The sequence below is a fragment of the Lagopus leucura genome, unplaced genomic scaffold, assembly GCF_019238085.1.
Source record: "Lagopus leucura isolate 7727_CA_CO unplaced genomic scaffold, USGS_WTPT01 Super-Scaffold_100047, whole genome shotgun sequence".
Classification (NCBI taxonomy): domain Eukaryota; kingdom Metazoa; phylum Chordata; class Aves; order Galliformes; family Phasianidae; genus Lagopus; species Lagopus leucura.
In genome coordinates, this window is record NW_024962293.1 from 900,179 (window position 1) to 959,642 (window position 59,464).

The following is a 59,464-nucleotide window of genomic DNA, read 5'->3' on the forward strand; positions in this document are numbered from 1 at the left end:
CAGTATGAAAAATGTGAAATGTTTGTGAAGATGTTTCTAAATAAAGTATTTCCATTTGGTGCAAACTGTCATTGTGAAATTTCCTCCAGCATTATCTAGAAGTGTTTAAAAACCACTTAGGGTGTAAAAAAAGCCTTTTATTTATAGCAGAACATCATCTTTTCTTTGACTTCAGATAATTCTCATTTCTTTTTGACTCCTCAACAACTTCTGACATTCATTGCGAGTTCCTTCTACCGAGCCGTTTTTAGAGCTATTTTATTAGCATTTCTTTTATTAACATTCACTCTCGTCTATTACCAGGACTGCTTCTGTTCCCCATCCATGAGCACCTATGGAGGAGCAGCAGCACAGCAGCTGTGTGTCCCCCCATCTCCGTGCCCCTGCCCAGCAGCTGCTGGCAGCTCAGCCTGATGTGTCCATGTGCACATAATGCAAAGTGCGAGCGCAGTGCCTTGCTCCTTTTTAGCCCAGTTCAGTGAGAAGCCCTCTCAGTGTCCTGGGATGCAGTGCTGTCACTCAGGGCAGCAGGAGGCACCCAACATGGAGGCACAGCTGTAGGGTGCTCCAGGCAAAGCAGAGGGGTGCTGCTGAGTTCTGCAAAGGATGGGATTTCTGGGGTGTCTGGGAGCCCCCAAACCCACCCAGCACCTCTACTGTCAGCCCACCATCTCCATGCAGTTAGCATTAACAGCACAGATGACTGGAAGCTGTACTCCTCCATGCCTTGTGCAGCAAATGGAGGAGGAGGTCCTCAGAGACTGAGCGTTTGTGGAAATGCAAGCCATTGCTTCACTCTGTTTTATGGTGTGGTAAATATAGTGGGGAGATACTGCTCAGGGCCCACACTCAGCTGAATCTAAATCCAGGAGCACCTACCAGGTTTTGTCTCATCACTTTTAATGGCTGCAAACATCCTGCACATGTGAGTGTAACAGCGCGCTCTGTTTGCTGAGCTACAATGGAGTGGATGCTTTGGTACAACATGGTAAATGTTTCATGAAAAGAGTATCAAATGGACTGCCTAAAACCCTCAGAGACTGTCTGCTCTGCACTCAAACGCAGGACATTATTTCATGATTCCCTGTGATCCCTTTGGCATTGTAATTCTAAACTGTGCAAAGAGAAGTGGATGAAGGCGGATTACAAATCCTAGCCCATCGAAAGAACCTGCAATTATTCGTTAAACTGTTGTGTTTGGTCTCGTGTTCTGCTCTCTCCAGACTGGGCTATGCAGTATTTCCCAGTCTAACTCCACGGCTGTATTACTGCTTCATAAGCACAGTGCCTCCCCTCTCCTGCTTTCTCCCAGGCCTGGAGGTGAGGTTGCCCCTGTACCTCAATCCACCTATCTGTATGTGTATTCATCTTGTTTCACTGTGATTTAAAATAGCAGCACTTTGTCAGTCTCCCCTCTCCCACCGCAGACAGGTAGGGTTACTTTGGAAGGTGCGAGGATTGTTTGTTTTAATTTCTCTTTAAGCCACCGAAATGGTGTTAAATATAATTTTTGTGAGCCGCTCCAAACCCACCGCGTTTGCCTGGGTGTATTGTTTTACAGGCTCTCTCCCACCTCTAATCAGCGAGGATTCGGCACAGTTGGCAGTCTCTGCTCCGTGAGCAGACTGTCTGAATCACAGCTCAGCCCCAGAAAGGATGGTCTTTCTAGGTCAGGGCTAAATATACTGAGTATGGGGGTGAGGATGGAAAAGTTCCCGTGCCAGCTGCCTCCCTGCTCTGAGCAGACCAAACTCGCCAGCTTACGGTGCACCGGCACGCGTCATTCACTGGGATCTGAAAGTGGGAGAGGGAAATCCCGCAGTTCCTGCACGGTGCAGAGGCACGGCTGTGTGCAGGGCTGGGGTAGGGGACAACACGTTGTGTTTGGAGGAGGACATCCCAACTCCTCCATGGAGCACCAAGCCAGAGTGCTGGGAGCACCGGGTCCTTCCCCGGCGCAGCCATCTGCCTGGGCCATCACACAGGTTGTGCTCAGGGTCTCCTTCCCTGCAGCTCCAGCCCTCCTCCGGACAGAAGGACTTGGCAGTCAGGCTGGAAAAATTCCAGCACAAACCCCTGTGCTGTTTGAAGGCAGCAATGAAGCCAACTCACTTTTCCAGGAGCAGGACCGCATTTCCATCGGAGTGTGGACCCCCTTCTATGAATTCTGTCATACCATCTTTCATTCGGATGTAACGCATTCGCTTCCTGCAGGAGTTTTCTTTCCGTCTAGAAGATGTAGCTTGAAGATTGTCACAGTTGCTAGAGGCAACTATTCTGCAAAATCTTTTTATAAAATGTATTTATCTAATTAAGCATCTTTAGCAGCACCGTGCCCCTAGGATCAAATATCTCATTTACGCTGTGCGGGGCTGGGACAAGGGTTTGCTTCTCATGTAGAAACACAGATAAACAGCGGCTGCTCCACTCAGCTCCTCCTAACACACCTTCTCCAACTAAAAAGTGATCTGAGATCTCTTTGGTTTATTATTGGAAGAAAAGTAATGGGAAGGGAGGAGGAGGAAGCTTATAATGGAGTGAATTCGATGTAGTTGGCAACAAGAGTAGAACAGGCTTACATCAGTGACATTTTCCAGTGAAACAAACCTGTTGTACAGAGAACAATTTTTAATTAACTCTGTATCTCGTGTGTCGAGGAACGTGAGCAAACTTCTTTATGACTTTACTTTTGGCTGCAGAGTACATCCCAGTGCTTATTCTCCAAGAACAGAATTGGGAAGTGAGTGATGGGGATGAGGGCTCCGAAAATGCGTGCGAAGCTCTGCACAGAGCACCTCTGCGGGCACTCTGCTGATTTTGATTTTATCCTCCTCTTTTATGCGATGTAGAGCATAGAGCATCAAACACCATGGGATGCTGTGGGGACAGGCAGCCCAAGCCTGCCTGCCTCGGGGTCCTGCTCCCAGCACAGGCACCAAGCACTTCTGCATGTCTCCAGTGGGCAGCAGTTCTGCCTGGCAAAATCTGGGTGGCAAAGCCCTGAGAGGGCACCAGAGGAGGGAATCTCTGTCACATACTGTGTTGACATGAGCAGTTTCTCATGTTTGAAAGTTCAGAGGTGAAATCCTGAAGAAAGCTCCCCATCCCGTGCCATGGGGTGCTGTGGGGCAGTGCCGCAGCCTGCAGTCACGCTGTATTCCTCCAGAGGCCAAAGCTAATCACAGCACCTAATCACTAAATGAAACATTTGCTCTGTGTTTTTTAACCTATTCTAGCAAAATAACTTCTGCTCTAATTAACTTATCCAATCAACACCGGAATCTGATCACTGCTAGCGACTGGCACGTCTGGGTAGGCTGCGTTTCTCCACGTTGCTGAGGGTGTCCACAGAGCTCTGGGAGCAAGAACAAGGCAGAGGCTTGCACTGACTGCAAACTGAGCTGGTCTGAGAGCAAAAAAACCTGAGCATCCTTGTTGGGCTTTGCACATCTTCTGACATTCCTGGAACGTGGCTCAAAGTATGAATTGCACTTACAGATACAGAAGGAGTTTGATGATTCCCAGTTGAGTTTAAAACATGAGAGTTTTGTGGAGAGTTGATAAAGAGTTAAAAAAGAACTATCATCTGTGAGCCAGCTGGTTTCTCCTGGTCCCAAGGCTCGCTGGGGCTCAGCTTCTTGTCTCAGTGGGGTTTCCTGTTGGACTGTAACCTCACTGCTTCTCCCACTGCTGTGTTTGCATTAGGGCTGCACTGCAGACATAGCAGTGACATGTGAATGGCACAGATCATAGAGGAGCTGAATTTCTGTGCTTCAGCACAAATTAGATTGCATTTCTAAAATCCTGATAAGCATAAAGGTGGATTGCAACACAGCAATCCAGAATAATAATCTCATCTAGAATTTACCTAGTGGGAAAAATGAGAGTTGTCAAATAATGAGTGCCTCAAATGAACCAAGGAGCATCCGAGCAAGAGGACTATGATCCCATCCTAGGATGCTGGGGTCTGCAGTAGAGCATGAAGAGCATTTGCAAACTGTAGCTGTGTTGGAAGAGATGCTGGCAAGTGGGGAGCAGTCTCTCTCAAATACGAGAGTCAAGGAAGTAGTTTATGGATGGATGAATAATTGCTTTTATGAGGCCAAGTCCTTCATTGAAGCTAATGGAAAATTTGTCATTGACTTCAGTGGGATCGGTACTAGACCTGTAATGAGAAAATAATAATGGTCTGCGATACCAAGCCAAAGAAAAAAAGGAGCCAACATTCACAGCAGCCAAGAGCCTTCTGCGTGGATCTAGGAACACTGTACTTGGTGAATCATTTCTCTGTTAGATAGAGCATTTGTTCTGTTCCTGATTTATCTCCAAGCAAATTTAGACTACTCAGAATTGATTTGCTCATTATAATTTTTTCAGTGCCTATGGGCAAACGTTTGGCTTCTGCCATTTCCTACTGATATTCCTGTGCAGCCATTGGTGGCCACGCTGACGTGGGCCAGCTCCTGCTCTGGCCCTGTCTTCCAAAGAGGCTGCTGTGGCCCCAGCGCTCCGTGCATGGCACAGGTGAGCTGCCATGGCTCAGTGTGCTGCTGGGCTGCACAGCACGTGTGGCACTGCCTCCTCCCCAGCTAGCCCTATGAGTCCCACTTCCACTGTCCTCTCAAAGCACCTGTTCTTAAATGAGCTGGGTGCATGTGTAAACAGATGACAAGAGATGCATGTAAGGCAGCAGCCAGGAAGACTGAAGGGTTTATCTGGGAAAACCACTGAAGCAGGAACGTGCAGATTGCCATTAATGGAAATGCTTTTGCTGGTACGGGTTCTCCTGCAATAATTGGATTGGATTTGATTAGCATTTAGGAGGAGAATACCCAAGAAATGCTACTGGAAATGATGGCGGGGAGCCATGGAGGATTTGGGGCCATAGCAGATGGGTGTCAGTACGTTATGGGAGCTGCCACTGCTCCTCTGGCTAACTGCTGGCTGGGGTTTCAGCAGTACCTGGGGGATGTTAGAGACCTCTCTCCTTGCTCCTGCATACCTGAATCCTGACCACATTTCATTCCGGCATTCCTATTTGTCCTCCATTTGCCATTTTATTTACACCTGGTTATTTTGCTGTCCCATCCACCACAGCTCTTTGCTTCACCCTCTGCTCTCCAGCACTGGCAGTTCAATACCCTCAGAGGCACCGAATGGTGCTTTATCACTTTCAGTTCCCATGAAATTCCAGGGGCTTTGCGCACTGCCTATTCCAGAAGGCCTCTCAGGGGAGATGCTCCCATTGCAGGATCAGACCCACAAAGCCAGCTCTGCACAGCGGCACAGCTGAGCTCTGTGCCTGACACACACAGGGAATGCACACCTTTGCCTCCCATCAGGTTGGCCGCCCCCAGGCTGGGCTTCATGGTGAACCATGGCGCCTTCCTCCGGATCCTTTGTTCTCGCAGTACCAAATGCTAACAATTTGCATGTTATTAAAATGCACATTCCGTTGGGCTTTCCAGTTAATTCCCAATTCTTCTTTTTTTTCTTTTTTTAACAAATAGGTCTCCGTTTTACCATTGTTCCCCCTTTTTTTTTCTTTTTTTTTAAGCAAAATTTTCAGCCATTCAGCACCTCTGTTGAGATTTTTTTTCTTTCATTACTTTATGGCAGATGAAAGTTAAGAGGCCCAATTACTAACATTTTATGATAGCACAGAATATTATTAAAGCACTTAAGAGGTTATTAACACCTTTTATGTACCTTCTTATTTAAAAGCCTGCCATATTTAATCATTTTATCGCCATTAAATTGGCATTAACAACAACCCTACGACTTACACTCAGAAATGTCACCATTTGACAGCACTAATGCAATAAAGCATCCCATGGAAGCCTGAGGTGCCAGGTGAGCACAGGCAGGCATTCATTGCAGCCTGCAGAGCTGCAGGGTGACCCAGCACCAGTGTGGGGCTCAGCCCCATTGCAGGGCAGCACCTTGGGAAGCAAGCAGGACTCCTTTCCTTCCCCATCCTGCCCCATCTTGGTGTCTATCAGAGCAGTTCCACCTGTGCTACTCTCCCTTGGAAAGCTGTAGCATCACCCACCCTGTCACCCTCCCCCTGGGACCCTTCCCTTAGATTCTTTCACTGCTGAGGGCTGAAATGAAGCCTGGTGGCAGCATCAGCATCAGTCACCACCCCTTGGTTATCAAGGACAAAAAAAACAGGGGCAGCACTGTGGCGAAGAGGAACATCGTGTTAACCAAGTTAGAAATACTATTTGTGCAGCCTCCTGATTGTTTCTAACAAGCTGCTGAAGCCCCAGGAGCTGGCTGGGTCAGTGGGTCCAACCCTTTCTGTTCAGCTCAGAACTCCAGGAGCGAGGTTCTACTTAAATGGGATTTCCTTCTTTTCCAGCAAAATATGGGATGAATTATGTTTTCTCTTTAAGGCATACAAACAAATCCCTTTCCTATAATCATTATTTTCATAGATGAGCATTGCTATTATATTTTGGCACTCTAAAGCACATCCTTGAATTTACTCTGGCAACTATTACACAGCTGAACACAGAATCGGGCAAATCTGTGACTTCAGTAGGATTCCTTTTCTCTGTGACTAACAGAAAATGGAAGCAGTCCCACATGGCTCCAGGTTGGAGCCATAAAGGCCTCCTGGGTTGTGTTACAGATGCTGGTGCTCAGACAAGGGGCTGGGTCAAAAAGCCTACTCCCATCTGTGGAAGGATGCCAGTGCTGCTATCAGCAGATTGGTTCAGCCATTTGGGGAGAGCCACTGTCAGTATTTGTACAGAGCTGGGTTGGGGCATTCTGCTGTTAATGAGGCTGCCTGTCCCCAGCAAAATCCTCCCTGTGTTTATGAACCGCAGGCTCATCCCTATTGCCATTGCCCTCAGAGGGAGGCATTAATATTCCAGCCCAGCCACACTTGGGTTTGCTTTGTTGTTTGTGTTACATCTGTATCCACAGCAGTTAGTGCTATGAGTCTCTGGGTCTGCTCAGCAAACCACAGAGCCCATCAGCAGTGGGATCCCACCCTGCTCATGGCAAAGCGTGCAAGGCAGTGTGCTGGGGGAGGGAGGCCAGAAGTGAAACGTTGCTGTGAATGTGTACATGTTGTGTGCTAGAGTGCTGTTCTTACAATGGCAAAGCACGCTTCCTGCCTATGCACATCCCTTTTATCTGTGCTATCAATACAGTTGCTGCTGCACTGCCACAGAATAGCTCCCACGTGGGCTCTCTATTAATTCTTCCTTGCCAAAGTGGTGTGACTTGTATTTTCCTTATGGGCAGTTACCTAATTTATACTATTTTGCTGTAAAATCCAGCAGAGATGAGACTGGAGGCAGAGTGTGGCCAGGTGAAACTAGCCATGGGCCGTTTTGTGTTGAGAAGGAGCCAGCTCAGTGCCCATGGCCACTGCAGCCCTAGTATGGCTCTCCACCTTCCAGCCCCATCACTTGTTCTGCTTGTGCAGATGCACTGCACTGGGGCATCCATCCCAGCCCAGGCAGCCAACCCAGAAGAATTTCGGGTGCTGTAGGAGTGTCACTTCAGCAAGCACAGCTAGGCAGTCTGGCTGTGTCCTCCGAAACCAGCATCATTTATCACCAGCATATGATGGATGAGGTGATAGGAATTGGTGGCTTTGGTCCATTACTGTTGGAAACAACTTATCTCCTTATTGGCAGCCTCAGCAGAAAATCTGGGGAAGATTCTCCATGCCCAGCAGCACCTTTCCGTCCATAGGGGAGCTGCTGTCCTTCAGGGGAAGCCCCTTGGGATGCTGCTGCCTTCTGCACAGCCCAGAGCTGCGTCCCCATGCCTCATTGCCCAGCACCTCAGACAGTGATGCAGACCTCACAGCCACTTTCCAGCCGGAGATCTGCATGTCTGGTTTCCAAGACAGAGGTATTTGCACTGGAGTGGATGTTTCTGCCCCAGCTCCCGCAGAGCTGAGTAGAGCTGATGCAGCCAGCACAGGGCATGGGGAGCTCACCCAGCCTGGCCACTGCCTGCCCCTGCTCCATGTTCAGGCTGAAGCCAGCCCTGGCTTTTAAGGTCTGTTCCAACCCATTTACCTTCTGAGCCTTTTTGTGAATAACGACGGGCAATATAAAAGCTGACATGAGCTCAGCTCCTGTCACTCCTTAAGTAAATGGGGAAGGCTACCATAAACCTACAGTCAGAAAAGGAAGAGCTGTTTTTGATCTAAACTGCCTTTAAACAAGGTGAGAGTTTATTTTCGGAGGATAAGCCTCGGTGGCTGATGCTGCTGGGACATTTTGTGCCAGTTTTTAATTGTTACTTTTTTTATTATATAGCATGATTCTGAACAGACACTCAAACAAGTGAGATTGGCTCATCATCCTTTCATTCCACACGTGTCACTTTGGAAGGGAAATGGCTTGGTAAAAGCCAGAGAGTTCAGATACGATGCTGGCAGATCGTTATGAAATATTCACAAGACATTTAGTTTAACTTGGTGCTAATTGAACACTGACAGCACAAGTTACTCCTGCCTGCAGCAATAGTCTATCACGTTTAGGCAAGTGGCATTCCTTCCCCGTGATGCTCTGGGGATGGGAGCGCTGGGGCAGGCAGGCGTCAGCAGGGAGCTGAGCTCAGAGAGGGGAATCCTCTGCAGCCATTCCATCTGTGGTATGGGGAGGAGACCTCACCTGCAAAGAGAAAATAGCTGGTATTGGATAAGGGACCAACCGGAGTTGATTCAGGTATTTGGGAGATATCTTCTGTAGTGATGGCATTTGAAAAGGAGATGGTCGTTCTCCTGAAGCCATGTCCCAAGCCCCCCCCTGCCCTGCAATAAGAGGGTTTCCAGGGCAGTGACACCTGCACTGATGTAACAGCCCTTCTCTTTGGGGATGTGGCCTTATTTACTGCTATAATTCCTATTACTATAGCTCAGCATACTTTTTGCTGATACTTGTGAATCTGTTTCTTACTGGCCAGTTCACAGACATCTAATAGCAGGAATTTCCTTACCATTTTAGTTGTCTATTACTTGAGAGCCAAACAGAGCTGAAGCGGGCAGGCAATGTGACCTCGTCAGCCATCAGCAGAGAAACACAGCTCAGCACTGCCACATCCCTGAGCATCGCTCCCAGCGCCACCTCAGGAGGGCTGGGTGTCCCTGTGTGCACAGAACACTGCTCCCAGCAGCTCTGCCCCGAGGACTGGGGGCACAGTGTCCCACTCCTGCAGCACACAGCTCAGCTGGCTTCGTGAGCACCGCTCTTCAGGAGGGCAAACAAATGAGGCTTTCAGCGTTGTTCTCCTGGATTCGTTTCACTGTGGATTACAGCAAGGCAAATAGACGGTGGGAGGACTTCGCTGATAAAATATTATTATTTTTTTTTTTCCCAAAGCAGAGAATACCAGAGGATAACACAACAGCAAATTACTGCATATTTTAAACCCTTGTAGCTAAACACTGCGCTCTGGGGCTGCGCCAGGTACCTCGCAGTGCCAATGAAAATGGGATACAGATGTTCACTTGTTTGGATGGAGGCAATAATTCATGCTTGCTACAAACTATACAAAGCCTCATGCTCAGGAAAGAATAGCTGGGTCTGTTCGTCAGCACTATGAAATCATATTCTCTGAACCTCCATTAAAGAAAATAGGAATGGTAAAACTGAACTGAGAAGGGCAGGCTGTCATTTTCTGAGATGTCACTGCTGCTCATCGAATCACAGAATGACCTGGGTTGCAAAGGAGCACAATGCTCATCTGGTTCCAACCCCCTGCTTTTGCAGGGTCACCAACCACCAGACCAGGCTGCCCAGAGCCACATCCAGCGTGGCCTTGAATGCCTCCAGGGATGGGGCATCCACAGCCTCCTTGGCCTCACTGTTGCAGTGACAAAGCCCACCCTGCTGTGTGCTGACCTGCAGTGCCATCACTGCCATGGCATGGGGTCACCACGTGGAACAGGTGTTGAACTGAGGATGTGTATGGGCAGGCAGGATGCAGCAGTGTGGAGAGCTGTCTGAGACCCTGCTTAGGAGCAACCAAAGCCATTTAGGCTTGAATAGCGGGTACTTGGCTGTTTTTGCAACATGAACAATGTTGCCTCCGATTTCAGATTCGCTTGTGATGAAAATTGGAGCAACAAGAGTGTTTGGGAATGTGATCTGTGCTTTGCAATGGACGTCATGAAAATGGGAGCTGTACGCCCCCAGGATACATCAGGATGGGACAGGGAGAAAGAAGGGCTGAGCTCAGCCCTTTCAGCCTGGCAGCAGGGCCGGCATGCACCTCCTGCTCCTTTGTGTGCAGCAGCTAACTGCCAAGCTGGCATCTGCCCACAGCATTGGCGAGCACACCTGAGTACCTGCACCACTGGTTTCCCTCCATTGTGCTCCACTGGGAGGAGTACAAACAGGTTCACACCTGAAGGATGGCTCCGGGTTCCAGGGATGCATGTGCAAATCCAGCAGGTAGGAATGGCACTCCTGACATGATGTCCCACCTCTCAGAAGCAGATCCCTGCTCTCTCTGCCTGCTGCTCGCTTTTCGTTTTCTCCTTGCAGTGCCCACATTAAAATGCAGATTATTTCTTTTTAATCTCCTTAGTTGGTTTTCATGGTGGAGCTGCAACTATTTTCACTCCAATATCTCACTTTGAGACAAAAGCCCGAGCAGCTTTTGATTCTGTAACACTTCCATGGAGTGTTCTGATTCCCCTCATCTTTTTTTCAGCTCTTTTCCTTGGCTGAGTCCACTCCCCAGATCTGTCCCCTTTGTATCAACAGTTCTGGCATCCCAATGTGCATCTCCTGCAGGACCAGTCAACACTGACTGAGAACACTTTGCCCTCACACCATTTACTACATTCACTTGCTCACACGAGGCAAACCACAGCAACCCTCACTAGCTCTGTTAGCACAGTGAGATGTCAGTCCTCTCCAGCATGCAGAACAGTCAAATATTTCCAGGGGCAATGTGGATCCCCGGGTGCAGGTTTCTGGCCCTTTCCCATCTCTGCTGACTCTTTAAATCCAGGAGACCCCAGAAGTTCACAAACACAGAACTGTTTGAGGATCCCCTGCTCTCACTCACACCGTGCAGCAGAGCAGCAGCACTCATTGCCCTACTGGTGCTTCTTCAGCAGAGCGAGGCTCAGCCAGAAATAAAGGCAGGGTCTATTTTTTTCTTCTGTAAGTATGTTCAAAACATGAATTTCCATGAGTTTCCAACATAAGACCTATATCTGCATGGTAAGTAGAGTCATTTTCACTTGCAAATGAGGTTGAATCTGCTAAAAAATCTGCTAATTTGCAATAAAAATAGCATCCATCTTTGCTCTGCAAATATAGCCTATTTGAAAACTGTCCCATTTTCAGAGCTGTGGCAGCTTGTAGGATGAGAAAGAGGAGAAGAAGGAAATACCTTGCATTTGAAGTCATTGCTCAGTTCTCCGGGACTGTTTCACACACCTTCAGTCATTATGCTGCGTTCTGTTTTGTCACATTAATTTTCACAGCAACAGACTGATACAAACAGCACGACTGTGGTGCAGAATGGGGAGAGCTGGATGGGTTGGGAGGGTTTGTTCAGACAGAAATATCTCCTGCCATATTGAGGGGAGTAGAAAAAAAGCGGCCAGCCAAGAAATTGCTTTTTGTAGGAACGTTCTGTCTCTTTTTCTTCCTTTTTTTTTTTTTTCCCCTATGTAACACATACTGCAGTATGAAAGACCTGGAGCAGGGGGGGACCAAGCAGCCGTTAGGATGTGTTTGATGCTGAATGCAGCTCCTCTTTCCAGTGGGGAATTCAAGGAATAAAAAGGAGAGGAAGGCGAGCAGGTATGCAGAAGATGGCATTAAATAAAGAGGCCTCACTGTGATGCTGTTATGGGAGAGCCCTGCTGACTTTCCTGCAGGTTCAGTGTTTTAAGGAACTGCAGCGTCAGGCTCTCAGGAAATGAATGCACGCATCAGAAAATCGGCAGCTCAGCATGCAGCCAGGTGCAATGCCAGGTGCACAGAGGACAGCTGGTGTACACCTCCTGTCCTACCCTCCTGCAGCCAGCCCACAGAGCACAAGGACTGCTTAGGGCACAGCAGGGACTGCCCTGTCTGTAGAACAAAGCGTGTCTGGCCGTCACTTCTCCACACCTGCACGTTGGGCTGCTCTACGTGTATCTCCAGGGCTCAGCACTTTCAGACGCCTGTGAGGGCAGGGTGAGGTGGTTTTCTTGTTGAAATAGACTCCTGTCTCAGCTGGTGGTGATGTTTCCCATGAGGAACTCGGTGCTCTTGGAGCCAGGAGTGTGCAGTGTCCACAATGCAGGATGTCAGGGCAGTGTAGGCAGCGGCTGTAATATCTCCTAAGAGAACATCTGTTGGACTGACATCTGTGTGCTGGCACCCAAAGCGACGTGGTTGGGGAGTGCTGCTCTTGGCCTGCTGTGCCCACTGTGCTGTGTTCAAGGTGTGCTGGCAGCAGCCCCTGTGCTCTCATAGCTTTTCCTCTCAGGGACCAGCTGAGATGCTGCAGCTGCAGGGGTGATGGTTTCAGCTCTTTGGTGGCACTTGTCACTTCTTGAGCATTTTGGGCTTGAGCTTGTGGACTGGTGTGAAACAAAAACACACCAGTAAGGAAGTGTGAGGAAAAGTCCCAGGATCCAAACAAAGGTTTTGCCGTTGAGGATGGGTTACAGCTTCAGAAATGCTTTGCACGTCACACTTCTGCACTGGGGCCAGCTGCGGTGGGTCACTGCTTCACACAGCATCTGAGGCTGGAGCTGACACCAAAAGCATTGGGTGGAAACTTGCTTATGTCTAGATGGTTTGCAGCAGGCAGAGCTCTAAAAAGAATAGCAAATTGCATATTCATAATGGCACACACAGTGCTTGAGAGAAACCCTTAATTTCTGCTGTGGAGGATCCGGAAATTCACCTCTGGCCATGCTCAGCGTGGATCAAGAGGAATTCTGAGTCCTTCCTCTGAGAAAAGCCCACTACTTTCTTCACTTTGAGCACATTATTTTATTTTTTAAACAAAAGAACACGACACAGCTCTATATCCCAGCTGGAAGCAATGTGATTTGTCATGAATACTAATACGCATTTGACAGTATCCTATAAATTCAACACATTTTGAAGAGCATTAACAAGACTCGTAGGAATCATACGTAAGAAATTCTTCCCCCACTTCTGTTCAATTAAATGAGAAGGAAGCAATCAAGAGTTGGCATTTGTACCCGAAACAAACACGGCTTGGGTCATGGCAAGACTTCTGCACACCGTGCCAGGCCTGGGTCTACAGCACGTTCATTGATTTTTGTCTCCACGAATCACCCTTAAGCTATAGGCAACAAAAGCTGAAGCTATGCAGATCTGATCTCTAGTTGATTTGTTGTTCATTAGAAAGATTTTCTCTCTTATTTGCTGCACCCCTGCTGCTGCGTGTTCATTAGGAGAATGGAATGTATTCCAAATATTTCCCGGCTCTGGCAGGGCAGATGGTGGAAAGTAATTTTCCAACCTCTTCTGGAACAAGGGGGGAAAAACCCTCCCAAATCACCCAAGTCACCCCGACCCACTGAGGAAGGGGTGTTTCTGAGTGCCGATGTGCCGTATGCTTTCTTTGCCTGTACAGTGCTGCGTGTCAGAGCGGTGGGAAGTGGGCATGAATTGGAGTGTATCACGTTCCGTGTGGGATGGGATGCTAGCAAAGCTTGGTTTTTTTCACAGAAAACTGCGTTTGTGAGGAGCACACAACAGTACACAGTGCCCTGAGGGATGTGCACAGAGCAGTGAGAAACACTCATTGCCCTGAATCCCCCCGCAGGGAGTTTGCAAAGCCAGCCCCGCTGGGCACAGGGTTAGCTGGAAGTGCCCCAGACACTGGCCCAGACACGCTGTCCCTGTCCCCTGCCCTCTGCCACCGCTCACACAATGGTGGAGGAAGCCACCCGGGCCGCATTTCCCTTCTGCTCCTTGGAGAATCGGGGCAGCACACAAGCTGGGGACAGATTTAGCTCCTGGATGCAGATGAAACGTCTCTGTGCCGACTGCTCCTTCCCTGTGCTCAGCCCCGTGCTCAGCCCCTCATCACGGCAGTGGAACTGCACACAAGGGAGCAGAGCAGCGCAGTCAGCGCGGCAGGCAGAGCACAGTGCGGGGAAACAAAGAGCAGGGCTGTGTTTGCTGCCTTCTTGGTGGCATTCACTTCTGCTCAGAGCCAGCTTCCTCTTGTCAGGAGCCTCTTGACCTGCAGATCCCTCTCCTCAGCAGCCCTGCTGCCCCGTGCCAGGATCCGGCTGCCTCTTCAGATCAAACCAGCAAAATGCATTGAGCATAAAGAGCCCGAGCTCTTGTGTGCTTCGAGGCTTTCAGCTTCCTGGCGGTTGTCCCTGGGGCTCACATTTGAGGGGAACGGCGAGGCTCCCTACAAACACATCAGGAAGGGGGAAGGCTGCCAGGCCCGGCCTTGCTGCTCTGTCCCACAGCCCTTTGGGCGCAGTGTGCAAGCTGCTGGTCAGCTTTGGCACAGCAGGCAGCAGGCTGCAGAGCTCCAGGCCTGCGCTCAGCTGTCGGTGCCCTGCTTTGCCCTGCACTGCCGGCCCAGCTAGAACTGGGGCTGTGGGCCACGCTGGGACACAGCAGTGCTGCAGTCCAGCAGTGCCCTGAGCTCTGACAGTCGGCGGGTGGCATTTGGGACCAATGGCTGTCACCAGCTCAGTGAGAGTCCTGCTCACTTGTTTTTACCCAGCTGTGGAAGTGGATGCAATTCCCCATTATTATGCTCTGGAGTCAAGTTTCCTGTAGGTAACTTAGGGCGTAGCCTACGTATGTGTAAAATACTGCTATTGTGTTTTTAATTAAAATGCCTATGATAGTACCAAAAGGAGAGGAAGGAGCAAGGAAGGGAACCCAGATTAAGTTTTTTAATTGTTTTAATAGTGAGATTTAGTTCGGTGAGAACAGGGCACATTGGTTTCCTTGGAAACACTGGCGATGGATGAGCTGCATAAATCCAGCAGGAAAAGATTTGCAAAAGCGGAACCCTTTGGTTTAAAGTGAGATTAAAACTCTTTTCGTTCGGAAAATGAGATCCTCCCGCGGCCCCCGCAGCGCACCGGACCGGGCCGGCAGGGACCGCAGGAATGCCCGGTGCTGCGGGGGGGCTGCGGCCCACCTCGGGGCGGGGCGATACGCGCTGCGGGGCTGACAGCTCTTCCCAAGGAAGGGGGAGCGCAGCCCGCAGGTAACGCCACGCGGAGGCTCGCACCGTCACGCAGGGGATGGATGGGGGTTTCGGCGCGTCAGGCAATCGCTGGGCTGAAGTCACCGCAGCAGCTGAGTAAATAGAGTTACGGAAAAGGCATTTATGGGAGCGTTCGCGTTCCAGGATCCTCCCCGTCTCCTCATCCGCCCGTTTGTTTGTGTTCCCGTCGCTCTGGTGCTGAATCCCGAGCGAACGGGGCCGCGGTGCGGAGGGTGCCAGGGGCACGCGCGGCCGATCTACCCACAGCGCACACGCCGCACAGCGGATCAGCCCCGCAGCGCAGCGCAGCGCGGCTCGGCGCGGCTCGGCTCCGCACGGCTCGGCTCGGCGCGGCTCGGCTCGGCCCCGCCCGCAGCCGCCGCCCCCCGCGGCGCTCCCCGCCGGCCCGGGCCCCTCCAGGCGGCGGTGCGGGAAGGCGCGAGTTGCGCCTTTGTCACGGCACCGGGTCAGCGCGCGGTCACGGCCCCGCCCCACGTGGACGGAAAGCCCACATGGCCGGGCGTGCCCCGCCTCCTTTCTCCCATTGGCTGTCCGGAGCCCGGCGGACGGGTTTCCCACTTTTGATTGGCTGAGGGCGCGCGTCGTTTACATGCGGAGGGCGGGGGAACGCCCGTCCGTGACATCGGGCGCCGTCTGGGGCCGCCCCCGAGGCGTCTGGGGACCTTAAAGGGGCCGCCGCACCGCCGCTGTGCGGTGCGTGATTCCGCCTCCCCGGGGCCGCGGTGCTCCCGGGAAGGTGCGAAGTTGCGGCGCGTCCGGGCGTTCTGAGACTCGTTCCCTAGCGCTGCTTTATTTTACATGCAGAATGCTGGGATACTCCGGGTTGGAAGGGTCCTGCAGGGGTCGTGAGGTCCTGGCCCCGCAGAAGTCTACCCGAAATTCCCTGCCTGGTTTTGCTGGTTTTGTTTTTCAGTGCAAGAAAATAAAACGCGTTCATCTGGGGAGCCGTGAGGGAGACTGGGGCTGGCACAGGGCACAGGGCTGTGCTCCCGTGGGCACTGCTGGGATGGAAGTGTGCTGTGCTGCTCTGCTGTATGGTGACAGTAACAGGCATGGAGCTATCGGGAGGATCCAGGGGTGCTGGGGAAAAGCTGTGCCAAGAGGGTGGTGGGCATGGCACAGTAACCCAGGGCTGTGGGCACGGCCCTGAGCTTCCAGAGCTCACAGTGTTGGGGTAGCACTCTTGGGCATAGGGTTTGGGTTATGGGTGGTGCTTTGTAGAAGCAGTTGGGCTCCATGGGGCTCAGGACAGGAGCAGCAGAGCCACAGTTCATTAGGAGAGACACGGTGGGCACTGTGATCATTGGAGGTGAAATCTTGATTGTGGTGGTTCTCAACACTTACTGCAGAGGATGAACTCTGAGAAGGAAAATGTGTCTGATGTTCCAGACAACAATGAGGGCTCATCTGCTGAGGAATTAATTCAGAGTGGCTGCAGGGCTTTAAATCATACGTGAGAATAATCTGTGCAAACTTGCAGAGGGAAGCAAGGGGCTGCCGGGCACCGTCCCTGCCCAGCACTGTTCTCCTCTGCACAGATCTCAGTATTGCTGCCTGCCAGGGAGAACACTGGGGTGCCTCGTCTTGAACAGTTTAAAAGCCTCAATGAAGTGGTTAGTCACCAGAAAGTGGGGACCGTGTCTGGGGTTGTTAGAAATAAGGTGCACTTGGAAATAAATATAGAATTATTCACCATGGTAACTCTTGCCCTATTGCATTGGTGCGTGTCTATTTAACATGAGTCTGAAAAGTAATGCGGTGAGATACTCTGTCTCCTCAAATGGACAGCTGTGTGGTTAACAAACCTTTGGGGAGCTGTTTTTGTGTTTCTTTGGATCTCCTCAACCACTCTGGTTTGACTCTTAGGGTTATTTGTGTCTATTATGGTTATCAGTTATCAGTCTGTCCCTGGTGTAGCACTGCAATGATTACAGCGGGGTCACTGCAATCTGTAACACTGAAGTGCTGCCCTGATGAATTGAAAGCAAAGACTGAAGCATGATTGTGTGAGCAGTGACTGACTGCAGGCCTGGACACAGTGCCATTGGCCCCACAGATCAGAGAGCATCGCTGTGTGCTGTGCAGGTTGTCCGAGGAGCTCGAGCTCAGCCAGGATGGAGCACAGGTGTCAGAATGCAGAGATGCATTGGAGAAGCACTGCAGTGTGTGGTGCTGCCCTGAGCACCGTTGGGGGGGGGAGGGGAGGGGTGTTACAGCAGAGCATTCAGTTAGCTGATTTTACCAGCCCATCTGGGATGACTTTAATTATTTGTTCTTAAATCACGGTGGAAAAATGCTGATAGTTGTAAAGCCACGAGTGGTTCAGATGCAGTTGGGATAGCGGGGCGTTTGTAGGCCAGCGTCAACTTGCAGACCGTTCTGCTTTGTCTTCCGTGAGGTGAGGGCGATGTGCGGACTTGCAGCAGCCTGTGTCTGCAACTGGAGCCTTCCTCCCATGCAGCCTTCCTCCTGCGGAGCCCTGCAAGCTGTGGGGCTGCATGGCCTGCATTTCTGGGCAGGAGGCTGGCACTGCAGGGCTGCCACCGCGCTGTAACCATGCCCTGACCACGGGTGCTGCCAGCTGCTGGCAGAGGCTGAGCTCACAGCCACCTTTTGGGGCCACCAGGTGAGGCTCACTGGGATCAGGTCTCTAATATTCAGCTGCCAAAGGCTTTAAATACACAAAGCCGTGTCTCTGGCGGAGCAGTGATGGCAGTGGGCCCACACGCACCAGAAGCTGAGCAGTGCAGCTCCCTCCAAGCACGGCGTCCCACTCCTCCCCAGGATGGTGACTGCTGGGTGGCACAGAGGGGCAGCTCAGTTTGGCAGCCCCCAGCTGTGTCCTTCAGGTAGCTTTGCGGTGCTGGACCGGGCACGAGGCATTGCGAAGTGCAGGCACATCGTTACCGAGGGTTTGTAAACCACCACGGAAAAATCGGCCTCTGCACTGTGCACAACGCCGGGCTGCGGGACCGCGGACTCCCAGAGGCGCTCTGCCCCCCCGCCCGGCCCGTGGATGCGCCCCACTCGGGTCCCTTTCCAAGCTAAGAAGTCTGTGCTGACCCCCGGCACGTGGAGCCCCAGGGAGCGGATGGAGTATTTTCCTTTCTCCTTTCTAAAAGCGAACGGGGCTGCTCCATTTTCAAGCGATCGCTCTGAAGCAAAAATAATAAAAGGGAACGAGAACTATGGGTTGAGATCCGGAGCAGCGAACAGCCGCGCTGCGGGCGAGGCGCTCGGCCTGCCCCGTTCCCTTCCCTTCTCTTTCCCTTCGGACCGCGGCGCTCGGGGCCTCCGCCCCCCCGGCCCCGCTCCGCACCGCGGGGCGCCCCCCCGTTTCGCACCCCCCTTCGCGCCCCCCCCGCGGCGGCGGCGCGAGGACGCGGGGCAGTCCCCGTCTGGCGCTGACGTCACGGGGCCCGCCCGCGGCTGGCGGCGGCGCGCGGCCGCGTCCCCGTGGCCGTGAATGAGCGCGGGGGGCGGGAGCGGAGCGGGGAGCGGGGAGCGGGCGGGCCGCGCTCCCGCCGCGCCGCGCCGCTCCGCCGCGCCCCACAAAAGTGAGGGGCTGCCGCGGCCGGGCCCAGCACAGCGCTGCCCGGGCCGGAGGGGGCGCGGAGCCGAGCCGGGCGGAGCCGAGCCGTGCCGGGCAGAGCCGCTGCGGGGGGCGCTGCGCTGCGCCGCGGTTGTGATTTCCAATTTTTAATCGCAGCTGCATTTCCCTCCCCCCGCCCCCCCCGCGCCGAGGAGGAGCCCCGGCTTTATGTGGTGCTGCCCGGGGAGCGCTCGGCGGCCCTGAAGTGCTTTGTGTCGCCGTCGCCTTCTTCTTTTTTTTTTTTTTTCTTTTCTTTTTTTTTTTTTTTTTTAAATGTATAACTTAATGGGTCTGAACAGCACGGCCGTCGCTATTCAGCCCAATGTGTCCTGCACATGCAACTGCAAAAGGTCTTTGTTCCAGAGCATGGAGATCAGTAAGTACCGACCTGCGGCCCTCCGGGGCTGGGCGTGCGGTGCTGGGTGTGCAGATGGCAGCGGGCGGTGGGAGCGGGGCTGGGGAAGTTGCCGTGGCTGTGGCCGCGCTGCGCTCCCCACGCACGGCGGCGGCACGGCGGGGCCGCGGCTGAAGGTGCCGCTCCGCTCCGCCGCCCCCGCGCGGTGCCCGCGACCCCTCGCGGGTCTCCCCCGGCCCCACAGGGTCCCCCCTCTGTCTCGGCGCGGATAGGAGCCCCCCCACCCCACCCCCATCTCCAGGTGTCGGCGTGGTTGTGCTTTTTTTTGGTGGTTTTTTTTTTCCCCCGTCTCTTCTGGGGGCTGTTCGGCTTTGGTAATGAATATTTTTCAACCCGCGCAGAGTAGGAAAGGACGGCGCCTGACCCGATAGCACCGCCGTTCTGTACTCTTTGCCTTTTGGAGATGGACTGCGCAGAGATGGAGCGCAGGATGGCACTGCCGAGGACAGAGGCGCGGTGGCTGCTCTGGGACTGAAAACCGAAGGGCTTTTCTGTGCAGGGAAAGATCTTGGGGCCAGGCGGGCTGTCAGCGCGGTGCTCGAGAACTTAAGCCCGCTGAGGCTGAATGGTCCAAAAGCTGGGGAAGGCTGTGCGTGTGCTCCCAGCAGGACGTGGGTTCTCTCAGTGCCGGCTGCGGGGCCGTGGCACCGGGCGCTGCTGCGGTCCGTGCCGTTCCCGCAGTGGGTCCGTGAGCAGTGGCCGCTCGCAACCCGGTGCCGGGCAGCCTCCGCCGCCTCCGGTTCCGCCGCTGTTCGGTTCAGGTGTCCGCGTCCTGCGGGAGAGCTGGGGGCGGTTCTACGCCGGGTGCTAAAATGGATTCACTCTGAATTTTAGCATAAAACATTCCCTTTGTACTGCGTGCGTTTAATCTTGATTTAATCTCATTCGTGTTCAGACAAAACTAAGCTGGATTTGCCTGATTTTATTAACACTGCCGGTACTGAATAGACCATTCTTCTCCCCTGACTCCAGCGGCCGGGCGGGATGTGCATACCAATAGCGGCGGGTACATAATGAGGACCGTTCCGTGGGTGCCGGCAGCAGCGCTGCGGGGCTGAGGCTGCAGCCGGTGTCCGGCTGGGCTGGTGGCAGCGCTGGGAGCTCACACGGGCAGTGTCTGCTGGAGATAGAGCTGCTCTTCCACTCTGTTGCTGTGAGGTTTTTTTGCAACCACCCCAGCTTTGAATTTCATACTTCTTAGAGATAGCATCTTGGGTTTTGTTTCTGCATTTTCTGACATGGGCTCAGTGGGATGCAGTGCCCGCAGTCCCGATGGCTGTCCCTGCAGTGCTGCCCACGCTGTGCTCAACCCCAGAGCTGGGCTGTGTGGCCGGGCTGCAGGGCTGCTCGCCTCTCTGTTCCTTCCCGGGCTTCCCCTTTGCCACCCATGACATTTATCTCTCTGCTGCCGCTCACCGCAGTGGCAGCCGTGGGCTGTGGTGGTCCTGCAGGAGCTGTTACCTGATAGTCCAGCTCTGAAGGGGAGGGAAGAGCTGAGCCCCATCCATCCTCACAGAAAGTCATATTATGGCTTTTTCCTCCTCCAGTCGCTTCTTTGTGCTTATTCTTTTAATACAGCACTCAGGGGACCTCTGGGCAGCTCCCATCAGATGCTATCTCAGTTCCCAGCCAAAAGTTCCCAGGCAGGAACGCTTTGAGATAGTGGCAGAGCTGTAAGCTAATTTAGGTCTCTCGTTAGGTTAGCCCTGTATCTGAGCCCCCAGACTGTTTCTTCACTGGTTCTCCCTGAGCAGCGAGCAGCAGCTGTGCTCTGTGCAGCTCCTGGATGAGGGGTTTGGGAAGGAGAGGCTGAGCCTACTAGTTGTGCTGGGCAGCACTGGGTGCAGCAAAATGAATTGCTTCTGCAGAGTGACAGAGGTCAGGGCTGAGCCTGGTGTCAGATGGGTCCGTAAAGAACTCATTGTGAGGTGAGTGACAGACTGAGGTGTGTGTCTGGGAGCTCATTGCTCCGGGGGGGATGTTGCAGCATCCCAGCATCTCCACTAGGACCTCATCTGTGCCAGGGCTGCATCAGACCCCATGGGATGATCCCAAAGGGGTTCAGCTGCCAAGGGAGATGGGGTGCCGAGGAGGTGCTTGGTGCAGGAATGGGGGCAGCTTCAGGTGTGGGTGTGCAAGGGTTGTGCTGGGTTTGTGCTCGTGCTGGTGGTGCTGGGGGTGGCACTGGTGGGAGCTCTGCCTGGAGTGGGGGCTTTGAGGTTTTGACATTCCTGGGTTTAGTATCAAACAGTGCTGATGTCTCCACTGAGGATCACGTCTCCTGACCACTTCAGACTGTGTTTTGGCAGCAATGTCTCTGTCCTGACACAGCGCTCAGGGCAGAGTGTATAACACTTTCGTTTCCTCCCTCATCTGTGAGGTTTCCTGTAGGAGGCTGTAGGAAGGCTGAGCTGCCGCCAATGCCTTAGCAAGCTGTAGAGCGTTCTCTAAGTGCGCTCCGGTTGTGGTTCTCAGTTTGGCTGCAGCCAAAACCAGGAGAATGCCATGTGTCCCTGCAGGCTGTGCTGCTCTGTGTGCAGGTCAGCATCCCCAGGGGTGCCCAGAAGGAGCAGGGCAGGGGCAGGTGGTGGCCTGGGGGCTGGCCGTGCTCCAGTCCTGCAGCACTGGGGTCATAAAGCCAGACTTGATTTGGTGCCCTTGAGCAGTGATGTAATCCTGCTGCTATAATCAGGGCTGAATGGAAAAATGAAAAGATGTAGTGGGAGGAGAAAGATCCGGCTTTTTTTTTTTTTCTTCTGGGCAAACACCTGGGTGTCATTGCAGCAGGACCCTACTGCACACACAGCAGCGGTGCCCAGGACCGCACACAGCACAGGGATGTGGCATGGCTGGGGCTGCCCCAGCAGGAGGTGCAGAGCAGGGCATGGGGACTGCGGGATGTGTGACGGGCAGCACATTGCCCAGCCCTCGTTTCACCTGGCGCCGTTTGCAGGTGCTGACTGACAGTGATGACACTGCAGTGTGTGACACACAGCACCCACACTGCGTCCCTCAGAGCTGGGAGCTGCGGGGGGGTCTGAGACACCTCGAGATGCTCAGGGTATGAATGAGCTGCTCGCTTTGCAGGTGGAGGGCAGCACCTATGGAGAAGTGCTCTCTCTCCTTATTGGTTTTTATTTGCTGTTGCTCACCTAGCGTGCTAACACTTTTAGCTTTCCAGCGCTGAGAGTCAGTGGCAAGTTAAATCCAACTTGAGAATGAGTTTGTAAACCTAAATTAGAAATGGGTAGACATGAGGAGACCTTTTCAAGGGAAGTACCAAAATACGTGGTGTCACTAATGGGCATAATTACAGCCCAGCTGCTTTCCTGAGTAACTCGCTGTGCCGTCATCCCTGCTGGTCTTGTTTCAGGTAGTGGCATCTGGCAGAATTTGGTAACCCTCATGAGCTAAAAAAGGTCATTTATTTGCAATGGCTTTTCGTTGACAAACTGGCTCACACCTCGCTCACTGCCTGCAGGGAGATCCGTTCTGTTTGGTCACTGCAGCCCTTGGTGCTGACATGGGGCACCTGCTGGTGATGCGGCTCTGCCTGCAGGAGGGATGTGCAGGGCTACAGCTGGGGAGAAACTTTGTTCATGCCACCAGCACACTGCCAGGAAGCCATAAAGCAAAGGAATCATTAACGTCAGTGGGGATGCTGCATGCAGCGCTCGTCCCGTCTGTGTGGCTGAATTACCATGGGATCATTTTGTAATTATTTGAGGAGGAAATGCTGGAGATGAGCTGCAGCACTGGGGTAGCATCTGTGTGTGCACACAGGCGTGAACCCGTTTGTGAAAGTTAATTGATGGAGCAGTACAACAAAATTGTATGAAATGGACTTGGGAGAGAAGGGGTTGGTAGCTGGAGAAAGGAGTTGTGACTTGTTGTACATTTTTTTTAGAGCAGATAAATTTCAGCTGCAGTTCATCGTCCAAACCGGAGGATTTGGGGAACTCTTGAGAGTAAAGAGAGCTCTGATGATTTGGCCAGGAATGCGGCTTCCAAGGCGGCACTTTGATCTGCATTTTAAATGCTTTGTAATGGCAGTTTCACAATTTCTTTTCTCATTTTAAGTCAGTTTTGCAGAGGTATGTTGTGGGAGAAAACAGTATGAGCACACATGATTCCTGTCTGCTTTGCAGCCAGCTAGAACTTGTACTTCATCCCAGATCTGTTGGCTACTATGGCACATTCATGATTACGCCAGAAAGGAAATTAGTAAAGATGTTAAATATTATCAAAGCTTTGGGAATCTTCTGAAATATCTCCAGTGTGAAAACTAAACTTGCATTAGCATTTCTGCTGCAATGTGGCGTGCAGCACTGAGCAGAGCACCCACCCAGCATCGCAGGTTCCTGATTTGTTGTTTGGTTGTTTTTTTTTTAACACCTGACAATTGATGTTTCCATGTAGCACATGCAGCCTGGTGATCTCCTGCTGCACTCCAGGCCCTGAGTGTACTGAGCCAGAAGCTTTCTGAAGACAGCCTGCTGCTTTAGCGGTGCTGGTGGGGACCTTTTTCTTCCCTTTTCATCTACAGCATGTTCTCAGATAAACTCTGTCTATCCCTATAAAGAGGGCTTGTTGCATTAATTTCTGTGGTAGGGATGGAGTAAGGGGGGATAGGAATTGAGAACATTCATTAAAGCTTTTGTTTCAATCTTCTGTAGCATCATTCCTTCTTGCAGACAGCTTGGGGAATCAGTGGCCTTATAGGTGAAGGACAAATAGACGCATGTTCCCCAGGGGGTGCAGAGCTTCGTAGTCGCTCTTGTGGTGCTGGCTTTGGCCTCTCCTGAGCTCTGACTCTGAAATGTGTGAGGCCAGCAGCAAACTGCAGACCAAGCTCAGCTGGTGTGCAGAAAGGCTGCGCCACTCACCTGCAAGCAGTCAGCCCCCATGGATGGGCCTTAGAGGGCAAAGGGTACAGCAGTGACTGAGACAAATGGTAGCGTAGACACATCTGCTGCATCCTGGTCCAAAATGTCAGCGACCTTCTGCTGGATGTCATCCTCATCATTCTGCATCCTTTTCTGGGGCAAGATGCTGATGGGCTGAGTGCAAGGCAGCGTGGCCATGTGGTCTGCAGGTGCAGCTGTGACACTCGATGCCCTGGTGCTTATTGTGGGGGTCAGGCAGGCACCATGTCTCACATCACCCATGGATCCTTATAACTAAACACAGCTCCTGGAGCATGTCAAGGAGGATAACGTTGTTAAGATTATAATTGATAGAGTGTCACCTGCTTCCTGCAAGTAAGCTGACTTCAGATTTCCAGCTGGTGCAGGACTGGACTCACGCTGCATGCAGAGCAGGGCGTTGTGTCTGCGGTGTGTGTTGGTGTTGTCACAGGCAGTGCATTACATAAAGCTATCTTGCACGTCTTCAGAAACTTGCCTCACAAGTTGTCAGTGTTGGTGGATGTCCACAGTCCTTCCAAGTGGTTCACACATTTATGTTCAGTGTATTCAGTCTCGCACATATCTTTAATGGAGTACTGCTGACTGGCTGATCTTTTACTTGCTGTATGTACCCAAGAATGTGCATTTAGAAATGCGAGTGTTTCTGCACGTGTCAGCTCTGTGATCCATTCCCGAGGCCCTGCTCTTGCACACAGGGATGAGGAGCTGTGCATGCAGTGTTCTGCTGGCAAGAGGCACGGGCACTTCAGCAGGTGCAACAGGATTTCTCACATTTGCCAACTTGGCCCAAGCAACCCAGTGAAACACAGCTTAGCCTTGGAGAATGAGAGCTGCTTAACCCCCAGGCTTGGGAGATAGTGGCAATGAAAAGAGGCCCTTGCACAGGAATCAATACAACTTTTCAAGAATTACATGCAGGACATGGTTTGGGGATTTTTTTTTTCCCTCCCTTCATTCTGCCCAGTGTGTTAAGTAGCTGGTTTGTTACTGGAACCCCCTACAAATGATTGTCAGTAATAATTCTGCAAAACTATGAATCAACTCTGCATGACTTTGTGCAAATAGACTGAGTAATTTCTTTGTTCTTTTCTTCTTACTTTGTAATTGGAGTCTGTAAAAGCCCAAAGGTTTGGTCTTGTGGAAAGCATGATTCATTTATTGGTGTCTGTGCCGACTAGTTATCTTTCAGTAATTCCAGAGTGCTGCTGCAAGCCAAGAGTGATTCATACATGGCTAAGTGCACAAACAAATGGGGTCATGGCCATCTGCAGAAACTTTTCTAATCTATTTATGGTATCGGAGAAAGAAGTGGGTGTATTAAGAATGATGGAATAGGTGTCAATTACATTAGTGAGTATAACCAGTTAAGTAACACTAACCATTACTCAAAAACCACATCTGCGCATTGCTAAGGATTGCTGCAGTAGGTCCTGTTTAAATGCTTACATAGGTCTGATATAAGAAATAAATTGTCTGGCTTGTCTCCTAAGGAACTCCCCTTCATAACTGCTTTGGTATTCCCCCATAACTTACTTGAGATGCAGATGTGAACATGCATGGTGTGTGTTCATAGTGACAAAGTCCTGGTCTTTGCTATGGCAGACCTCACTCTGTATCTTTTACATGCAGATTTTGGCTTAATATATAATTAACTTGCTAATTGCTTAACTTGTTAATGAGTGATAGCATTTCTTGTTTGCACGTCATGCTAAATGGTTATGTGACATCTTAGTAGAGATGGTGGTGCTCAGGTGAGTTGGTTTTCCTGCCAAATGCGTCTGAAGAAGTGCTCTAAAACCCAAGGGAGAAAGAGACTGGCATCATACGAAGCAGCTTTCTTCTATCTCTGTCCCATTTCACTCTCTGTGAGCATTAATTTTGCCCCTGGTAACTGATATCAAAAGCAGTTCTGGCTGCATTTGCTTCAGAATCACGCTGTTGGGGTTTTGGTGGGTTGAGCAGTGTGCTGGCTTGCTGGCAGGGAGCTGGGGAAGGCACTCGGGTGTGAGCTGGGTGTGAGCAGGAGGCAGTTGGGCTTTATAGCCACAGAAAGCAGCCGGGCCAGAAATGCACATTTGGCAATGTGTCTTTGTTGTCCTTTGGCTGAAGCCTTGAAGGCCATGACTGTCCTGCTGTATACACTCTGAGGGAGCCAGGCCTGGCCCAACGCCTGTTGTGCTTCACAGGGAAGTGACCCAGACTGCCGAAAGCCTCTCCTGCTGTCTGCACAGCTTGCTGCCTCTGCCCTCACTGTAAGTCAACACGTTGCACAAGCGGCATGCTGGATTTACCTGCAGGGCAGGTGGGGAGGGAGCCAAGCTGTTTGGGTGAGTTCCCGAAGGATGTCTGAGTGCAGAGTGCTGAGATGAGCACTGCCAGGCTCCGATTCCCACCTCTGTCTGCCTCTAGCCATGCTGGGGATGAGTCCAGGCTCTGCTCTGTGTGGATGGGGCTGGGAGATCCTCCCTGCAGCGCTCCTGGGTGGTGCTGGGGTTGTTAGGGTTATAGTTGGTGATAACGAGGTGCAGGGCTGGGCTTGGTGCTGTCAGTGTTCCCAGGTGTCCTGGGCGTCCCTGCAGTGGGATGCTGTCCTGGAGCAGCTCCTGCCCTGCCTGTGTTTCTGCCTCCTTCCCACCCCAGCAAGAGTGTGGTCTTCTGGCTTCTGTGACTCGGTCTCACACACGGGTTAGGCTCTTGAGTACCTTGACCTTAACACAATTTAGAGGCTCGGGTTTGCAGTATAACACACAGAAATCTCACTTTGGGGCTCTTTTCTTCAGCCTCTGCGGTGGGAGCTGCCATGTGGAAGGGCTCAGCGTGAGGCCGGGTCTGCAGTGCATGCCCATGTGTGGGGCATCCCGTGGGATGCATGCCGTTTGCTCTGCTCATGGCTCCTAATCCTCATATTTCATGGGTTTTCTCGATAAATACTACTAAGCATCCACTGACTTGCCATCCAGGCTGAACTGTAAGGAATCATAAACAAAATGGGCAGCCTCCATTTGATAATTCACTACGTGCTTTTTACGAGTGCAGCTTTAAATATGTTTATATGTGTGCATTTATACGCACATATATATGCGTGTTTGTATTTGTATATATATATATACCTGTGTGTATAAAGATGGAAGCATTTAATTAATTTAGGTGCAGAAAGAGGCCCTCCCAGGTGAGGGAATCATGGCAGGGTGGGCTCAGGCTGAAGGTGCGTCCTGCTGTGCAGCACAGTGCCTCAAGTGGGTTCACAGCCCCGTGCAGATGTTCAGGAATTTCTCTTTTGTCATGGCCATGGGGTTCTGCTGCTCTTCAGACCATAAGTGCACTCCAGGCTCAGCGGGTTTGTGGCTCAGGAGATGCTTTTCATCCCCCCTGGATCCCTGCTCAGGAGGGATCACACCGCCTCTCTCAGCCATGTGTCCTCCTTGGTTCTGCTTCCACAGATTTGCAGATCCATGTTAAGGCTTTATTAAATTAAGCAGAACGACCTTTTAAAATTTGCATTTCAAGTGGAAGAATTGCTTTATGTAATGCAGGGCTATGCAAGGAGACCTAAATACGAGCTTTAATTGGCTGCTACAAAAATAGGTGTAATTTTTTGCACAGTGATTTTACGGCTCCTGAGTTCAGTGTCCTGACGAAATCCTGCAACCAGTCCACTCATTGCCCCGGAGATGGGGGCATGGAGGGCTGAGGCGCCCGAGGAACAGGACCACGAACAGCCTTGCTCCTGTTTGCACAGCCAGACATACCCAGCAGTTCCTGCAGCTCTGTACGGTTGGAAAGGCGGTGGAGGACCGGCTGCACCTCCCCTGTGTGTGCCCGCCAGCTCACCCTGCAGCACCGAGCTGCCTGGCACAGCCCTGCCGGGTCACAGGGCGGCTTTATTGGGGCTGTAACTGCCAGCAGGTGAGAAACATGCAGCTCCTGCAGCTGTGCCTGCCAGACGGTGCGTGTGCCAAGAGCCGCCGCTTTGTTTTCCAGCCTGATCGATGCGGTTACGTCGGTAATTCAATGGCTGTAGGCACTTCTGTGGGCTGGGAGGTTGCTGTGTGGGCCCTGGGCTCAGGGCGGGCTGTCACCGGGGGCCTGAGGAAGTGAAGGGTGTCGTGTTTTGACCCTGCATCCTTACAGTAATCCAGATAGGCTTTCCTGTTTCTATATTTAAAGCCTTTCCGTTCTTCTGTTGGGAGAGACGGAGCATTGGCTCTCTTGGGTAACATCTGACCCTTCCTCTTCAGGACAACTGGTCCCCAGGTGGGGTTTCTCCACAGGAAGCAAGGCTCCTCTGAACCTTCCTGCCACAAATTGAAGGAATTGTGGGTTTTTTTGGTTTGTCTTCATCCAGTTAGGATGAGAGCTGGTTATCCGAGCTTACTGAAGGTCCCACAAGAATGAGCACTCGGTTTGTCTCAGCCAGCATATGGGAGGAAAGCTGGCACTCAGACGGGGTGGGAGAAGCTGAGATACGATTTGTTTCTTCTTTGAAATTATCCCCTTTTAATTGTCTAAACAGAGTTTCAAAGAAAATCTCTGCTTTTCTCTCCTTGCAGCATTATAATTTTATATAATCAGTTTTCTTTCTCAAAAAGAATAGGGTGTGATTTTTTTTTTATTTTTTTTTTCAGAGGCAGGGAAGGATAAGTTCCAGATGTTGCTGGTCTATACTTTTTGCCTCTGTTTAACATTCAGTGCCTTTCTTGCATCGGCTGCAAGAAGTGGGGCTGATGTTTTCATTCTAAGGTAAATCATCCCCAGTCGGCCCCTCTGCTGAATGTATCTTGGCCAGGCACTGCCCAAAGTCTGCACCAGCTGCTCTGCACCCCCCCCAGCAGGGCTGCCCGAAGTCCCCTTGTCAGCACAGCAGCTCCTGCACCCACAGCAGCTCCTCGGTGCCTCCTGTGCCTGGAGGATTGATTTGCCATACATCTGGAGTCGTTCCTCTAAATCAGCATGACTTGAAATCAGTGAGCTGACTGAGCCTGAGGAGCCGAAGCTAGTTAGCTGCTGTGGTAATTTACAGCTGCTCTCCACCCCTTCATCGGGGTGAAAAAGTTGCTTATCTCAGCACTGTGTGTGTGTGGAAAGTGACTTCTCCCAGCCCGATGCAGGAGGACTGGAGCAGTGCTGGAAGCCGTGGTGTGGCTGTGGCTCCGGCAGCTTTGACTGTGGTGTGGGGTTAAAGGCAGCCATATGGGGCAGCAGGACTCCTTGGAATCAGCCTGTGGCAGGTACTAATTAGTACTGATTAACCCTTATCAGTGACAGACAGTCCCTGTGGAACTCATAAAGAAGGCTGTGTGTGCAGGTGTTCCTGTATCCCCTGCAGGATGCCTTGCTGCCTGGTCAGCTTTTCTCGGTAGTCCAGGTTGTTTAGTCACCCCTTCCCAGGTACACTGGGGAAGTGCAGTATTTCAGGAGTTGCCAGTATCTAATTGTGGAGGCTCAGCGTGTAAGGGGCTGACAAAATGGGGCCTCAAGACCTTCAGGACAGACAAAATGGGACCTCAGGACCTTTAGGATGGATAGAATGGGGCCTCCAGGACAGACAGAATGGGGCCTCAGAAGCCCTGCCGAGCCTGTGTGAAGTTACAGCTGTTTGCAAAACTGCCTTTGCTGTTTTAAGACATTATAACATGTATGGGTCTCCCTCTCTCTCTCAATATAGATCTGAGTTTATGAGAATACCTCACAAGTAAGGTGTCTTTGCTCAGGTGTGGTATCCGAAATGGCTAGAGAAGAACCAACTAGATGAAGTATTTACAAGTGATGAATAAATGCTTTTAATAAAGAGCTAATCAATTGTTATAGAGCCCGCAAAGTCAATAGGGCTTATGACCTTTGCTTGTAACCACACACGGATCTTTAACATGCTCATAATGCCTACAAATCATTCACTGGGCTTTTATCGAGCATTTATTAGTGTAAGTCATAACCAACCAACCAAACAAAATAATTATTTCAGTTGCTTTCTTTTGAGACGGGTGACACAGCTTGGTTGTACAGCAAAATAGCCTCTGCTTATGCAGAAAAGCTGCAAAACATGACCGTGAGGAGCGTTGTGGTGCAGGTGCCATGTGCGATGGGGAGCGATGGGCTCCTGCAGGGTGATGTCTGGGACAGCTGAAGTGTGGGGTTTGCTGTTGGAAACCCAGTGTCACTTTGCTCTGAGCTGTGCTCTAGTGCTGTTGCTCTTGCAGATGTTCGCTATTGCTTGATGGTTGTGCAGCTTGCACCCGTTGCCTTGCCCCGTGATTTGGGGAAGCTTGCACAAAGGTTTGTTCTGGCTGCAGCTTTTCCTGCTATCCCTGATTTCTCCTGTGCCACGTATATGGATCTGTGCCTCGAGGAGAAGAGGGAAAGATGGGTGGGATGTGGAACACGGTGCATGGCCTGAAATGGGTCAGCTTGTGGCCAGACCTGGTGGCTCTATCTCCTTTGCTGGCTGAGACAGAGGCAGTCCTGTGGGACCCCACAGTAGGCAGCAAGAGGGGCTGCAGCCATCCCTGCCAGGCTTCCCTCTTGTGCATTGCCTGTTGGAGGCTGGGGGCAGTCTGTCCCAGCTGCTGTGCGGCCCTCACCCAGTTCCCAAGAGTTGGATCATGCTGCATTTGCTTCCCCACTCCCCTGTGAAAACGCCCATAAGGCTTCGCCCTTTATTTCATTGTTGTCAGTTTGGGTATTTTGTTACATTAGTCTAAATTGGTTTGTTTCCATAGCTGCAAACTGCTGATAAAACCTCGCTGTAGGATCTGCCACTCTTCCCATGCACGGTACCAAAAATAATTCACACATGGTGTCAGGAGGTGCCCGGCTGCGGAGCAAGGGCTGAGGCTGCAGGGATGGCTGCCCCCATCCGGGGCTGCAGTCAGGGCACGGCACTGGGTGCTCCTGAGCCTCGGTCTGCTGAAGTGCTTCTTCCATCCTTGGTAACAGCATTTTCCTTCTGGCAGGGATGGAGGAGGGCTTTTAGCAGGTCTCCTGTTTTCTCTTTATGCAGTTCTCCAACAGGAACTTGCCATTAACATTTATTTGGGGTATTTGCGTGTTGTGATGTCTCGCAAAGTATTTGCCTGCTCAAATGGAAGGTGTGGAATCCCCTGAGCTGTTGGCTCCTGCTGGGACATGCCCTGTGATTGCCACAGTCCCAGCCCTGCTGCACAATGCTGTGAGCATCCCTTCTCCACCCCATCTGTCTTGGGATTCAGGCTGGGCTTTGGGCATTCTGTGCCTTCTGTTGGGAAGAGATTGGGGTGGGGACAGCCTGCTGGCTCCCCTGCACCACTGGGCAGGGATGTTGGTCTGGGGTGAGGATACCCCATAACTCAAGCTTGCAGGAATTTAACATCACCCAGGCATTTCCAGAAGGAAATGTGCTTCTGAAAGGCAGTCGGGATCGCCCCCGCTCCTCTTCTCCCAGGCACAGATGCTCAGCTGACACCAGCTAAATAAAAACCTTTTAGCCCCTGCCAGGAAGTCTAGAGCAAACTGCCAAAAAGCATCTAGGACCAAGACACAAAACCCAGTCGAGCCTGAGCAAAGCACTTAGAAATAACGGATGGTACTTCTGTCTCTTGAATTTTAGCACATGAGATGCTTCAGTGTCAGGGTTTTGTTAAAATAGAATAGTAGAACGTTGAAGGTTTTCAGCAGACACAAAGCAAAGCAAGTCCCCTCGCAGCACAGGAGAAGTGGTATCGCTTAGTTCTGCCTTCCTGATAGAAAGCATTTGTGATTTCCTTGTTGGCACTCCCCCAGCTCGAAATCAAAGCATAGTCTTGCTGAAGGAGAATGCTCTGTATGGCTTTTAGCCATGTCCAGAGGTGGGACCCGAGCCCTTGGTGTGTGCTTGTCCCGCCCTGTGGCTGCAACCTGGTGCTCCTGGTGCCCCATGGGGCAGGAGGGATGGTAGGTGGGATGTGCATGGTGGAGCCGGTGGCAAGGTTCTTGCTGTCCCTTTTTGCTCCTGGCAAGAGGACGTAACCAAAAATTGGCAGGTTCATATTTTTTACTGTTGAATTAAAATCTATCAAATACTTACAGAGAGCCGAAACCCTTATTAAGCCATGCTGCTGGGGAGGTGACGTGCTCCTGGGTCTGGCGTGCTCCCACATCTCATGTTTGTGTGCTGTGTGTTGCGTGAAGGGTGAGCGTCTGGAGCTCAAACAAAGGTTCTAAATAGGACTAACACAGGCAGCCACTTCTTGGTGAGTCTGGGGCTGAGGTGTGTCTGGCTCTTGCCAGCACAGATTGCAGAGCAGCTCTTGCCCAGCCCACAGCTGATCTGACAGCTGCAGCCGCAGCTCTGCTGGGCAGTGGGGTTTGTGTGGAGCACAGCCGTGTCTGGCGGCACAGTGCTGTGCAGGGGGCAGGCAGGATCCTCTGAGCCTGGAGCCTGAGAGTGGAGCGAGGGGACGGAATGAGGCCGTGGGGGCTGCTGGGCATGGCTCCGGAGCAGTGGCACTGCTTTGTTCCTGCAGGGCTCAGTGTCCCCAGATCTTAGGGTCAACAATAATAATGATAAAATATGTGTGCATATATATGTATGGTGAGAGCAGGCTGACTTCTGCTCCTGGAAAAAGGCTTCCTGAAGGCCAGCCCTTGGCTGTAAGGCGCAGGGTATGCGTGTATGGCACCTGCAAAGGGCTGAGCAATGCATTTTATGGGGGGAAACGTGCTAAATGAACTTCTCCGAACAGGAGGAAGGCATCCAGCCCGATTCTTTAGTGCTCATTTTAGTAATTTCTTCCAGATAACCTACACATCTGTGTCGGTGCAATTAAAACAGAAATTCCGCCTAATGAACAGTTGTAGCCCTTGGGCTATTGCGGAATGAGCAAGTGAAGTTGGAAACGCTCTTATTAAAATAATAATTAAGAAACAAGGGTGGGGAGGCAGAGGGAGGTGCAGATGAGGTGCTGGTGGGATGCTGGAGGGCGAGGAGCTGCTGTGACCCCAGCGCTGAACTCACTGCACTCCTAGCTGCCCCAGGTTGAGCCGTGCTGCTGTGCCGTAAGGGTGGCTGTGCCCTGGTGTGCCCTCCTCATGCTGCTTCTCAGCCCTCAGACCTGCAGCAAAGCCCAGAGATCAGCGCTGCCCTGCCTGCGTGGGGCTGCCTCCAGATTCCCTGCCAGAGCCCAGAGCTGCAGCATCAGTCTGTTGAGCCCTACTTTGCATTTATTTGTTGAGATCTTGGTTCTCCAGCGGCTGATGAAGCTCAGGAAGGGAGGAGTGTTTCGGTATTAGGCAGGGTTGTATCTGCTTCTGCTTTTTTCAGAGTACCATTGTTTGTCAGTAAGAAGTAAAAACGCCATGTGTGCCCATGGGTTGCTCTGATTTGTCCTTCTGTACTGTGGACAGGAGTGCCTGGGCTGAGTGGTCAGCGATGGCAACTGGTGCTTGGCTGTGTCAGGCAGCTTGCCCTCCTGCTTTCAAGTACATGGCAAAAAAACAATCCTTTCCATTGTTGTCCCTTCCAGTTTTCATAGTGTCTGTCCACAAAGCATTGCTTTATCACAATTAATGCTCCAAAGTTGTTTGAAAACTTAACACACTTGGGATGTAGAGATGTATGTGATATGCAGAGGTAGCAGTGTCTCAGAGTAGCAGAATAAAAAAAATAAGCAGCTGCCAGACAAATCCTGCTGGGATGATACATTGGGATGATTTTAGCGGGATTTATATCTACAGGCTGTGGGCATTTTGGTTGTTTAGTCTTTTTTTTTTTTTTTTTCCCTTTTTAAATGGTTGCGAACCAGGGTGATTGCTTATCATTTTCATTTGAACTCCATCTGACAAATCGTTTTAGATGGAGAAAGCAATACTGCATCTTTAAATGGCCACTCTGTCAGCGCATCTTGCAGGGCTTTAAATGCCCTTTGTTATCGCAGTCTAGACAGGACGCAGGCGGAATATTTGATATGTTATAAGGCAAAGATTTGACAAGGTTGAATTCATTCACCGGCTTATTTAAAACCGAATTTCAAAACGTTCTTCCTCACAAACATGTCTTTCTCCCCCTCTGTATTTTCTTTCAAAGTTGGTGCAGTACGTTTCAACTGTTTCAACTGTTTAGACTGAGCGAGGAGACATTAGCTTACTGCAGCCTGCAGTACTCTAATTGCCCTTTTTATGACTGTCTAGACATCATGCAGATGCATGTTTGTGGTGAGAAGACATTTCCCCCTCTGGTTATACGATAGTCTGAGCCCTTTGCATCGCCTGTCTCCTTACCCCTCTGTCCTGGAATGTGCCTTCCTCCCTCCATCCCTGAAAAAACTGCTGTTCCCCCATTTTATTTCTGGAAGGATGCTTCAGTTCCCATTTTTGCTGTTCTTTTTAGGATGTGTGTTCACAAATGTTAATGCTTTTTGGAGGAATAAAGATGTGTGGAGCACATCCCCCGCAGCCCCAGCGCAGGTCGCGTTGCAGGAGCCGCGGAGCAGCGGTGTGTGCAGATATCGCTGGGTTTATGGGCACATATGGAGATGGTTTTGTTTGTGTTCCCCGCGATAAGGGCACAGCCTTGCGGGCCAGGTTTAAGAATGAAAATATCAGCGAGGTTTGAATGGGTCAGAGTTTTAGTTATGCAAATAGGGCGCATTAATTAACCCCGTTGCTATAGCTACTGCTTTATTGTTAAATGCAATGAAAAGAGGACAAGCTGTGTTGTTGGATAATCCTCCCCTCTGTGCTCTTCTTCCTCATCCTCCAAAGTCTTCCTCCGCCCCAGCGTGAGGGCAGCTGCTGTCCCCATACCCATGGGCAGGTGGCGGTCGCCCACGGTGGCCACTGAAAGCCAAAAGTGAAGTCCTCTCCTTGCAGAGCCAGGGCTGTGGGGCACGGGGATCGGAGGGGTCCTTGCTGCCATGGCCGCATCCCAGCGGCCTCCCCCAGAGCCCCTTGTGGGCGCTGACTTCGCTGGGCAGCCGTCAATTTTCCACCACAGCCCCATGTCATCAGTCTGCCTTCTGGTGGCTGCGCCGCATGGGAAAGGTCTGGAAGTGGGACAAAGGAGGGGTGCAGATGGATGGGATGGGATGGGATGGGATGGGATGGGGCACCTTGTCCTGCCTGGCTGGAGGAGAGGAGCACCAGCCAGGCATTGGGAGCCAGCCCTGTGCAGCTGGGCTTATTGAACACAAGATGTTTTTTCGTGTCTGCTTAGAGACTCACAAACCAACACAGCAGGATATGGCCCTTCCAATGTATCTGCTGCAGGAGTTATTTGAAATCTATCTAGGGCTGTTGCTGAATCAAGGTTGAAGTTCATTACCTCTTAATTTAACTAGACTTGGGGTGCTTTTACTCACTTTCCCCATTTGCCCTGACATGCATATGTATACATAAATACATTCATTTTTTCCACATACCTACATGGAAGTGCACACATACATTCTCTCCTGTCTAGTGGTGTTCAGACCAGATCATGAATTGAAACTGTGTATGGCAGTGACCAAATGCAGTGTGTATGTGTGAGTGCTTGCCCGCGTCTGGCATTTTTGATGCAGTGAATGACTGTAACATAAAATTGTACTTGTTTCTTGGAAGTAGCTGCCCTTGTGAAATGTTGCTCCTTGTGCAAGCAAAAGCTGCCAAGCTCTGGGGAAGATAACGGCACTTAAAAAGAGGTACAGAAAGGAGAGGTGTCCTGCTGACAGAGCCAAGGAAATCCGGTTTCCGTGAAGCTTAGCATGGCTCTGGCCAGCTTGCTCAATTCACATTTCAACACCCGTCTGCCCCTGGCCATGTGGGTGCCATGGGGCTGTGCCACAGCACTGGAACAGCTGCCAGGGGGTGGCGGAGTCTCCGTCTGTGGATGCTTTCCTGTGCAATTGATCCTAGAGAACATTGGTTGTGTTCAGTGATCTCCAGAGGTCCCTTCCAGCCCCTGCAGTTCTGTGATTCGGAGCTGTGGTGCTGCCTGCCCTTGGGTCAGAGGCAGTGGGTGGGAGCTGGGGGCTCACGGCTCACCCTGAGCTGCAGGTGTGCCCCGCCACGCCAGGGCCAGGCCTTCCCTGCCACCCGTAGCCTTTAATTGCCACTCGCACTGTGCAGAGGTGGCAGAGCCCTCCCTGGCTGCAATGTTTGCTCTCCACGGAGCGTCCGCGACTGGCGGTTCGTCTGTCGAAACAGATGTGGGCAGCAACAAACATCTATTTCTATAACTAGAAACAAATTTGGTAATTGCCTCTTTCAACAGGACTTGCTCAAGCAGGAAATGAAATTCCTAAATGGCAGTTAGCAAAAGTATTTATAGCTAAGTTCATAAATGAGATGTGCTTTCCTTTGTCGTGGGCTTCTGCTGGTTGGGAGGAAGAAAACCTCCATGGCAGCAAGCCGCATATTGATCGCCTGTGTCCCTGGGGTATGCGAAAGTACTTACTTATTCATGGGTTTATTTTTACTACCTGAAGAAATACCCTGAAGAAACCGCTTTGGTCTCCCAGGGTCAGTTGGTTGGGTCTGGATATTGAGTGTCTTTTTTGGTCATTCTTGGTATGGTCGGTCTGTGCTGTGTGTGACTGGAAACAAGCCTGTCACTCTCAGTCCTGTTCCCCCCTCTGCATGCCTGCGTTCAGGGCGCAGAGGAGGTTTTTGGGGGCACCAACACGCTCAGTGGGTGAGCCCCCACTGTCTCCAGCTTTCTCCATACGAGTTACCACTAGTCAGGTCTTTGCTGGCAGTCAGAAGGTGTCCTGGCTGAAAGCTGCGATCCTTGCTGGACTGCTTGCAGTTTCCATGTCAGAGCTGTGTGTGGCCGTTCTGTCGTTCCCCTTTGGCTCTGCTCACTGCTCTCTCCATGGCCGCAGCCGCAGCCCCGCCGCCTGCTGCACTCACCCTTTGGATTGGAATGGCTCTGTACCAGACAGCTACTGGTGTCTGAGGACTAGGAGATTTCCTAAGGCCTGACCCGCCTGATGACTGCACAGCTGTAAGCATGAAACGGGGCCATTTCCTTTAAAGCAAACAAAAAAAAGGGAGTGGGGGTGCAGGATGAGGCCATCGCTTGTCAGTGACTCAGAGGATGTGATGCTTGATTGCCTGGGGTGACAGATGATGAAAAGGAACTGTATTAAAGGCACAGTTATGCTCCAAGGGCTGGCATGATGCAAATGACTTCTTGGGCCGCCATTGCCCATTCTGCAGCAGTGGTTTTCCTCAGATCCACCCCTTTTGTGAGCCCTGGTGCCAGAGGTTCTGCCAGCCGTCCTGCTGCAGGCAGCGCTACCTCACGTGGCGTTACTTCTGCTTTGTGCATCATTACCAGCAGGCTAAGTCTGGAAATGTAATTTAGTTGCTAACAGTGCTGATGATGCATGAGGCAGGACTGAATCCAGCACGAGCTCTTTGCCATGGGCCTGATCCTGCTCTGTTGTGCCTCGATATTGCTGCTGCAGCTTCAGGATGCTGCTGATCTGTGCCAGCAGTGGTAATATCACGCTCTGTATCTATCTAAAGGTAGATAGGACTTCCCATGCTGTCTTGTAAACAAATACAAATGTTGGCAATCTGATGGGCCCTTTGTATGTGGTTTTGTGGAGGTATTATTTAGAAGATAAATATAACAGATAAACACTAACACAAATACTGCAGTCAAGACTTTGCCTGGTCTGATTGTTGCTCAGATGACCTAGCAGACAAACGGCTGAGTAATCTGCCATCTGAACTTCTTTGTTCTTTCATCTCATCTTCCTGTGCCATGATCTCAGGGAGAGAGAACACCAGACTCTCACAAGTGGAGCTTGGCATCTCATGGGTGAAATCACTGCACTAAAGCAGGAGCAGCGCTTGGTGCTGCACCCTCCTTGGCAGCCCTCGGATTGCAGCTGTTGCCTGGAGCTGTTTTGTTTCTTGCAGAAATGAGACTGGTTGAGATGCGATGTTCTGCTCAGTGAGCATGTCCCCTCTCCAGGAGGGGCTAGGAAGGATGGGATGGAGCTGCTCACACCGGGTGCTGCTGTGTCAGGGTGTTCTCCATGCAGTATGTGTTAGCAGGGTGCTGGTGTGGGGCTGCAGTCAGAGGTGGTCCTGGTGTTGGCCCTTGGGATGTGCAGAATCCAAGAGCCTGCAGCTGCTTGCTGAAGGGTTGTGAGGCTGTTCCCTGGGAAAAACAAAGCTCCGACGGGTGCCTGTATTCACATGGCTCTTCTCAAATTCACATGCTTTGAGCAGAAAAAATGAGGTCCGCAGTTTGGCTACATTGCTTAGCCCGCATCCTTTACAGATGCTTTGAGCACCTGGCGTAACCATCGCCCTTCAGCTGGACTCAGTTTTGTTGAGTGTTTTTAACCCTCAGATCCTTCCAAGGAGCCACAGGTTGGTCCACAGTGTGCCTGGGCTGCACCGTGACACCCGGCTCCTGCTCTCCAGGGATGTGCCCACAGCAGTGGGACCTCGGGCTGGAGCTGGGGCATGCCTTGGGCTAGGTATGCAGCAAGGCAGTTGTGCAGTGCCAGTTCCTGGCCTTACTGGTTTGCCATTCTCTGAAAGCGACTGAGAACTGCTTTGTGCCCTGATTACTAGAGCATGCAAGGCAGCAGTAAGCCCTCTGCTCTTCGTGGTAAGGTCAGTCCTTGTGCATCTCCTTGCTGCTGCCAACGCTGTGATGCTTAGAAATGTCAGTAGGGGCAGGAAGGAATGGGTTGTTTTTTGAGGCCTTCAGCCAGAGATGTAGATTCTGGGGCAGCTGGAAGTCACACCCTTTAGACCCTTTGCATCTGCCATAGGGCAGCATCTCTGTGAAGACAGCAGCAGAGATTTGCATAAGGTGTATTTGCTGTGCTGTATCCTTGCTGTGCCTCAAAGCTGGTGTGAAGATAGGGGGGCAGGGACCTCTGGACCCGTAAAGGATGCTTGCTGTAGAATACTAATGTAGCAGCCCATGTGCGCATTGACACACAACCACTAAAGCTGGGGGAGGTGGACCTACTCCACGAAAAGCTGCCTGTACCATTATTTTTTATGTGTTCTTTTTATGTAATTTGATGTCTGCAAGGAACCTGCTCAAGCAAAAGGTGCCCCAGGTGTGGATAGATGAAAAACTTCAAAACCTGGGATGAGAGCGGATGAGAGTGTCATGCTTCCAGGGCAGCACCATGGTGTCAGAGGTGTTAGTGGAAACCTGGAGAAGCAGTGCATTATAGAAGCATTTACTGCGGAGCTGCAAACGCTTTTTATTAATTCATCCAGTTGATTTTGTCATGTCTGATGTGTGTGTGCATGGAGACCTTCCTTCTTGGGCAATGCTGGGAGGAGGGAGCTCACCCTGCATTCCCAAGGATCCTGGAGGAAGCTGGGACGTTCAGTGTGGCATTACAGTGCCCTGCATTTTGCTGGAGGTAGGCAAGTTGTTCAGTTGTGAATTGCATGAGTCTCAGCCGCCATGGCCCGACTGCCCCTAGCTGCAGGGTTAGTGCTGGAGCTCAGCCTGGTGCTGTGGTGTCCTGCTGTGGTGTCCTGCTGTGGTGTCCTGCTGTGGTGCCCTGCTGTGGTGCCCTGCTTTGTCTTCACGGGTGCTGAGTGGGGATCTGTTGAATTATGGTGCTAAGTCACTGCCCAGCCAGGCTCCATAAATAACTGTGGGTGCTCTGCCCCGCACCGAGCACAAGGAGGAGTGGGGAAGTGCTGCTGAGTGCTTGGAGCAAGGGCTGTGGTGGCAGAGAGTGTCTCCTCAGCTCCACGCTGCCTTGGGGAGCAGCATAGGATGAGTCCCATGGCAGTCCAAGCCCTGTCAGGCACAGTGCCCCAGGCAGCCCTGTGCTGCTCCCCACTCGTGCCCCAGAACTGGCATCCTGCCCGCAGTGCTCTGTGCTCCATGCTGGGTTCAGGCTCTTCCCACAGAACCTTAATTCCATCATTTTCCCCTAACGAGAATGCACATAATCCTTTGCGTACAGCCTTGCCACTAAAGCAGGGAGAGAGCAGGGAGGCTGTGCTGTGCACGCCATGCTACACCTGCCCACGTTTCAGCAGGCGAAATGAGAAAGCCTTACTCTTTGTGCCCGGTTTGGGCAGAGCATCCAGAAGCACAGGTGCACGTGCCATCCTTCCCAGGCAGCACGAAGGTTGCTGCCTTGCAGCAGCAAGGTTTGCCAACCCTCCTCCTGCCCCACCTGTGGCCTTGCTGGGCTGCCCACTGGTGGCGGCGGCAGCAGCAGTTCTTCCTCTACACCCGTGTGAGGATGTTTCTGATGGTCTTTTGCAGCCCTTGAGCTGACCTGTCATGCTGCACTGCCCAACGATCTGCTTTGTGTCAGAGTGAGGGATTTTGAAAGATAAAAACACCCAGAGGAAGTGAAAGTGAGCAAAGGAGAAGCAAAGTGTCCTGCCGGGGATTCTCGGGTTTGTTCTATTTTATGTCAGCAAAACTGCACTTTTAGCACAGTTTGCTGCAGCGTTGCTGTGTTTCACTTAGGAACTGCTGCTAATATAGATCCATTTGTTCAGCTTAGCCATTATTTCCTCAGCAGTTTTGCTTCTCACATGAAATGCAACTCCAATATAAGGGAGCCATCACTGAGGCATACAGGTAACAGATTTGACCCCCAGATGTGTTACACCTGTCCAAAAGCAAAAAGTACGCGGGTATGTTTTTCTCTTCTCTCTACCTGCCATCCTTGGAGCGTTTGTGTTCAGCAGTGATGCTCTGCATGAGGGGAGAGCACTTCTCACGTTGCAGAGCAGTTGTGTGCGTGCTCAGTGTCTGCAAAGTTGCAGCGTCTGGATGGAGAGCACAGAAAGGCAGGTTGTGTCACTTCAACGCGATGTCTGAACCTGCGAGTGTGAAATGGATTCTGGAGTGAAAATTATGCAGAATTAAATTAGTGTGACCTTACTTTGCATTGGGAGGCTGCATTTGCCCATCTTGCAAAGCCTCATGCATTTATAACACTTCCCTTGGGGAAAATTACAGAGAGAAATGGAATGAGGTCTCTTCTAATTGAAAAGTGACGATGATTAGGAAGCCAAACACAAAATGTGTTGAGTATTTTTTTTCTCGTTTTGTTGTGTGTGTGTTTTAAGAATTATAAATGACGTGCTCTGCAGTTTGGCTTGTTTTTCATTCCCCAAAGGTTTGTTATTAGCATAGCAGCTGAACTGCACTTGTATAACATATTAACTCAAAGTTTGGTGGCTTTTCTTTGACTTCATTAGTTTGACTGAGCTGCTTGGATAAAATCTGCCCAGGTATATCCAGCTTTCAGTGTGCTGTGCCTTGGTTCGTTTTTTGCCCCTCTGAATATCGAGCCCATGAAGACAAGTTAAAACAGGGGGAGAGCTGGCAGCAGCTTCCATGCCTCGAGTGGGTACGAATCTCTTGCAACTTGAAAAGCACCAGCTGTGTGCGGGGCGCTTTAGGATTGCATGTCATTGCCACAGTGGGCTGCAGGAGGGTTGCTGCTGGGTGGATCAGAGCTCCCCTGGCTGTGTGTAGGCTCTGGTTGTGCTGGGGGCAGAGGGAGCCCCGTGCATGTCCTGGTGCTGGGGTTGGGGGTTCCTGCTGGGTTTTGCCAGCATGTGAGCAACTGTTCATTTCAGCAGCAAGAGAGGCAGCAGGGTAGGTGCGTTACTCGTGGTGCTCATGTGGGTACGTTCAGCTCCTGCTCTGTGCTAAGGAAAATGGAGAAGAGTACGGCTGCTGATGTGGCAGTTTACAGAATGTTAAGTTGCAGCTTAATTGTCATCCCCCTCCCACAAAGCAAGATATTAAAATCCCTCTGCTATTTATACAGTCAGTGTGATTGCCGTAAGGTTGGACTCGCTTCCACATCACAACCCCCCAGTTTGGGGTCTGACAAGCAAGCAGCACACGGTGCATCGCCCATCACAGCTCCTCCTCCTCCATGGGTGCCCCTTCCTCCCCAGCTGCTCCTGACTGCAACCTCCCAGCTCTGCAGTGCAGGTGGGGCAGCTCTTCCTGATGGCCGAAGTGCTACGTGCATCACTGCACTGCTGTGAGCAGTGGAGCTGGATTTGGTTTGCTTAGTGTGCCTCTCATTTTAGGAAGGGAACTTTCGTTTATAACTGCCTTCCTCTCCCTTTTCTTCAGAAGTGCTACTTTTTCATTCTTTCTTTCTTCCTTTCTTTCTTTCTTTTTCTTTTTAAGCTAAAAAAGCAGCTTTCCATCGCTGGCCTCATTTAGTTTTTCTTGTATCTTCTTGCTGTGGCCAAAGTACATGTTTCATTCTGAGGCTGAATTGACTCATCTTCCTAAAACCTTGGGTTGTGGCTTTTTGTCTTTGCTTTTCTGCAGTGCTCCCTGCATGAAGGCTTTTCTGCTGCCCATGGGCTCCTTCTGCCCTGGGGTTCTGTGTGCACAAATCCATGAGCTGTGCCCTTGTTGGCTGATGGGAAGCAGGCAGATTGCAGTCAGCCTGTAGAGCTGCTCCCCAGTTGCTCCTAGAGCCGCTTCTCCTGCTGATGGATGGCCATAAGTGTGGCTATAAAGTGGGAGCCCCTTCCTCCATCCCCCCATGTCAGCCTTGCCACCGGCCCCTTCCTGCCTGGGAACCCGTGCTGGCACAGCTGGTAGCAGCTCCACCAGTGTCAGAGCCACGTCCTGTGCTCCCAGGGCTGCTTACCACCACGTGTCAGGACAAGCTCCTGCTTTCAGGGCGTAACTCTGCGCTGTGCAGGTGGTGGATGGAGCGGGTTAAACATTGTGGGATCTGGGGGTGATGGGCAGTGCGCCTGTCTGGCAGCAGAAATAGCTGCTGCTAGCAGAATGAACTCCAAAGGAACCGGTGGCACTTACCACCTGGACTGTTTTCTTGACATTTATTTGCTTTTACTGGCACTTAAATGCCACCTGCCAGGAGAAAACTTTCCATTAAAAAAAAAAAAACTGCCTGACTCAGCAGATGGCATCGCAGGCACTGCGAGCAATGTGATGCTGCCCTTGGGCACCTTGAGTCTGCGTGTGGGCACGTGTGCTGTGTATGTCTGCATAAAGTGCAGGTGGCTGCATCCACGGCAGTGTGAGGCAGAGCCTTCCGAAGGTGCGTTTTGTAGCCATCCCTACTGAGATGCAAAGTGAAAATGCCCAGAACTGTTTTTTATTTCGGATGCCAAGTGTCTCTGGAGTTACGCAGGTCGTCTGTTTGCTTGTTCCTGTTTGTTTGGAGGGTTTTTGGCAGCTCTCCTGTGTGTCAGTTCAGGCTGCTCAAGCTCCCGCTGTCAGCTGGGTGAGCAGTGCAGTGCTGCAGCCCTGCTCTGCGATGGCCATGCGAGGAGGGGAAGGCTCCATCAGCACCCATGGGCACGGGGGCTGTGCAGCCTGCAGGCAGCAGAGCACCAGGGAGTGGTAGGGAAGTTTTATCAAGTTTTATCAGGGTTGTGGTTTGGAAATCTGTGCTCTGTGGGTCGTGTCTAAAGGTCCCTCCTAGAGACTGCTCTGGGGCACCTAAGATGTGAATTAATATGGGTTTTTTTTATGAAGTATCTGGGCTGAAAGCACACGGAGCCCACATGTGTGCGTCTGCGAGTGTTGTGGGGGAAGGATGCAGCTGTGCTGTGTCACCGCCTGCTTGGCCAAATTCCTCCTCCTCACACTCCATTAAGTGCTGCTTTTTCAGGTGGCTCACAATATGTCTCTCTCTCTTGCAGCGGAGTTGGAGTTTGTACAGATAATCATCATCGTGGTGGTGATGATGGTGATGGTGGTGGTGATCACCTGCCTGCTGAACCACTACAAACTCTCTGCGCGATCCTTCATCAGCCGGCACAGCCAAGGGAGGCGGAGAGATGAGAATCTGTCATCAGTAAGTCACACGCTGCTCTTCCCATCTGTGCCGTACGGCGCTGTTTGCCAAGTGATGTGAAATTTGGGAAATGTGAGAGCCAAAGGTGTTCGTCTCAGTTGGGTTTGCGTGTTTGCGGCTCAGTGCTGCCTGGAGAGATGACCAGGCTGGGTCTTGGCTTCATCTGCCCAGGGACGTGGGGGCCTTGTAAGGATGCCTCTGGCTTTTCAGGGTGTTGTATGATGTAGTATACAGGCAGCTCTACACTTTGCAGTTTGGACTTTCCATTAACAAAGCAACCACACCAGGCTGCTCCTGGTGTGCCCTGTTCCTGAAACCACCTTGCACTGCCGGATGTTGGGGATGCACACACCTTGACATTTACAGCACCAAGCTATTGACTCTGGCAGCAGCTCCAGTTAGAGAGTCCCAGACGAGTGTGTTAATCTGCTCCTTGCCTTCGAGAGGATGGGAAATCCTCAAGAATTTCCAGAGTTTGCCAGGGGTGAAGCAGCACTGCTGTCATTGCTGTGGTGGAGGTGCCAGGAAGTGCCCATCAGACACGTGAGCAGAAACCTCACCAAGGGGATGCTCGGGAGATTCCCAGCACAGCCTGGGCTCTGTGGTTCATAGAAGCCCAAGGAGAAATGTGTTAATTGCCTCTGCAGCTCAAGGAGAGCCTCTCCAGCCTGTGGCAGATGCTGGTCTATGCAGAGCTGAAGGTTTCATCAGATACAGCAGCTCAGTTACAGGAGCCTACAGAGAAAAGACACAAGTTTAGTGGAGGGTGAGCATGCTCACTGCTGCCTACATAACCCTGTGCAGGGATACATTGTGCTGATGGATTTTTGCTTCGTTCACTCTGAAAGATCTTAAAGCTCTTTAAACAGTACGGCTTTCTTGAGGTCACTGCTTCAAGCTCCTGTCTCCAATGTGCAGGGCAGGCTGAGCAGGCACTGCTGCCTTGTCCTGGTCTCTGCAGGGCTGCATTCCTTTCTAGCAAAACCAGGAAAATGATCAAGTACTGTGGCTGTTTTTTGGGTTTTTTTTTCATTGTAAGAGAGCAGAGCTCTGCCATCAGGTTTAATAAGCATGGCACTGCTGAAGGCTGCTCAGCCTGTGGTACCCATCACACCGCTGTCCCTGCGCCGTGCTGCTCTCTTGCTGGAGGAAGCTGCCTGTTGGGAAGGAGTGCTGGGAAAGCCCCAAGCTCAACCAAACCACTCTGCATCACGTCAGCATACTGTATGTCAGGACAAGCCTTTTTCAGGTTGGCTATTTTTATTTTCTTTAAGAAGAAGAAAGAAGGCTAACCTGGAAAGAGATGGCTGCCAGACTCGCATGAGGGCACAGAGCCTTCTGAGCATTTCTCCAACCCCCACTTGGGGCATTTATTGTTCTCCCTCTTCTCCTGTTCCTTCCCTGCCCTGACACAGCGAGGTGAGGGGCCAAGCTCCTGCGTGTCCCCAGAGCCCTCCTGGAGACACGAGAAGCCCTTGAGATCTCACAGTGGCATCAGCCATGAGAACGACCTTCAAGGCGCCTCATTTGGGATTCAGCACAGCACACCTTCCTGGGGAGAGCTGCTGCAGTCTGACTGTGTGCAGCGGCTGTGCTCAGCTCAGAACCAGCTTGTGTGAGCTATTAAACTTGCACTGAACTGGTGTTGGGCTTTTTACATCTCAAACTTCATTTTGCTGTCATGACCAGACAGGCACTGGAGCTACAAACACGTTTTTCATCTTTTAAAATATTAAAGTAGTTCATCCCATGGTCAGAGTACTGCAAGATGTGCCGCAGTTGTCTTTTTTAGTTCTTGTAGCTCAAAAATTACAACTGAAGGAGAAATTCATTTCCCCGAAGGTGGGGTTTTTTAATGTGGTTCGTGCTAGCAAGGAATTCCTGCTCTGCTGCACCTGTTTGTGCATCACAGTCCTATCTGTTCTTCTTAAATTGTCTCCTTGTAACAGGTACCTTTAAGAAATGTGGCTGAAAATATGTGGTTTTTTTTTCAATAAGAACGGCACTGTCCCTGCACCTCTGGAGCATAGAGACCTTCCTAAGACAAAATTGAAAAGACAGCTCAGAAATTTAATCTGTGTCACTCTGCTCTGCAGTGGGAATGCTCTGCCATAAGTAAAGCAAGAGGTTCCGTGAAGTCAAAGATGGAGCTGTAAAATGAAATCAGAAAGAAGTCTGAGGTTCCAAAGTGAGTCCTGGAATACTTAAAGGATTTCACAGCCACACTGCTCAGCAGACCCAACTTCCATTCTGAGAAAACAAAGCTTTGGGGGTGCAGCCATTGCTGAGATGAATTCAGGTCCCAGATGGGGTGCAGCGCTGTGCAGGGGCAGCCTGGCCATGCAGGGGGCCTGATGGTGGCCATCCCACGGCACCAGGGCTGAGAACAGACACACTCTGTGTCTGTGGGTTTGCCCACCTCTGGCTGTTGGTTTCTGGCAGTTTTCATCCTGCTGTTGACTCAGGAAGGTGAGATAGGAGCTCTCTGGGAGCACAGGAGGCAGGCATGGTGCTGAGCACCCCGCTTGGCCGGGCTTTGCCCTGCAGCCTGCAGCTCCTTCAGCTGCTGAGGGAATTTGAATGCAGACGGTGCCTGCAGGCAAGGAGTGCACTTAGAGCAGCCCAGACTAAACAGCCGGTGCCTGTGTAAACAGCTGTGTGCATCCTGGGGCTGTGCAGTGTGGTGCTGCTGCCTTGCCCAGCACAGGGATGGCAGTGTGGTGCTGTAGCCGGAGTGGGGCTCCGAGCCGGGGGAGGTACTGGGGCATCTCCTTTTGGTGTACATCACCATTTTCTTTGCACTGGCAGCAGGACCACTGTGAGGTGGATGTGCAGGTATTTCAGTAACAGTTTGGGGGCTGCATACCCGGTGAGAAGTGTATCCCAAATTGGGGAAAATGGAGAAAAGGGAAAAACTAGGGTTTATTATTCAGTTCTGTGGAAATGTTAACACGGGGCTTACGCTGTGTTTGGAGCAGCAGGTGAGCCCTGCAAGGTGCTCTGGGCTGTGCTCTACAGGGCTGGCATGGCTCCGAAGGGCTGGGCAAGGGGCAGGCTGCTGCCAGTCAGCTGAAATCCATGGGCATCCCCGGGAAGAGGTGGAGAGTGACCTTTGGATGGGACTCTTAATCCTAAAAGGGAAATACAAAGGGGACTTGGCAGGTTTTTTTCCACTGGGGTAAAGGTGTCTGAGTGTGCCAGCCCTGAAGGTTCACCTGCACACAGCTGGGAAGTGCCAGCCCTGAGGGTTCACCTGCACACAGCTGGGAAGTGCCAGCCAGTAGAGGTGGATTTATGAGCCCTTCAAGGCTTGTTTTCCTCCTGCTCTCTCTCCTGGAGCAATGTTGCAATATATATGAATTTTAGCAATATTTAAATACTTCAGGTCCCGGGGCAGAAATGTAGAAGTGAACTGTGTGTGCTCGCAGTATCTGCAACCAACGGAAGGAGGCCACGTTTGTGTTTGTTGTGATGGTGGGCTGTAAGGTCATGTGGGGAGGCTGTGGGTGTTCCTTGCAGGGGCTGTGGGTCCCAGGTACAGATTGCAGCACTGGGGTTGGTGCCAGGATGAACAGAGCCTCAGCTCCTCAGTCTTTGTAACCAGGGGCCATTGATCCCTTGGGGGAGGAAAAACTGTGGAACCATCCTGTTGCTAGAGATGTATTTTTTTATAGCCACGTCAAGATTAAGCTTAAGTATTTGCTTAACTGTCTTTATTTTCCCATGGTTTTCTTGATTGCTTGCATCAGAATGTGGGTGTGAAGTTTTCTGTTTTTCTCAATCTTGCCATTATTTCATGGAGCATTTGCTGATGTCTCGTGAATCACCCATGGCTCATGAATCACATATTGAGAAACACGGCCGGGGTCGGGAGAGGAACCCACGGGGCGGGCATGGCTGGGAGGGGGAGGCCTGCAGTCTGGATAAAACGGTTTGCTGCTGGCACTCATCATTCATTCTGATTTGTCAGATCTCAATGGGACGGGAAGGGAGGGAAGCCCTGCTAGGAGCGGCGTTCCAAGGGCAGCCCATCCCGTCTCATCCCAGGATGGGGGGAAGCAGGGCTTGGGGGCGCATCTCAGCCATGCTGACACCAACCTCTCTTCTTCCCGATGCAGGAGGGCAGCCTGTGGCCGTCGGAAAGCACCGTGTCGGGGAGCGGGATGGCTGAGGTGAGGACAGCCCGGGCTCCGCGTGCCGCCGGTCCCCGCGCCCCAGGGCCGCACCTCACATCCCGCCGCCCCTTCTCGTTTCTTTCTCTCCCCTCCAGCAGCAGATCTACACCCCGCGGCCCAGCGAGCGCCTGGCGGTGCCGTCCTTCCTGCAGCGGGATCGCTTCAACAGGTTCCAGCCCACCTACCCCTACCTGCAGCACGAGATCGATCTGCCCCCCACCATCTCGCTGTCGGACGGCGAGGAGCCCCCCCCGTACCAGGGACCCTGCACTCTGCAGCTGCGCGACCCCGAGCAGCAAATGGAGCTCAACAGGGAGTCGGTGCGCGCGCCCCCCAACAGAACCATCTTCGACAGTGACTTGATAGATAACTCGGTGTACGGGGGGCCGTGCCCCCCCAGCAGTAACTCTGGCATCAGCGCGACCTGCTATGGGAGCAACGGCAGGATGGAGGGCCCGCCGCCCACCTACAGCGAGGTGATCGGGCATTACCCCGGAGCCACCTTCTACCAGCACCAGCAGAACAACAGCGGGGTGCCCTCGCTGCTGGAGGGCAGCAGACTCCATCCCTCACAGATCAATGGCCTTGAGAGCACAACGGCGTGGAACAAAGAGAAAGAGAAACAGAAAGGGCACCCCTTTTAAAAAAGGAGAAAAAAGGAGAGAAAGGCAAAGTCAGCGAAACGCTCTGCACTTCTGGTGGGAAGGAAGAAGGGAAGGGATTGGGAGCTGAGGAAGATGAGCAAAGGAAAAAAAAAAAGAAAAAAAAAAAAAAGCCCTTCCCCATCTCTCCGTGTATAAATATTTACTTGTTATGTCTGGTCTGAATGCACAAGCCCACAAAGCTTGCAGAAACATTTCTTTCTTGAGCTGTGTCTAGACGTTGAAAAAGGAAAAAGAAAACAACTGTAGTCTTTTTTTTTTTTTTTTTTTTTTGGTTTTGTTTCTAGTTGAGCTGTGTGTGAATGCTTTTTTGTTTTCGTTTGATTCTTTCACTTAACTTTAAAGACAAAATATTTGCACAAAAAAACGTTTTGTTTAAAAATCTGCAATATAAATATATAAATATATATTAAGAATAAGAGAAAAGTGTATGTGTAAGGAGCAGGAGTATTTTTGTATTAGAAGAGGCCTATTAAAAAAAAAAAAAAAAAAAAAAGTTGTTTTCTGAACTAGAAGAAAAATGGCAATTTTTTGAGTGCCAACTCAAAAAGTGTGTATGACGTTGTAAAAAAACAAACACAAAAAAAAAAACCACAAAAAAAAGAACAAAACAAACAAAAAAAATCAAAAGCAGGGGTTTAGAGTTATTTATATAAATGTTGAAATTTTGCACTATTTTTTAATATAAATATGTCAGTGCTTGTGTTGGTCAAAGCCTCTATCGTGTCTACCATGCAACTGTTAAGGGATGTTTGTCCACAGGAGCAGCAGTGAGTGGGGCTGTGGGCGCTGCGGCGCCGTGCAGCCGAGCTGTGGGGCTGTGGGGGGCCTGGCTGCTGCCGGGGGGGGCAGAAGCAGAACCACAACCCGGCAGGAATTATTTTTTTTTTTTTTTTTTTTTTTTTTTTTTTTGGACAACCTCTAACTTTTTGGAGGGGGGTGGCGGCGGGGATGAGAATAAACTTCTGTGTCTGAAGGAACAAAGTGGTGGTTTTTGGTTTATTTCTTTCAATGTCAGCCTGGAGGGCGCTGCGTGCAGGTGTGGAAGCAGCAGAGCTGTGCCTCCCTCCCCCCCCCTACCCCCCCTCCCCCAGAGCCAGACCTGGACTGCAGCATGCTGGGCTGCCATGGCTGCAGGGCTGCTGTGCTGCGTGGGGCCGCACTCTGCTCCCAGCACTGGGGTTACAGCCCCGCCTGCCTCCGCTCAGTGCTGTTTTTTGCTTTCTTACCCCTCTAGATAGGTGTGAGGCACGATGGGTGGGAACGAGCCTGTTCCTGCGATGTGTCAATTAAAAGCTAACCGAATAGGCTCAATGCTTTAGAAGCAAAAGCCCTTCACCTCCTTGGAAGATTTCTTCACTGGGAGCAGCACCTGCTCAGCCCTCTGCCTGCAGATCCACGCTGCCCTCAGCTCAGCTCCGGTGCCGTCCATCCCTCTGCTCTCCGTGTCGGTGCAGGGAGGTGTGGGGCCGTTCCCTGCAGGGTGCTGCCCGGCAGTGACAGACATGGAAGACATAAAGGCAATAAGTTGTTGTTAAGCAACTCTTCTATTACTTGAAAAAGAAAAATACGTGAGAACAGTTCTGAAGTTGTGACGGTTTGAACGATATTTATGTGTATTTTGGTGAAGATGGAGAATAACTGAACTTGAAGTTGGTTTTTTGTTTGCTTTTTTTTTTTTTTTTAATAAATCCTGTATTCTCTCAGTCCTTCAGAGCACTTTTCTGCAGCTCTCGGGGTCCTCCCAGCTTTACAGCCACGCAAAACCACAAAAGAAACAACCAGAAATGCAAAGGAGAGCAACTTGAGTGTGTCAGGAAGGCGCAAAGTGAGTTTATGAAAACGCATCTTTATGTAACATATCTATTAGTGCCTTATGAAAGAAGCAGCATCGCTCCCTTTTAAAAGAGGGGAGAAGGGAATCCCGGGCATCACCACCCAGCAGTGCTGCTCCGCATGCCGTGCACAGGGCAGCTGTCCCCCCGTGGGCTGTGGATGCTGCCTGGGTCACCTGGGTGCTCCTGCACATGGCGTGGGGTCAGGAACCGCAGCTGCTGTTGGACGTGAGGTACCAACCAAAAGACGCCTGTAATATCTGCTGCCCTCTTGAGCCAAAACGCGTGCATAGTGCGGTTGGGTTTTGTTTCCCGGGGGGTGTTCTGTTCTGTGAGCTTAACTCGTGTGTTTGCTACAAAAACCAAATGGTTACCTCAGTGGGTGTGGGGTGGGATGTGCATCGTGGTCTGGCACGGAGCAGGCGGGGGTTCTTGGCGGCACTGCTGGGCGGTGGGCACTGAGCGGTGCTCTGTTGGCTTTGTGCAGTCAGAGCGGCTCCAGGTCTTCTATCAGGCCTTGGGATTTCAACTCGTTCTCTTTTTTCCCTCCCCATCCTCTCCCCGTGTGAATTTCAGTCTTGCAGACCTCACCCCGAGCATCCTGCAGCTCCTTGATCCCTTCACTGACTTACTGGCTCTGCTTTCCTTTGCCGTGTGGGGCATGGAATGAGCTTACAGCAGAGTGGCTCATCAGCACCAAACTGCCATTGCAGCACTGCCGTCAGCCCATGTCCCACACCCCTGGAGCTGCCATAGGCTGCCAGAATGGGTCTCAGCCCAGCCCAGTGCAGCCCCAGCCCAGCCCAGCTCAGCACAGCCGACTTGTCCCCTTGTGCCCGGCTCCTTTCCGCATCCTGCAGCCCTGCACACCCTGTGTTTCCAATGCAGGACCAGATCTGGGGCCCAGATGAATTCCCAAGTTCTGAATGGGTGTTAGAAATAATGTTCTTGAATTATGATGATGATTCTTTATTATTGTTGTCCTTATTATTGCTATTTAATGTTATTTTTGCCTCGGGGTCCATGTCTCCCACCCCCCAGTCCCTCCATGGCCGGGTGCTGGCCATGCACTCTGTCTCCCTTTGGTCTCTATGCAGGACCTGCCCACAGCTGCTCTCGCATCCCACAGCTGCAGCAGAGGGAGCATCAGGCCCTGCCCCAGTGACTTACTGCGACAAAAGCAGGAGAAATGAGACATTGCCAGTGCTCAGCAGCCTCCATCATAACTCAGCCTTTTTGCTCAGAGCTGTAGGAGTCGTGTTGGCTTTAGAAGGGTTCATTAATCTGAGGGATTTCCTTAGGGTACAGTATGGCAAACAGCATCCTGAGCGTGCCACTAGAACAAACGTGGCTTCTCAGTGAGGATGGCAAGGAGCAGTGCTTTTTGTTGAGGCTTTGGCCCCCTCCACAGCGTGCTGGTGTGAGACGGCCTCACTGAGGTATCTTAACTGGGGCTATAAGGAAATCCATCTGATTTCTGGGGCACTCACCTTCCCTATGTGTGTACAACCTCTACATTGCACTACCTGCCGTGTTAAAGAAATAGAAGCCCAATGTTTTCACTGAGGATCAGACAAGGACTGCCTCCAGCTGTGTAGCACCAGCAGTGCTGGCTGAGGACAGAATGAATTCGTAGTCTCTCTGTTTCACTCAGACATTCTCAATGCTACCATAAAACAAAAAAGTTTTCCAGAAACAGTGCTTCAAATTGTTGCTGTGCCATAGAAGCCCGTAAGGGACAGCACTACAGTCCTGGTTTGCCTGCCTTACAGACACAACCTCATTGTATTCATCTTTCCTCAGCCTTCCAGTTGCATTGCTTTGGCTTTGGAGTTTGTTACGGGCAGTCCTGCATCCCGAGTTCTGTTCAAGTTTAATCTTCTGTAAACTATTGACCGCACATGCAATGCAGTACTTACCTATATTTTGCTGGTTTAGTATGAATATGTACTCTGATGCCAATTTACAAAATTCTGTTGTAAATGCTTATTGTGTAACAGTAACCAATAGTGGCAATTATATGTCATTCTAAAAGCTGCAATACTTATACAATAAATTTTACAATACTTTGGACAATCTGCCTTCACCTTTCGCTTTGTTACCCGAAAACCAGAGTTTGCCAACTCAGTGTCATCTAAGGAGCACTTCCCATTTTCTTTTTGAATACTGGAAAAAGAATATTCTCAGGTTTGGGTTTTTTTGTGCTCCCCCTTTGCACAGCATCCTTCGGGCCCAGCTGGTGCTGTGTGGGTGCAGCGTGCTGTGCTGCTCTTTGCTGTGCTGCTCTTTGCTGTGCTGCTCTTTGCTGTGCACCTCAGCTCCTTTTGCTTTGAGCTCCAGCACTGCCACTTTCCTCCCAGAAGAAGCGCAGCCGCCCCTCAGATGGGAGCACTGACAGTCAGAGCTTTAACCTGAATGACCATCAGTCAATGAGAACGGTGCAGGTGGGCTCCAACCCTAAGCACCAACCACGTGTGTGACTTTTCTTCTTGAGGCTGCGGTCACATGGCAGCCATCACAATCAAATGGTTGGAAGCGTCACTGTTTGCAGGGGGTTTTCTTTGTGTACTTCTGGAGGACGTTCTGTAGAGCTGCCCGCCCTGTGCAGTGTGGGTTCCCCTCAAGAAGAAGATGCAGCAGTGAGCCCTGCACTCTCAGGGCCATCGGCCATGCTGGGCAGCTGGGGATGTGGAGATGCCACAAAGCTGTGCCATGTCAGAGCTGTCGGTGCGTGGTGCTCAGCAGTGCCCCGTGTGCCAGCATTAGGACCCTGTATCACACGCCAGCTGTCAGCCTTTTTTGCCTCTAAATCTCACTGTAAATGAGCAGAAACCTTCTCCCTCCTTTTAGCAACCGAGCAGCTTACATGAGTGCTGGAGCTAAATACAGTTTTTAAGGCATTTGCAGTCCATGCCATGCTTTAGCCCAAAGCAGAGCTCTGCAGGGATGGGTTCCCACCTTCAGGGACGGCTGTGCTGTGCATCTCAAGCCATGTGCACAGCCCTGAGCACACCTACACCATCTGTAGGGCCAAGCACTCAGCGCAGACCCCACACTGATGTCTCATGGAGACATTACATAGCGAGTAATTCAACTGGCTCTGAGCATTGTGCCAAAAAGCCAAAGCTCTCCTGGAGCACCACAGCCTCATCCCATCCTAGAGCCCCTTTCTGCCTTTCCTGGAGCCTGGCTCACCCATGCCTTTCCCCAGGTGGAGCTTTGGTTTTCAACCACTTTCGAAATGATGGTTGGGGTTTTTTTTTTCCATTTTTGGCTGGAACCAACGTCTTCCCACAGAAAATGGGAACTCAGATAAAACCACCTTTTCTAAAGGGGATTTTTTTGTTTAAATGAAAAAGCAAAAAAAGCCCAACCAGCACAGCGCGTGGGAATGGGCAGAGTGCTGTTCCTAAGCTACCTGCACTAATGGGGTGAGCCAGGGACACTGCAGCACGGCTGATTGGCACAAGATTATTTTTAACTTTTTGTTGTTGTTGCCGTTTGCTCAGCAGAAGAAACAATTCCTTGAGTCTGGGAACTGCGAGGGGCAAAGGCTTTGGTTTTAAACAGATTTTAGTGCTGCAAATTCAATAGGACTTCAGGAATCAGATTCAGCTCCACCCTGCCCTCCCAGCACTGAGCCTTTTTGCAGCATTCCCAGCTCTGCTCACTGAAAGGTGCAAACTCTGACTTCAGAGCATCCATACTTCAAACTTCACAGCAGTATTTTATCTGCATGTACCCAGCCCACTCTTTCCCCTCTGCATGGCAGAGCACTTTGCTCTCAGCTCGGGTCTTTGAATGACAGTTCTGCTGGACCAGAGAGAAGCAGGAATAATTCCTTCCTTGTGCTACAGGACCAGGCTGGAAAAGCACTGCTGAGACCGCTGTGGTGATGGGTGGATGGGGCAAAGCCAGCACAGGTGGGCACCCGCTGGTGATGTTATCATGCAGGATGATGCCATGAGCACACATTCACTGCAGATAAAGTAGGAGGACTCGGTGCCCCTGGCCACAGTACCTGGGCAGGGCAGAGCTAAATACAAGCTGGGGAAGGCATAGAGCAGCTCAGGGAGGAGCAGGAGGGCTGTGTGCTTCGCTTCTGATCCCTGAGCCCTGTTCTGGATTATTGCTCCGCATACAGGAGGTTGGAGAGCTTCGTCATCCTCCTGTGCCGGGGCAGGATGGCCAGCAGCGGGCTTCCTACGCACAAAGAAATACTAAATATCACTCCATTTACAGTAACGTTGTAAGAGTGGTATGAAGCTGGACTTCTGTTTACGTTTTTCAGGATAGACTTTACTGTAGATGCCCAAACAAGTTTCTATATTCACCAGTCTGTGTAATTCAGAGCTGCCTGAGCTGCCCCGCTGGTTCTGCTCTCTGTGCAGCACAGTTCAGCTGCAGAACTGCCCGGTGCCCCCACACAGTGCCCCCACCTTGTACATCTCCTGGAGATGCCCATCTGCTCTCCAGCCCTGGCTGAGCTGGTGATGGCGGTGTGGAACTTGAGTGGAATCAAAACTGCATTTTAATTGTAAACATTTGTCCAGGAATTAATGTTTCTGAACTAATGCTTCCCTCCGACCACAGCATTCCGAAACAAATGATTCTTGCTAATTGACTTTTCCCCATGGAGCGGGTGATGTAGGTGGAGGAAGCCATCCACGTGCCATTGCCAAGGCCCCTTCCAGCAGCTGTCAGCACGCCGTGGGGCACCATCCAGGAGCTGCAAGGCTGCATAGGGAGGAGGGTTCTGTTTCCTCCCCTCTGTTTGCTGAGCTGAATTTTGTTGTCATCAAGGTTGGTTCGGAAGGAATTTTGCATCAGAGATTCTCCTGAGGATCCGATAATCCACTTTTATTTTGATGCTTTTTAATAAAGCTGCGTAACAAAGGCTTTCCTCATTGCAGCAATGCTGACTGCAATGCGCTCGCAATACTTCATGCCCCTGCTAATGAAAGATTGGAATTTTGCCTTAATTATATCGTTATGATACATTTCACGTGTTTAATTGTTTTGTACGATGACAGCTAAGCTCTCCTGCCTCATATTTCCTATTTCCTGATTCAATTACTCCCCACACAAGAGCAGCCTGCAAGGAATGGTCTTTCACACTTCATGCTTTCCAGGGGAGATGAAGGCGGTGCTGGGGAGATGTGCCAGTGCAGTCAGGTCAGCAAAGCTGTGTGCTGTGTACCAGTGCTGGTGAGGAACAGCTGCACTGAGCTTTCCTCCTTACAGAAAAGGGAATAAAAAGTGTCCAGAGCTGCAGACCTGCACATCTGCAAGCCCCTGCTTCCTCCAAAGGTCACAAAGGCAGCCAGCGTGCATGCAGCCTGAGTTGGATGGCTGTGCTCCAAAATAGGACCTACCCTCTTCGACTGTGGTGACGCCCGTGCATTTGTTTTGGATGAGTAAACGCAGTTTTTCACTGGACAGGAATTTGTAATGATGTTTGCAATTCCCAGCTGCTCGGGTGGGTGGGAGCACGGTGTGCTGAGCCCTGCACCGCTCCCTCCCCCGTCTGTAAGCACCGTGAGCTGCAGAGTGCAGCACTGGGAAAGGAGGACTCTGACTGCCCCAAGCTCTGCAGCCCTAAGCTGCACTGAGGAGGAGATGGCTTTGTGCTCATCCTGAGCACTGCCGTTGGATTTGGGGCCACCACAGTGCCCCAAAGGGCCGCTGGGATTGTGACGGATGGCATTACAAAGCCAGGTGCCAACTGAGCGCTGTGCAGAGCGGTTAAATGAAGGTGAACTACAAGTGGATGTGCTCAGGCAACAGAAATGACAACACTATAAGTGAAAATAACGATAATTACACTCTGTGAAGGTTTCTTGTTGTTATTTTTGTTGGTACGCCCAAAATCTTCTCTGAACCCTTCTGTGAGCAAAAGTTACCGTCAACAAAAATAACTGAAACCTGCTTTTCCTCCGTCGTTGCATTGCATCTGTTGTGTGGGAAATGGCAGCTCTGACTTCTTGTGTTGTTTGAGATTTCAGAGCGGTTCGTGGATGAGAAATTTCAAACCAAAGCCATCAGGAGAAATCACCTGCTTCAGTTTAGCTGCATTTGAAATGTTACGTGATAACATGAGCGTTTTCAATGCGGCGTGTATACATATGTATGCACACCTTGAGATCAATATTAATATAGAAACAAGACATTTACTGTATCAAAATGAGAAGAAAACATCAACATTGCTTTCCAGTATTTGGGGGAGCTTAGAAGGAGGAGACGGAGCGACATTCTGATAGCAATGGCTATCTCAAGGGGGAGATAACAAGTAAATAACAAGTAAATTCCCCCAGTAACAAGGGAGAATGGCTTTAAACCGAAAGAGGGGAGGTTTAGGTTAGATGTGAGGGCGGTGAGGCACTGCCCAGAGCTGTGATGCCTCAGCCCTGCATGTGCCCGAGGCTGTGGATGGATACTGGGCTGGGGGGGCAGCCAGCCCAGGGCAGGGGTGGGCCTGGGGGATGTGAGATTCCTTCCAACCCAACTGCACTGTGATTGCAGGGAAAGGATGGGTTTAGATGTATTTTGTAGCAGATCCTCCCTTTTTTTATTGCTCTCTCAGTGTGACGCCCCTCTCCCTCCCTCCCTTCCACCAGGAGCAGTGCTCCCAGGGAGAGCACAGCCCATCCCCATGCACTATCACTGGGACGTGGCTCTGCAGAGCATCACCCATGGGGGTCAGCACCACACACAGCTTTGGGTGCTGCTGCTCTCACCTCCTCATTTCACCTCAATCTGTTGAAACAATTCCCTTCTGAGCTAATTCCTGATGGCCTTATTAACCACGGATTAATTAATTATTAATTAAGCAGCCCCATGCTACTTATTAATTCAACTTCTTAATTAAGCTGAGACGCTGGGGGGTTGGAGGATGGAGGAGGTGCGGCCCTCATGGGTGCTCCTGGGCCAAGCAGGGCAGAGCAGCGTGGCGCAAGTGTGGTGCTGGGCATCCCATTGCCCTGCCCCACAGCCACCAGCCCCTGCCGTGCCTTCCTACACCCACAGAGTGTGCAAAAGACCAGTGAGACCATCCACAGAATCACAGAATCACCTGGGTTGGAAGGGACCTCAAGGATCATGTAGTTCCAACCCCCCTGCCTAGCAGGGCCACCAAACATACACATTTAGATCAGGTTGCCCAGGACCCCGTCCAACCTGGCCTTGAACACGTCCAAGGATGGGGCATCCACAACCTCCCTGGGCAGCCCGTTCCAGGGCCCAACCACTCTCCTAGTAAAGAAATCCAGCCCAACCACAGCGCTCAGCCCAGCCGGGGCAGGGAGGTCTCTGCAGATGGGAGCCTGGGGATTGCACCGTCTGCCATGAGGGCCAGAAAATAGCTACGGGAACTCCTTCAGCCTTAAGCTTTGTGAGATAACTCCACGCCAACATCTTCCTGCATGGTGGTACCCAGCAGTTCAGCAGCAATGCAGTAATCCCAGCACATTTTCTGAGAGCTTGCCGAGGCCACTGCTGGGTGCCAGACAGAGCCCAGCATCACCCAGCTGTGCCTCAGAAGCCGCTCCTCAGGCTGGTTGAAAATCGGCCCATTTCTCATCATTTCTGAAAGGAGATGGGGGAGGGGGAGAGCTAATGAGGAACACACAGAGCTTTGGAACCAGAAATGCATTCCCTGAAGTCAACAGCCTAAAAAGTTTTTTGTTTTTGAATATTCATTTCCACCGAGATTTGCCATTGCTATAATTAATTTGTCACAAAAATACACTGAGAAAGCATTTCTGCTGCTGTGCTGAGGGCTGGAGGCAGAGGTTTACTTCGTCTCCTTTGAAGGAAAATAACTGGCTATCAAATAACTTTAAACTCTGGAAGCTTTACCAGCCCAGTCTCACTGCTTCCATTAAAGAATGCTGCTTGGCCTCAAAGATAACTAACGCTATTGAAAAAAAGAAATGTTCCATGGGTTTGCTTTCAGTTGATTCAATCCCATCTGTGTATTGGTCTATCATCTGCAGCAGTGCTTGGACTGTAGAATCTGTGGGGAATGGCTGTAGCTTTTCTTCTGCTGTGTGTGTGGCTTTCCAATTCCTGTGCAGATGGAGAGGTGACATTGGGGTGGGCAGGGCTGCTTTTGCATGGCTCCGCTGTCCTCACACTGCAAAGCACCAGTTCAGTTAAGTCCATCCATGTGACAAAGTCTTTACTGAGGTGAGTAATGGCAGCAGGTTCATGGGTTACCGCATGAAACTCTTGGCCCAGGAGAAAGCTGCATGACTCGAATCCAGCCTTGAAAACAAAAGTTCTAAATCCATGCCACACAGTGCTATGTGGCTCCTGCTAAGGCTGCTCTAAAAAGGCTATGCTGAATAGGGGAAAGATCAAACTTCTGATGTTGAGTTGAGCCTTCAAGCATGAGATGTGGCCCTGATGAAGCTTAGCCTGGCTTATATCACTCAGGCGAAGACACTAAACAAGAACAGTATGCTATTTCTCATTTAGAGGAAAAATATGTTAAAAAACATACTTGACAGATAAGTAATTGGGAAACATCTGGCCAAAGCAAAGGCAGCAGAAGTGATTCCAATCAGAGATGGTTCACTGAAAGCTTTTCATCTCGACTCCAACAGAAATGGCAAATTTGGTGCTTAAAGAATTCCAGCTTTCTGATGAAGTGTGAAAGAGGCTGAGAGTGAAAAGTGCACACACACACAGCTGGCATGAGGGGAGGGAAAGAAGCAACCAGGCTGCGTGTGGAGGTGCATGCCAAAGGTGTGGAGGGGTGGGTAGAGCTCTGACACTGTCACAGTTCTCTGACTGACTCGCCAGCACCACATGGGCCCACCATGCAATGAATGGGTCCCACCATGCAATGAATGGGTCCCACCATGCA

At 51.2% G+C, this 59,464-nt stretch overlaps 1 protein-coding gene across 2 annotated transcripts; it reads left to right on the plus strand.

The window, feature by feature from the left end:
- Positions 1–18,906: 18,906 nt before the first annotated feature.
- PMEPA1 (prostate transmembrane protein, androgen induced 1) lies at positions 18,907–48,995 on the plus strand. 2 transcript variants are annotated; one of them, XM_042884967.1, is made up of 4 exons: positions 18,907–19,196; positions 43,769–43,923; positions 48,042–48,095; positions 48,197–48,995. In XM_042884967.1, the coding sequence occupies exons 1-4, from the start codon at positions 19,094–19,096 to the stop codon at positions 48,740–48,742; spliced, it is 858 nt and encodes a 285-aa protein (XP_042740901.1). In that variant the 5' UTR covers positions 18,907–19,093; the 3' UTR covers positions 48,743–48,995. The 2 variants fall into 2 exon arrangements, with proteins under 2 accessions (XP_042740901.1, XP_042740900.1); XM_042884966.1 differs by having other exon boundaries at positions 18,908–19,196; positions 48,194–48,995.
- The last annotated feature ends 10,469 nt before the right edge of the window (positions 48,996–59,464 follow it).

What these genes read in the sequence shown, in the direction of transcription:
- PMEPA1 (XM_042884966.1), top strand. Translation starts at nt 19,094, where the DNA reads ATGTATAACTTAATGGGTCTGAACAGCACGGCCGTCGCTATTCAGCCC. An exon ending in GTTCCAGAGCATGGAGATCA is followed by an intron (nt 19,197 to 43,768) that starts GTAAGTACCGAC and finishes TCTCTCTTGCAG; the next exon opens with CGGAGTTGGAGTTTGTACAG. An exon ending in CGGGGAGCGGGATGGCTGAG is followed by an intron (nt 48,096 to 48,193) that starts GTGAGGACAGCC and finishes TCTCCCCTCCAG; the next exon opens with CAGCAGATCTACACCCCGCG.